A 72,089-nucleotide genomic window follows, 5' to 3' on the forward strand; every position below is an offset into this window, starting at 1 on the left:
TGTTGATGTGCTCTGTTATACTGATTGATTTCCATATGTTGAACCACCTCTTTGTCCTTGGCATGATCCCCACTTGGTCATGATGTATAATCTTTTATCTGTGTTTTTGGATTCTATTTGCTACTCTTTGGTGAGGATTTTGGCGTCTGTGTTCATAAGTTGTATTGGGCTATAGTAATATTTTTTGGTTGTGTCTTTGCCTGGTTGTGGTATCAGTGTGATTGTGGCTTCATAGAAAGACTTTGGGAGTATTCCTTCATTTTCAATCTTCTGGAAGAATTTGAGAAGAACTGGTATGATTTCTTCTTAGTAGGTTTTGTAGAATTCCTCAGTGAATCTGTCCGGTCCTGGACTGCTATTTATAGGGAGGATTTATATTGCTATTTTGATTTCATTTCAAGTGCTTTGCTTGTTCAAGTGGTCAGTTTCTTCTTGTTTCAGTCTTGGTGAGCAGTATTTTTCCAGAATATTTTCCATCTCCTTTAGGTTATACAGTTTGCTTCAATATAATTTTAATTATATTTTCATATGATATTCTGTATTTCTTTTTTATTTGTTGTTATTTCTCCATTCTCCTTTTTTATTTTGCTAATTTTTGCTCTCTCTCTTTTCTTTTTTTTCAGTTTGGACAAAAGTTTGTTGATTTTACTTACTCTTTTGAAAAACCAGCTTTTGGATACGTTGCATTATTCCCAATGGTGTTATTAATCTCTATTTTATTTATTTCCTCCACAATATTTATGATTTACTTCTTTCTGCTGACTTTTGGGGTTTTTTCTTCTTCTTTTTCTGGTGTATTCTGCTGGTGGTTTAAATAGTTTATTTGTGATTCTTCTCCTTTTTTTAAGAACGCCTGTACCACCATAAACTCCCCTCTCAGCACTGATTTTGCTGTGTCCCATAAATTTTGTGTGGTTTCGCTTTCATTTTCTTTAGTCTCAAGGTACTTTTTTATTTCCACTTTGATTTGTTCATTGACCATTGGTTTTTTAATAAAATATTGTTTAATCTCCATGTTTTCCTTTTGTTGTCATTTGTTTCTCTGTTGTTGATTACTAGCTTCATGGCATTGTGTTCAGTAAAGGTGCTTGAGGTAATCACTATCTTCTTAATATTGCTGAGGTTTCTTTTGTGCCCAAGTACCTCATGAATCTTTGAAAATATTCCACATGCACTTCAAAAAATGTATATCGTATTTTGGGGGGGTGCAATGCTCTGAAAATATGCACCAAGTGTATTATTTCTACTGTATTTTTAAACGTTTCTGTTGCCTAATTTATTTTCTGTCTCGATGATTTGTCCAGTGATGTTAATGCAGTGTTGAAATCTCCAAATATAAATCCCCCTTTATATCAGTTAGCAATTATTTTATGTACTTAGGTGTTCCTGTATTTGGTGCATATGTATTAATGAGTGTGCTATCCTCATATTTTATCACTCCTTCAATCATTATATAATGTCCTTCTTTATCTTTCTTTATGGCTTTGTTTTAAGGACTATTTTGTTTGCAATTAGTACTGCTTTTCCAATTGTATGGAATACCCTTTTCTATCCTTTCACTCTCAATCTATATGTATCCTTCTCTCTGAAGTGGGTCTCTTGTATGCAGCATATTGAAGGTTCTTGCTTTATTATCCAGCATGCCACTTTATGAATTTCGACTGGAGCATTTAGTCCATTAATATTTATATTAATTGATGATATGTTTGAGTTTATTGCTATTTTAACCTTATTTTCCATTTGATTTAGCATTTCCTCTTTGTTCCTTTCATCTTCCTTTTATGGTTTGGTAATTTTCCTTTGCATTTTCATGAATTATATTCAGTTTTTGTGACTCCCTGATAAGTTTTGTCTTCTTGTTACCCTTTTTTATGTCTTTTAGACCATTATTATAACTGCTTTTATTAAAATGATAGTAACATGATCTCAAAACCATCCTATTGAGAACAAAAGATTTTAAAAGGAAAGACCAAAAAAAAATTCATATTTTCCTGCCTCCCTCACCCACTCTCAATGATTTCTATATATTGTTTTAAAATTTTGTATCTCTAAACACTATTTCTTTTATTGCCTTCAGTACTTTGATCACCCCATTTTTGAAATCTTGATCTATTTGTGTATCAATTTCTATTTCACTGATCATTCTTTCAGGGGATTTCTCATGTTCTTTTAATTGGGAAGGGTTTCTCTGCTCCTTCGTCTTATTCCTACTTCTGTGACACTGTGGTTTTTGGAGTATCAGTTTTCAACTGTGGTCCTAAAGAAGTTTATCTACCTAATGCCTATGTAGCAGTACAACTTAGAAAAGAGAAAAGAGAGAGAGAGTGATAAAGAGTTTTAAAGAAGGGAGAAATAAAGCTTTGAAGACATTGTATAATGAATAATAGAAAAGCAAGTTGAAGCAGAGTTTTGAAAAATAATAGTAATAAAAATATTTTTTAAAATTTCAAAGGGATTATAATGGGGGTATATACAATTACAGTAGAAGTAGAAATTAGGAGGGTAATAGAAAATGGTACCAGAGAAACAGAATAAAACTAGGGTGTGTTCAGTGTCCTCCTGGAGACGGTGTACTTTTAATGTGAAATCTTTCTGTATTCATCCTGATTTGGAAGCTCAGCTTGCTGTTTCCAGAGGCCCTCCATTGGAGCCCTCATCTGTGCTGCTCCCAGGGCATGTTGGCAAGCAGTTCACTCCTCAAACCAACTCTGGGTCAGCTCACTTTACTCTGGGCTGCTTGTCACTGCCCTGCCTGATGCTGCAGTCAGATGTTGCAGACTGACCAGGCAGGATTGGGCATCATTCCCTCTGCAGCACCATGGTCAGGGGCTGTATTCCTGCCCAAAATTTGAAGGGACATCCTCCCTCTCAAGTTGCCGATCACACTGCTGCTCTGTACCACTGTATGCTCTGCCTCATGTTTGCACACTGGAAGTGGGCTCAGGGAAGTCTGAGGAACAGCCCTGTCCCTGGTCTGGGCCAAAATCCAGCTCGTTTGTCTTGGCGGAAAAGTTCCCTGATTAACCATAAGAGTAGGGTCCTAACTGCCTCAGGCTGTAGACAAGTCTCCATCTGCCTCTTGAGGCTGCTAAGTCCTTAGCTGTAGATGCAGTTTTGCCCAAGCTGCCACCTGGGTGCAAAGCACCAGAAGGTATGGTGGCAGTGTCTCAGCCCTAGCTCTCTTCACCTAGAAAATTTGTGGATTTTCAGAGATGGGGAATGCACCCTTCCACTCACAGGTCACATCTGCTCTGTTGTTTTATGGAGGGCCCAGGTTGTTCGGCCCTATGCACCCACAGCCATGGCACAAAGCCCAATCCATTCCCCTGGGCTGCCACTTTGCAGCCATCCCCATCTACCACCCAGTTCGGGCAGCATGGCCCTGCCCCCAGCTTCCAGGCTGCATCATTTGCTAGACAACACAGGGATCCTCTGTGCCTGTTTAACTTAGTTCTGTCAGTCAACTTATACTTTGTACAGGTCCAAGCCTTGGAGGCTCCCCCTCCGTCCTGCCAAACACTCAGTTGGAGAGGGGAGACACAGTGAATGAGCAGAAGTCCGTCTTTGCTGCTCCCTCCTCGTGGTACCTGTCCCACTCTGTTTTGCCTTTTCTTCTTTCTTTCTTCCTTTTCTACAACCAGATTTTTTACATCTTTATCTATTGAAGAGGACAATGTTCTGTCACAGTTCTGCAGGTTCTCTGGTTAGCTGAGTGGGTCAGTGGATGTGAGTCTTGGTGCATTTGTGGGAAAGGGTGAGCTACGAGCATCCATCTGCTCCAGCATCTTTGCCTCCCCCAGAAAAAGTCTCACATTGTGGTGGAAGATAAACCTAGTCTTGAAATAAATGGATAAGTTATTCCATGGAAATGACAAGAAAGTGCGATTGCAATGCTCTACTCATACAAAATACGTTTTTAAATAAGGGCCAAAATGAAAGAAATATGAGATTATATAAAGAAAAAGACATCAATAAAAAAATTGGGAATTACATTCATTAAAATATATGGCCCAACACCATAAATCCTAAGTATAAAAAGAAATTTTAGTAGACATGAAAGAATTAATTCATTATAAAATAATAATAGTAGATGAGTTTAACACCTCACTATTGTGATGATCAGATCATCCAGCAAGCATATCTGTAAGGAACCAGAGGTCTTAATAGCATATAAGATCATTTGAACATAACTGTGCTATTGGACACTGCATCAGAAAAGTAGAACACATGAAGTTTTCAAGTGTGCACTGGATGTTATCTAAGGAATTAACCACATATTATATCATGAAATAAGCCTCAGGAACTTTAAACAAATATAGAGTATAGCAAGTTTTTTTCCATGCACAAAACTATGAAACTTTGCATCAACTCTAGAAAGAATAAGAAAAGTACAAACATGAGGTAAAACCACAAGCTTTAAAAAAAATACAATAAAATGAGGTCAATGATGAAATCAAAGCGGTAACAGAATCATACCTGGAGACAAATTACAATGAAAACACAGCTTAATAAATGTATGGGATGCATCAAATACAAATCTACGAGGTAAGTTGTGAACAAATAAGGACTTCTACAAGAAACAAAAGAAACCTCTTTGAAAGGACCAAACGTACTCCCAAAATAACAAGAAATAAGAACAAACAAAACCCAAAGGCAGTAGAATGAGAAATCTTTAATGATTAGGTTGAAAATAAATTAAATAAATACTAAAAAATAAATTACAAATCATAAAATAAACAGCATTAATTTTTCTTAAAATATAAAGAAACCGGAAAGCATTTAGCCAGGCTTATCAAGAAATACAGAGACAGGACCCAAACAAAATAAGAAATGAAACAGTAGAAATAATATCTGATATTTCAGAAATACAAAAAATGATTATGAAAGCACTATGAGCTGTTACATAACAAGCAACTGGACGACCTAAAAAAATGGACAAATTTCTAAAACTGTACAGCCTGCCAAGACTGAATAAAGAGAAAACTGAGAACTTGAGTAGAGCAATCAGTATAAGTTAAATAAAATGTATAATTTGGAAACACCCCTTGAACAAAATGCTTGGATTACTTCATTAAAACACCTTTCCCCCCAATTATTTTAAAAAATGAAGGAAGAAGGACAATTCCCAAAGTTATTCCATGAGGCCAACATTACACTTATAACAAAACCAGTCAAAGACACAACCAAAAAAAAAATGAAAATTAAAATCCAATATCATTGATGAATATAGATTCAAAAATACTGGAAAAACTTCAACAAATTAATCCAGCAATATATAGAAAGGATTATAAACGATGATCATTTGGATCCCTTCCAGATTCAAAAGGATGGTTTAACATACACAAGTCAAGCAGCATGACACATATCTAATAAAGGAAGGACAAAATTCACAAGACCATGTCAATACACAAAGAAAAAGCATTTGACAAAATTCAACATACATTCATCATCAGAACTCTCATGAAAGTGAGTACAATGGGAACATTTATCACCGTACAAAAGGCCATTTGTAACAATTTATAATACTCAGGGGAAAGGCTGAAAGCCTTCTGGGTAAATTAGGGAACAAGACAAGGATTCCTACTCTCACCACTTCTGTACAATAGTAATAGAAGAAAGGAAAAGGAAAAGAAAAATAAGTAAAAGAAACGCAAAATGGAAAGAAAGGGGCAAAATTGTCACTAGTACTGAAGGCATAACAATCTATACAGAGAGTCCTATGGGCTCCACACTGACTATTATGAACAATAAATAATTTCATCAAGGGAGCAGGGTACAAAATTAATGTAAAAACGTCTCTTTCATTTGTCCACATTGATCATGAGATACCATAAAATGGATGTTGAACGCAATAATATTTAAAACCACATTCCCCCGAATATCTTGGAATAAATGTAACCACATATGTGAAAGATCTACACTTAAAATTATAAAACATTGACAAAGTAATTAAAAATGATTCAAAGAAATGGAAAGATGTCTTGTGGTCTTGGGTTGAAAGAGTTCATAATGTTAACATGGCCATAGTATACAAAGAATCCTAAGGATTTAGTGCAATTCCTGTTATGAAGCTGTAGTATTTTCCATAGAATGAGAAAATAAATAACTCTAAGTTTTATATGAAACCATTAAATTTGTCAAAATGACGTTGGGAAAAAAACAACAAATCTGGAGGTATAACCCTCCAGGATATCTTACTATACTAAAAACCTACAGTAATAAAACAGTATGACATTGGCACAGAGATATAATCAATAAAAACAGATAGAGAGCCTAGAAAAAATTCCACACACCTATGAGCAATGAATCTATGATAAAAGAAGCAAGAGTACACAATGGAAAAAAGACTGTCACTTCAATGGATGGTGTTGTGAAATCTGGACATCTACATGTAAAACAGTGAAATGAGAGCATTTCCTGACATCATATACAAAAATAAACTCATTGTGTATTAAGGAACTAAATGTAAGACATGATACTATAAAACTGCTAGATGGGAATATAGGTGATACAGTATTGTATATACATCATAGGAATATTTTCTTATATCAGTCTCCTAAGGCAAAAGAAATAAAAGCAAATATAAGCAAGTGGGACCTAAACAATCTTGAAAATTTCTGCACAGCTAAGGACACTATCAATGAAATGAAAACACTGCCTGTGTAATTGGAGGACATATTTGCAAACAATGCAAGTGACCAGGGGTTAGTAGACATAGGTTAATAGATGTAACATTGATTTAGGTTACATAACTCAAGGTGAAAAACAAAAACCCAATCAAAAACAAGAGCAGAGTACCTGAGTTAATATTTTTCCAAAGAAAACATTCAGATGAGTAACAGGCAAGTGATAAAATTTCACAACATTACTAATTATTACATAATTGCAAATCAAAACCACAATGAGGTATCACTTCACACTGGTCAAATGGCTATTATCAAAAAGCCTACAAATAGTAAGTGTTGGAGATGATGTGGAGGTTAGAAATCTCTTGTATACTCTTGGTAGTAATGTAAATTGGTACAACTTCTAAGTTAAACAGTATTCAGATTTGTTTAAAAACTAAAAAGTTAACTACCATATGACCCAGTAATACCTCTCCTAGGAAATATCTGGGAAAAGACGCCCTAAATTTAGAAAAACCAATTTTCACAGCAGTACTGTTTATATTATGCAAGACAGGGAAGAAATCCAAGAGTCCACAGCAGACTATGGACTTAAGAAAAAATGATGTTTCTGTAAATATGCAATAAATATTACTCAGCCATGAAAAACTATAACACATAGCTATTTCAGCATCATGAGAGGACTTAGTAAGTGTTGTGCTTAGTGAAGTAACTTAGGCGAAGACAAAAGTATATAATTTAATTTATACGTGGAATCTAAAGTATAACAAATATCTGTGTACATCTTTGTATAGCTATCTATTGACAGATGACAGAAAAATAGAAGTATAGATACATACGTACATGATAGATAGATAGATGATAGATAGATAGATAGACAGATAGATAGATAGATAAATAGATAGATAGATAGATAGATAGATAGATAGATAGATAGATAGATAGATAGATAGAGACATGATGGAGTGGTTAAGAGATTAGATAGACAAGACATAAGCAGACTCAAAGATATGGGAAAATATTTATGTTTACCAAAGTGGAAGGGAAAGAGAATTCAATGGTAGGACATTGACAGATACAAAGAAGTATACATTAATGGAGAAGCAAGAAGGATAATCTGTATAGAATATGGAATTATATACAATAGCTTAAAATAATTGTAAGTTAAAATCACTGTAATAATTCATAGTGCAATATAATCTACAAAGTGGTTGGGATCACCACGCTGTACATCTGAAACTACACAATATTTTACATCTACTGTAATTCAAATAAAAATAAAACATATCCTGTATAATTTAGTCCTTTTTCCGCTGATAGCATCTTCCTTTAATATTGTTTTATTTTACACTTCACTTTTTATGATTACTGTTTCAAATTATTTCTTTTACTCTTGTGAACATGATACCAGTTTGAAGTATCTATATTTATTGCCCCTGATTACCTCTTTTTCACTCTTTAATCCATATAGTATAGTAGCATTTAAGAACATACCCAAAGAAAGTGTTGAAAGTTTCTCGTGGTCTCTCCTTAGCATTTGGACAATGTTTTGCATATTTTTGCCATTTTATATTTCTTAGAAGACTTCTATTCTACACCTCTAATAAGGTGTCTCGGGTTTGCTTTTTCATCTCATTCAGGTTTGTTAGTTAAAGCCTTAACTTTCACTTTATATGTAAGTGATAACAGTGTAAGTATTATTGGGTGAGTGATTTCTTATTCCAATAGTTTGAAAATACAATCTTATTTATGCTGGGCGTATGTTTTTTGCTCAGAAATCTGCTGATAGCCTAATGGGTGTTCCTTAGTAGATTATCATAACTTTTTTTGGCTGCCTTTAAAATTTCACTCTGTCATTGTCTTGTCAATTTGCATATGACGTATCTTGAAGGAGGTCCCTTTGTCTTAAAGTTATTGGTGTTTTGTTGGTTCATGGACTTGTATATCAGTTCCTTGCACAGGTTCGGGAAGTTATCAATTTTACTTCTTTTAATAAACCATCAGCTGCCTTTTAACTTTCTACCCCCTCCAGGATTCCACACTAATGTGCACTTCCTGAGGAAGACAATGGCTACTGTAGAATTTCCCCACTTTTAAATATCTTGAATCTCTGCCCTCTCCTATCATTTCTAGTTTTTCATTGGTGAGTTTGCTAATCTCTCTTCCACAAAGACAGTCTAATTCGAATGCTTTCTGTTGTATCCTTCATCTCAATTATTAAGTTCTCCAGGTTCTCCAATAATGATTGATTATTTTATATTTTCAGTCTCTTTGGTAATGTATTTCTTTTTATCATTTCATTTATTCCTGAGCTCACTAAACTGCTTTCTCAGTTTTGTTTGTTTTATTGAGATTCTGTATGACAATTATTTGGATTCTCTATTAATTATATGGCAATAGACATTTACTTTAACTTTGTTTCCTGCAGGGTTGACATTGTGTGTGTGTGTGCAGTTGTGTGTGCTTGTGCTTCTGTGTCTGTGTCTGTGACGGTGTCTGTGTGTGTCTATCTGTGTGTTAGCGTGCCCTATAAAGTTACTTTGATTGGTCTTGATCTTGATAGATTATTGCTCTGATGACACTAAATAACAGATTGGGAGTTGGAGTCCTTGCTTTTGTTTTCTGGTAGCTTGCAATATTGTACAATTATTGGTTTTACTAACCTGAGCTACCTCTGATAACATTTTAAAATAGCACTTTCCTGACGCTACTGCCTGGATAAAAGATGTGCTTTCATTGTCACTTCTTAGAATTCGCTGGTAGTTAATGTCACTTTTGTCACTGGGACGGAGAACCCTTCCTTTTATCTGATATCCCTTGAGAATCAGTGTACACATTGAGGAAAGGTGTAAAGAAAGGTGGGTATTTGGAATCAGGGAAGTGCCTTTGCCATGTCCAGTGTTGCAAGGTAACTTGTCTCCACCACTGTGAATGGAGAGTAAGGACAGTTTCATGAATCTCTGAGTGTCCGAAGGATGGAAATTCTGTCTCCATTGTGGCTCCCTCCTAGTTAACTGTGACCATGAGTACTGGTGCAGTTGGAGGCCGAAGCTGCGTGATCCACTGAGACCCTGTTTCTACTGGGTTCTTTGAATTTATGGACTCAGATATCCTATTCAGGGGGCCTTGGTTGCAGACACCAACTCTGGTCTTCCCTCAGATCAGCCTCCTTTGTGTGTTTTAGTCCACCGAACTTCACCTGTTCACATGCGTTCTGGAGTATTGTTTTGTGTTGTAGTTATTTTTGTTCAGATGTGAACGTTTTACTGACTGTAGATGTAAGGGGAGAGACAAAAATAGTTTCAACTAGCGTCACATTTGAAAGTATATAGTTTTACAACTAAAAGCTTAAATTCTAATTAGGAAATTATAAGAACACTAAAGAAAGTGAACAAATCACCTCCCTTTATATCATAGTACTACAAAATATTTTGAATTTCCTGGGTTCTTTTCTTCAATGTTTTTCCCACCTACATGCACATTTTACTAAAATATATCGCTATAATCTCTTTAAAATCAATTAAATTATTAAAATAATTCTCTGTGCTGTAAATATAGTACTTTTGGTTCTCTAATTTATTAATTGTAGCTTCAACATTTCTGTCTTCTCCATCCTTCTACCCTTTCCCCACAGGAAACCACTACTTGGTACACTACACATATATATGTGATTCTTTTTTTGTTTTCTTATGATTGTTTCACTTATTTCTTTATTTTCCTAATTTAAGTTACAACGTAGAGTGTTTTTCCCTGTATGACTTATTTTCCTATGTGCAACACCCTCTGGGTCCAGTCACATTGTTCCAAATGGCAGAATTTTACTTTTTATTATACAATGATGAAGTATTTATTATGTTATCTATATCTCACATCTATTTCAGCCAATCATCTGTTGATGGGCAGTTGAGTTGTGCTTCTACCCCTGACTACTATAAATGATGATGTTAAGAACATTGGGGGTAATATATCCTTTAAGTTAATGTTTACATTTTTTTCAGATTTATACCAAAAACTGGAATTGCTGCAACATATAATGCTAGTTTTTCTAGTTTTCTGTGCACCGTCCTCACTTTTATACTAGTGGATGCATCAATTTATATTTCCACAATCATTGTTCCTGGGTTCCCTCTTATCGACATTCTTATTAATATTTGTCATTTGTAGATATTTTGTTAATAGCCATTTTGCTTGCTGTAAGGTTATTTCATTCTGGTTTTGATTTATGTTTTCCTAATGAATAGCAATGTTATGTTTCTTTATATCAGCATGAAAATCATCCACATGTCTATTTTTGAAAAGTTTCCATTAAGATTCTTCAACTGTTTTTAATTTGGGGTCTTTAATTTTTAAATATTGAGTCTAATATGCTATATATATATTATGGATTTTAACATCTTATTGGTCTCATTGTCTGAAATTTTTCCTTCTATTCTGTCTGTTATCATATGTCTTGTTGAAGTTTTCCTTTGCTCTGCAAAAGTTTTTGCACTTCACACTTATAAAAGAAATAGAATCCCTTTATCACAGAATATATCTATTTTTTCCTCAGTAAACTAAAAACTGTAATTGTTAGGTTTTTTTTTATTTAGGAGACAGATCAAAAATAAAGATTGCTATGATTTATTTCAAAGTCAGTTCTGCTCCTGTTCTTGGTCATATATTTTATAGTTTCATGCTTTACATTTAGGTAATTAATCCATTTTTATCTCATTTTTTGTACTATGGAAGGAAGTACTTTTTCATCTTCCTTTTACATGTACTGTCCTGTTTTCTCAGAACTACTATTTGAAAAGACTGCATTTTTTCCATTTTATACTCTTGTCTCCTTCATTATAGACTAATTGATCATAGTGTGTGGGTTTATTTTCGGACTCTTTATTTTGTTCCATTGATCTCTGTGTTTCTATAAGTGCTATATTTTGATGAATTGATTACTGTAACTTTGTAGTATGTTATAAACTCAGGGAGGGTAATATTCACAGTTTCATTCATTTTTCAAAATAATTTTAGAAAATTTGGGACTTTCAGATATATGTTCAAATTTTATTATTTTTCTCCTTCTTTTGTGAAGAAACTTATGGATTCTGTGAAAATACAAATTTATAAAAAGAAAAAACCTGAGAAAAATACTGAAATGTGGAGGGTAAATCAAACATTATTAACAACAACTGGATTGTTGTAGAAATCAAAGGAAAAATATATAAAGATAAATGACAGCAAAAACAAAATCCATGGGGTATAACAAAAACAGTATTAATAGGGATGCTTATAGCAAAATAATCCCACTTATATAAATAAGAAACATCTCTCTCTTATAACATATTCTTACCACCAAAAGACATATCCAAATAATAAAAAAACTTGTTAGTAGAAGGAAAGTCAGCTGAAAGGACAGAACATAATTAAATAAAATAATGATTAAAAATATAATCATTTAATCAATCTAAATAATGGCTTTTGAAACATAAATAATGTTGATAAACTTTAACCAGACACATGACCATAAAAGAGAGTTACAGATTAATAAGCTCAGAACTTAATGAGAAATTACAACTTATATCAAAGAAATAGAAAGCATCACAAGATGATACAACAAATTATATGCCAATAAAATGGAAACCCTAGAATAAACGGACCATTTCTTAGAAAGACTTAATCTCCAGAATGGAATGAGAAAGAAAACATGAACATATTATCACTAATGAAATTGAATAAGTATATAAAAAAAATCCATAGAAACAAAATTCCAGGCCTAGACAGCTTCACAGATGATTTCTGACAAACATTTAGAGAAGAGCTATCACCTATACTTCTCAGCGTATTCCAAAAATTTCGAGAGGACAGGAGGCTTTCTATCCCACATTTCTGTATCACATTTCTACTAGAACTGGAACAAATACCTCTAAAAATTACAGGTTACATACTAATGATAAGCATAGACGCAAAAAAACCACTAAATTGTTAGCAAATCAAACAATACATTAAGAGGATTATGCATTTTGATTAAGTTCATTTATTCCAGGGATGCAAAAGTGATTCAATACCCACAAATTAATGAGTATGATACACCACACAAACAACCTGAAGAAGAAAAATTATATGGTCACCTAAATAGAGTCATAAAATGTTTTGACAAATTCAGTATCTATTTATGAATATATTCCTCCTCAAAGTGGACATGAGGAAACACACCTCAACACAGTTAAGGTCATATATGACAAGAACTCCGCTAACATGACACTCACTGATTAAAAGCTTAAAGCATCTCCAATAAAAGCAGGAAGAAGACAAGAATGCTCCCTCTTACCACTTTAATTCAGTATAGTATGGAAATTCTAGCCATAGCTATCCAAAATAAAAGTAAATAAAATATAGCTAATTAGGAAAAGGAGCAAAAGTGTCTGTTTGCAGATTACATACTTTAAACAGAAATCTTAAAGAAGATACCACAAAACTACTAGGGCTTATCATTGCATTAGGTAAAATTTCCGTATGTAAATTTAACATACAGAAATCTTGAATTTCTACACACTAACAACAAGCTAACAGATAGAGAAAGTGAGGGAACTATCACATTTACAATTGCATTACAAAAAAAAATCAAGAAATGTATCCAACCAAGGAGGTAAAAGACCTGTACTCAGAAATCTATAAAACATTTATAACAGAAATTGAAGATAATGCAAACAGATGAAAGAATATACTTTGTTCGTAGATGAGGAAATAATATTGTTTAAATGACAGAATAAGCCAAGGAAATATACAAATTAAATTCAGTGCCTATCAAAATACCAAGGGCATTTTCAGACACTTACAAAAAAAATTATTAAATTTACATGTAAACCCAAAAGAGATGAAATCACTTAACAAAACAAAAAGAAAAGAAACAAACTAAAAAGAGAAACATCTTTAACAAAAACAAAGAGGATGTATCACTGTCCCTGATTTTAAACTATAATACAAAGTTGCAGTATTAAAACGAATATGGTAGTGGCACAGAACATACAGAATAATGGAACACAACAGAATGCCTGAAAATGAAATCAGACAGTTATGGTCATTAAGCCCATTACAAAAAATGAATATACAGTGGGCGAAAGGTAACCACCGGGCACATGAAACTAATCTACATCACTAAACATCAGAAAAATGCAAGTCCAATACACAGTGAGATTTTATGTTGCTCCTGGCAGAATGACTATTATGAAAAAGATAACAAACATAACTGTTGGTTAGGATGTAAGAGATACAACCCTGATGCACTGCTGGTGTGAATGTAAATATGTGATGCCACTGTGGAAAACAACATGGAGCTTTAAATAAAAATTAACAATGAAATATAATCCAAAATATACATATCATGATACTTATTCCAAGAAAATAAAAACACGAATTAGAAAAGATAAATTCAACCCTATATTCACTGCAGCATTATCCTCAATAGACAGGATATAGAAGCAAATTAATTGCTCATCAATAGATGCTGGATAAAGAAGATGTGTGTTTATAGTATATATATCTACCCATCTTAAGTACAGATTAATTTATATATATATATACACACACACACAATTTATATATATATATATATATATATATATATATATATATATATATGCACACACACATAAAAATACAATGGGTTATTACTCAGCTCTAAAAATAAGTTCTTGCCATTTGCAACAAATGGGTTGACCAAGAGGGTAATATGCTAAGTGAATTAAGTCAGAAATTGAATGACAAATGGTGAATGATTTTACTCATATTTGGAATTTAAAACAAATGAACATAACAACACAGAAAAGGAATTATAGATATAGAAAGAAAGAGGTTGTTCACAAGAAGGAGGGAAATGTGGTGTGGAAAAGAAAAATTGAGAAAATTAAGAGAGAAAGTTTTCCAGTGGCAAATTAAATGAGTCAGGGACAAGAAATGTACTATATGGGGAATAGCCAATAACTATTGAATATTTTAAATAGCAACATATCATATCTAGATATATTCTGGTGATCTGTTTGAATTATATTAAAAACAGCAAACAGTATGTTGTGTAAGAGAAACTAACACAGTGTTTTAGATTAAAGTACACTTCAAAAACAAACAAACATACACATAGAAAAAATTAGATTTGTAGTTAGCAGAGGCAGGGGTTGGGAAAGGAGGATTTGGTTAATGTACTCAAAAGCTATACACATCCAGCAGTAAAATAATCGTGTTCTAGAGATGCACTGTAGTAACATGGAAAGTAAAATTAATACTGCTTTATGTTCTATATCAATGTTGTTAAGAGAGTAGACCATAAAGTTTCTCATCACAACCAAAAGACAAATTTAATTTCTTTACAATTTTATCTAAATGTGATAATGAATTCTCCCTAAAGTTGCTATGATATATATTTCATGATACTTGTAAATCAAATCACTATCCTGTGCACCTAAACTTACACAATGTTTTAAGCCATTTATATCTCAATAAAAGTGGAAGGAAATATGGAAAGTCAATGGTCACTTTTTTCCATGTCATTTCTCATGATTCTTTTTGCATCAAGTAAACTTTAGTCATGATATACTTATCCTAGGTAAAGATACTAATAAATAAGTGATTCTAATAAATTATACATAAGGATACGAATAAAATTAGTTTACCATGCCTTAAACTTTCTTCATGTTAAGAACCCACTGCTTCTGTAGGCAACAAAATTTCATTTTGTGTATTCATCTGAGATTAGGGAATGGATACAAATTTAAAACTGACTGCTCTTGCTGTGAGTGATAAAGTTCACTGTCTCAGACCAAAAGTCTCATTTCCACAAGAGCATCTGTAAGAAATGAATATGCTAGTTTGCTAAAAATCTCAGAATGTTAAAATCTCAGAAGTCCTACAATTCTTCACTGTTTTGCATTGGGAATGCAATACTGACAAAGACTTGATTTTGGATAACAATGTGCTGTTTTCTCATGGTTGCATAAGGGAATGTGAGGATAATAACTGAGATCCACAACATACATCATCGCTCAAGTGCTGGGCAAAGAATGTAAAGGTTCTGCATTTTCAGTACTGAGGACTGCTTTCAAAATGATGACTACACTCACTCTAATCCAGGTAGTCCAAGGAAAGAAAAGTTATTGCAATTTGTACCTTAAAGGGAATAAATCAGCGGTTCAGTCTCTATAAATTATTCAAGGGGTGTTCAAAGACAAAATAAGTTGTGTCAACAATGAGAATTAAAAGAGAAAAATTTGATATAAGCTTAAATTAAAAAGGAGACACAGTCCTGTGCTGGGCTCTGGGGACTGGAGTTTGTATATGCCTCTGTCCAATTCAAGGGTTCAGTGGCTTGGCCGTAGCATTAGCTTGGGATTCAATAAACATGTAACAAATAGTATACTGGGAGAAACATAATCTACCTCTCTCTGATCAGGAGAAAACCTGGTGGATCAATGAAATTTTTAATTCACAGAGATTCTGCCAGATGCAGAGGAATAATTCACTGATGACTCAACTAAGACGAACTTAGTTACAGCTTAACAATCCATCATCACACACACACACAGTGGTACAAATATTTGTAGTATTTAGTGGGAAGAATTCAGTGGGCAGAGATCAGAGTATAGTTTTCAAACACCAGTCAACTTTTGTACTTTTGCCAATAGTCTAGATTTTCCCAGGTAGAAAACTACAGATGGACAAACAATATTCTTCTTTAGGATTTCTAATTTTGAAATTAAAGTGTAGCTTTTGACTTACCAGTATAGAAACTTGTTATGATGATAACATTAAGACCCACTGTGTGATAATAGAGCTGGAAACTAGCTGCTGAACCAGCCCATCTGAACCCCAGACTGCTAATATAAGCAACAAAATAATCACCATCATAGTTCAGCTGACAAAATTAAAAGCTTGATGTTTCATTTTAGGAGATACCACTGCTGTCCAGACACAGATCTCCTGCTGCAAATGGGCTCTTTTCTTCTCTTGGTAGAGGTCATATTGGTGGGATGTTGCTAGATCTTACCCTGGCTCATTTGCCCATTCTCCAGATTATCAAAGGCTTATTCACAAATGGTGACACATTATCAGGACTCAATGTTGCCATTCCAGTCTTATCAGCTGACACAGTCTGCATGATTGTGAGCAGAAGCCTGAGGCTCCTTGAACTTGCCAACAATTTTCCAGTATTTCAGGGTATTTCACATTCTGAAAATGCTTCACCTTTTATTTTAAATTAATGGGAAATAATCAAAGTCTTCCATGAATATTTTATATTTCCTAAAATCTGTATACATTTGGTATTCTTGCAGTTGGACAAATTTTTAATTCTACCACCCTCACTTTCTTCTAGTCCACATATTTTAGATTCAATTTGGTTACTGAATATGACCACCCCAAACAAGTGTCTAGTACCACTTAGGTACTTCCTGTGTGAAGGTTAGAAAAGACACAATTTATGTTGGGTGTATATTCCTGCATTAAATGTTTGCAATGACACGGTCTCTTCTGGACAATGCTCTGATTCTAAGAAGTAAATTAATTAGAAGGCAGTATATTTATTGGTAAGGGGAAGAGAATCAGCGCTTTTGTGTGGGTGGGTGATGAAGAGACAGGAAAAAAATCCAGCAAATGAGAATGGAATGCTTTAGGCCTCTGGAGGCATGAATTAAAAGGAAAATAATACTTTGCCTCCTGTACCTACCTCAACTTACTGTCTTGAATGACTAGTCCTTGAGCTATGAAAACAGCTAGTTTTTGGTGAAGTGTATAGACCATAACGAAATAGTTTGAAAACCATGAGAGTTTTGTTGTTTCAGGAAAGTAGATTTTGCTTAAATTCAACATGTATTTTTCATTCACTAAATACTAAAACTCATCCTATTGCATGTGCTGTGCTTACTGTGTTATTATCCAAGTTAGACAAGAAAAGGGGGATAGACAAATTATATCTGGAGGAGGTGGTTTTTGTGCTGGGACTGGGAAAATCTTAGTAGGTAAAAGGAGGACATCCTAACTCCAAGGATTAGCTGGAGCAAAAGTTGTGAGTTTGGAGCTAACTCTTTTGACAAGTATTTCAATGGATGTATCTCCAGAAATAGTGAAACATAAAGAAATGCTAAGGTAGTCAGATGCCAGATCTATAAAGGAATGACTAAATTATGTTGAGTTTGTGTGCTTAGAGTTGGAAAGGCATTAAGTGCCACCCTGAGGATGTAAGCTTGTCTTTGGCTGGAACATAAAAGCAGCATAAATTATTGACTATAAAATAGAGCATAGATTCTTCAGGGCAGGAAAAAAAGCACCAATTAGAATGCTTTGAGAACAGCACAAAGAAGACCATAGATAAAGTTACTTCTTAAATTCTACCACATTCTGATTGTGCCATCCGAGACTACATCATGTGACCTTTATGATTCCAAGAATCACATAAAAGAGACCATGATCCCTGGGTCAGTTCCTGCATTTATCATCCGTTCCAAACTACCCTGACTTAACACTTTTAATACTTTCCAGGATGAACCAGAAATCACTTAGTACTTTTCCCTCTCTCCATGTTTTATTCTTTTTCCAAATTCTTCCATTTTCTATTCTTCCTTCCAAGAAATTATTTAAAATTATACCCATATTGTTCCATCAAATGATCATATCAATCAAATATCTCTTTTTTTCTTTAAATGTTATCTTAGTCTCCCGTATAACTCTTTACTCTATTTAAAAAAAAAATAAGGAAAATACAGGTACACATCTATGTTTGTTGTTCAAATAAGAAAATTGCAGTTATTTGTTGACATATGCTAAATCAATATTAATCTTTGTTATCCTGCATAATCTGATAGTCCTCTGGTAGATCAGTTGTAATTAGCATGACTTTCATAAACTGAGGTTGGCTGATAAGTTGGCCTTGAAAAAGAGGTAGCTGATGTATCAGCTATCACTGGCACTGGAAACCGTGGGGTACTCCCAGTTGAAGTTTAGAAAAAGACCTTCATTGGCAGATATGTTGTGATATCTTTTTGGAAAAGTAGAAGGCTCCACCATTAGTCCAAATTAATTGCTCTGTATGGGAGACATGATGCTGTACTGAGAGCTAGAAGTTGCAGTTGTAATGAAGTTCACAACACAGCCATTTGCTTCAGTTTAGCTGCTTTGAGAGTGCCCGTGGACAGTGGTCAACTGATTTAAAATAGCACGTTGATCCACTGCAATATTGTTCTGGTGGTCTAACTGACATTGATGATGGAGGAGAAAAATCACCTCTGATCAGGTTAGTTGTATCACCAAGTACGTGGCTAGTAGACGGCTTTCTTATTAGAGGCATGTTTAAATTTGCAGAAAGTAAAAATGAACTTTCTACACTAGTGTCAGCCACAAAACCAGAATTATGATTATGCACATTACCCCCTGCTTTAAAGTGCTTCTTTTTGAAATCTTGAGCCAATGAAAATACCAGAGAGGCATTTTTATTCACAACTCTTCTTTTTATTCTCACTAATACCTGGGGACAGCCTCGTTTAAGATTTCATTATGGCAGAACTGTAGCTAAAACCAAAGGAGAAAAATTTTAGTAATATTTTAAAGCAAAACACAAGACTACATTAAGCCTAAGCTATAAAACCTCAGATTTCACGTTTACTATGCAAAGATATTATCATAAAAATGTGTACAGTGCTGACTATATTTTGAAATTCCATATTTGGAATATACACATTTAAATAGAATAGTCATCAAATTTAAGAAGTTAGCATTTGCAGCAACGGTGAAAGCAACTTTTTTAAAAAAAAAGCTTTAATACCTTCATTTAGATTTCTTTTAAGATTCATAGTTGCTAGGAACGTTTCGCATAATCTTGAATAGTTAAGGCACTGTCTTAATTTTTAGAAAAAATAAAGAATTTCAGCGTTTGTAGTTTTATACAATTTTCAAAATCTTGCTTTACATTTATATTACCATATTTCGATGTACAAAATAAAATTTTATATATACGTTACCAAGCCATAACTACAATTACTGAATTCCTTGCTTAAAACAGAGACTTCTTTCTCTTCTGCCAGAAAGTCAGCTAGACAAGAAGATTTTTGCAAATTCTGCCACAATTTACTAAACCCATAAATGTTAAGCTGTCTAAGTAAACTTTTCATACTTCCAGTTTCAAATAATCTGAAAGGGGCCTTTCGTTCCAACACTTCCTTCTTAAAGACAGCTTCACCAATCACTATGGAAGTTCCAGTATAACCCCACCAGATGGATTTAAATTGGTCACTCCCAGCCATTTTCCAGAGTTTTCCTGGAAATGTCACAGAACGAAAATCATTATCTTCACCTGATTCTGAGACACAATGTTTGTAACATGGTCTTTTATTCAAGGATTCTTCAGAGAAAGTCTGAAAAGCATTTTCTTCAAACATAGACTTCAAGACAAGTCCCCAGAGATTGTTTGATCACACAATAGAGATCTACCAGAGTTTCCTGAACCAGTTGGGCCATCTTTATGAGACACATCTTGAATTTCTGAAGAAACAGGTGCCATTTCAAATAACTTTTTCTACTGCTACTTTTCTAATCTGCATGTTTTTGAGCACTGCAGCTACAAATGCTGTTCTTGCAGGCCTGCACAGATAAACTGCTAGGCCATCACAATGGTTCTCAACTTGAGAAGATGTGATATCACAAAATGACTGGTCTCCTAGCAACTCAAGTGTAACACTAAGCCAGTGTTTATTTCTCATTCATCCAGTTAAAATGAAACATATAGGATACTTATTTTTATAGCGTGATCTGCAAATATTATCCCCACAAAATCTTTTTAAATAATTTAATTTTTTGGGTCTATGAAATAAAACCAATCTCCATACTTTTGTACACAAATTTATACCAGATTTGTGAACAGAGTATAAATAATGCACAAAATATATAAAATAATTTTAAAGTTATGGAATTTAAAGTGAAATTTATGTTAAGCCTGTACAGAAAATTTATACCTATTACATTATAATTTGTAATTAAAGTGAAACAATTTTTTATGGAAATGGAAGTAGTTATTTATCTGTTTACTTTACAATAAGTAGCTCTATATTCAAAACATGAGCAGAATAATTATCAGTGTATTTGGTATGTTTATTAATAAATGGTAAATATTTATGGAATAAAAATAGATTAAAATAATCAATCAAACTTTAGAAATCCCAAAGGGGGTAATTTTTGTTTTAAATTGTAATTCAGTGCTATAAGTAAAACAAATAACATATTTATTTTGTTTGTAATTCACGAATTATCACCTTTTGCCATTCTTTCACTCAGAAGTTTTTCAGTCCTAGAAGGAATAAATTTTCTTGTCATGTTTATAACCCATACTATTGGGGCTTCTGTTAAGTGTTCCAAAATGAGGTTGATAATTACACTTATAAACAAGATCCTGGGTTCAATAAACAGTGCCTCCATTAAGGGGAAAACAAACAATCAAAAACAAAGAAATAACAGTATATGTGGGTTTCGGTGGAAAAGATAATGCATTATAGGTAATGCATTATAGGAAGCAATATGTTTCTCAGACCTGAAACAGTTGGCATTGTTAGCATAATGCGGCATTTTAAGGCAAGTGTTTTGTACACTAATTGTTAATAAAAGCTAGGTTTTGTATCACTAAACTGTAGTAAATCCAGCTCTACCAAAAGTTGTATTCTTTATTTAGATATAAATTCCATTAAACATAAGCCAAATTCAAAATGAGAGATAAAATTTTTAAATAAATAAATGTTCACTCAATCTACAATGTAAATTTTTCCTTCAGTATGTGTATATTCCATTCTGTGTAAATATTAGCAAGCTGAATTCATGGCATATTATGAGTATTATAAAGTATAGTTAAGTTGGACTTAGTCCTGTTTCATAAATTTTATTTAACATACGCAAATCAATAAATGTGATACCATCTGTTAAATAACAAATAATTGGAAATTAACAATCTCAAAATACGTAGGAAAATTATTCACAGATCTGATCTGAACTTTTAAAAAAATCTTAACAAATTCGCTCTAGATAGAATATGACAAGACATAATAAAAGCCATATATTAAAAATTCATGACTATCTTCAAGTTCAATATTAACATACAGGAAGTTTTTCCTCTGGTCCAGTAATAAGAAAAGTACCTCAATCTCACAAGTCCTAAATTACACTACTAGAAGTTTTAGCAAGAACAACTAGTCAAGAAAAAATATAAAAGGCATTCAACTGGTAAGCAAACAGTAAAATTTTTACAGATGACTTAAATATACATAGATAGAAAGCTCCATACACTCCTCCAGTGACTGTTAGAAATAATGAACAAACTTAGTAAACTTGCAGAATACAAAATCAATAAACAAATATCAATTGCAGTTTTATATAGGAACAGAACATTATCAGAAAGAGAAATTAGGAAAACAATTGTCTGTAAATTTATACCAAAAAGAATAAAATAGGAATATATTTGATAAGTGAAACAACAGTTCTAAACATAGATCTATAAATTACAGGTGCAAGGAATATAAGTAAACTTAATAAATGAAAGAAATTCTGTGCTTACTGATTGTATAGAATGTGAGGAAATACTCTACTCTATCTTTCACTTGTTCAATCTGCCCAGCACTACTTATTGAGGAGAATCTCTTTTCTTCATTTCATTCTCTTGCTTCCGTTTTCATGGGTTAATTGATCATAGGTGTGAGGGATTATATCTGGTTACTCTATTCTCTTCTTTAGACTGGTGTCAGTTTTTGAGCGAGTATCATGTAGTTTAAGTTACTAAAGCTTTGTAGGACTGTTTAACATCAGAGAAGCTTACACTATTATATTTAAAATTCTTTTTCAAGATTATTTTGGCAACTGAAGATCTTTGTGGTTACATATAAATTTTGAAACTATTTCTTCTATTTAATGGAAAAATCTCATGGGTATTTTGACATGAATCATACTAAATGTAGATTCCTTTGGGAAGTATGGTTGTTTCAACCACATTGTTTCCCATCATTAACATAAGAGATCTTTTCATTTCTTTGGATCAATTTTAATTTCCTTCATCAATGCTTTCTGTTTTTTAACGTATAGGTTTTCTCCTAATTTGTTTACTGCATTTGAACTTATTCTTTACATACATATAATTATATACATTATATTTTGAAACATGTTTCCCACACAAATACAACAGGCAGAAGGCAGTGGCAAGACAAATTCAAAATCCAGAATGAAAGAAATCTGATATCTAATATAACACATCAAGCAAGGTATCCATTAGAATAGAAGGAGAGTTAAATAATCTCCACAAAAGCAAATACTAAATCTATTTGGTAACAGAAAAAGAAATAATGAAACATCTACTCTAAAAATAAAGAAGCAGGATGCTATAGAAAGGATAAAGGCATAATTAGAAAGGCAATAGATAAAATGACTTACAAAAGTATAAATATGATGTAAAAAAGACATCAAAATTTTTAAGTGTCAGAGCGTGAAACAGGACAAAACAGAGTATTTTCTTCTTGTTTATGTTCTCTGTATGATGCGTTTGAGTTTGTATTCATTTCAGTTAATATAAACAGATATAGTAACGGGTCAATATACATACAAAACAGGGTAACCATAAGTCCAAATCTTACAATGAAGTCACAAAGCCAGAAAAAAACCAAGATAATAAAAGAAAACTTATAAAGCCACAGAAAGATAAATAAATGAACATAAAGGAAATACCAAATCAACTGGAAAATGAAGTTCAAAATGGAAATAAACACCAGTTTATCAATAATTTTTACAAATGTTATTGGAATTAGTGCTTGCGGGGGGCCACTCATAACCTGAGGACTGCCGAGCACAGAGGTTGGGCCTAAACTCCCACAGTGCAGGGCGTCAGGCTCTGAGGTTGATTCTAACAAAGACAATCTCTGTCCCGCCACCCCTTTGAAGAATGCACCAGGTGCATTAGAGCCTGAGGAACATCCTGAGCTATTAAGTCACTAAGGACCTTTGGAAGGAGAGATACAATCGGCACACAAGTTAGTGATCTTAGCTTGAAGAACAATCACCTGAGTTAATAGTACACGAGTCACGATGTTAGCTTAGAGAAACAATACCTTAGTTTGTGATCTTGGTTTCAGGAACAGTTAATCTTAGTTTATTTGAGAACTGTAAACAATAATGATGTCTGTAACAATATACAACTTAATGATTTTAGTACACGTTGTTAATGTACCCTAAAATAATACCGTTGCCTACGTGCAGGAATGTATAAGCTAATGGGTTAAAATCATATAAATGAACTGCTGAAAATAAACTCGAAGTCCACTCTTGACTTAGCGTCTTGCGGGCTAGAGTGAGACCCTCTCAACCCTACCTTCTAGAATTGTCTTTCTTTTGTCAGTCCTGCAGCACAGGTTTCTGGACCTGATCGATTGTCAGCTGGCTCCGACAAGTGCTTCAATCAAAAGATATATATTGTCAGATTGGATAATATAACAGGACCCTACATTATGAAGCATACAAGAGACCCAATTTAGAAAGACGAACACACATCAATTCAAAGTCAGAAGATGGAAAAATATATTCCATGCAAATGGCCATGACAAGAAGTCAGGACTAGCAGTACTGACTTCACACAAAATTGGCTTTACAACAAAGGCCATAGAGAATGATAAACAAGGACATGATATAATGATTAAAGGAGCAACACACAATGAGGATATTATACTCACTAATATATATGCACTCAATATAAGAGCACCTAAATACATAAAACAAACACTAATAGAAGAAAAGGAAGAAATCGATGGGAGCACAATCACAGTAGGAGAATATAACTCCCCATTACCATAACTAGACTGGTCTTTCAGACAGAAAATAAATAAGGGAACAAAGATACCAAAAGATATGATAAAATAATTGGATTTGGTTGATATTTTCAAAACACTATTTTTCCCCAAAACAGAATATATATTCTTTTCCAGAACACATGGAACATTTTCTAGGAAACTTTATGTACTGAGGCACAGGAAAAGCCTCAACAAATTTAACAAGATAAAAATTATTTCAAGCATCTTTTCTGAGTATAATACCATGAAATTAGAAATCAATCACAGAAAAACAGAGAAAAAAATGACAGCATATAAATTAAAAAAATGGTACTATAAAAAGTTGGGGAGGTGATGAATTAAAAGAAGAAGTTAAGAAATATCTTGAGAAATATGACACAACACTACACAAAGTCTACGGAATACAGTTAAAGCAGGCTTAAGAGGGAAGTTCACACTGACAATGTCAGCCTCAAAGTATAAGAGCAATTTAAAATAACTAATCTAAAGTTCTATTTAAACTAATCATGAAGAGAAGAGCAAACAAAACTAAAAGTCAGCAGAAAGTGGGAAAATAAAGATCAAAGGAGAAAGAATTGAAATAAAGATTAAAAAATAGAAAAAAATCAATCAAACTGTTTTTTGAAATAGTCAACAAAACTGACAAAACTCAGAACAGGCTCACCAATAAGAAAAGAGAGAGAACACAAAAAACATAAGAAACGAAAATTTAGAAACTAAAAGAGTACATCAAATTTGCAAAATATCATAAGGTAATACCATTAGCAACTGCATGGAAACAAACTGGATAACCTAGAAGAAATGGAGAAGTTTCTGGAAACATTCAGCCCACCATTATTGCATCAAGAAGAAAATGATCATTTGAACAGACAGATCACCAGAAATGGAATACAATTATCAATAAAATAAAAAATACCTGCAAACAATAATTAAGACCCAAATAGCTTCACTGGGGAATTTCACCAAACATACAAAGAAAAATCCATACCAGTCCTCCTCAAACACTTCCAAAAGATTCATATGGAGAGAGTACTCCCAAACTCACACCATAAGGCCAACATCAACCTGATAACAAAACGAGACAAAGACACTACCTAAAAAGAAAACTATAGACCAATAACATTGATAAACATAGATGTAAAAGTCCTTACGAAATTATTAACAAACAGAATCCAACATCATGTAAAAAAATCATACACCATTATCAAGTTAGGTTCATCCCAGGAACACAAGGATGGTGTAACATATGCAAATCAATCAATCAATAGTGATACAACTTATCAACTAAACAGAGGACACAAAAGCATATGATAATCTAAAGATGCAGAAAAAACATTTGATAACAATTAACACCTATCTGCAAAAAATGTTCTTATCACAGTGGGTACAGAGGGACCATATCTCAACATAATAATAGCTATTTATGACATATATATAGCCAGCAAAATACTCAATGGTGAAAAACTGTAACCCTTCTCACAAAAACCTGAGAAAAGACAAGGTTGCCCATTCTCACAATTTCAATTCAATATTGTCTTGGAAGTCCTAGCCACAACGATCAGGCAAGAAAATTTCATTTCCTATCAAATTATGCAAAACATTTCTTTTTAGGACTGAAACAAATGATCCTAAGATTTAAATAGAGCCATAAAAAACCATAGTTTCCAAAGCAATATTGAAGTAAAAGAAAGAGGCTTCAGGAATTATCCATCAGGTCTCCATACACTATTGCAGAGCTACAATAATGACATTGACATGATATTGTTACAGAAACAGGCATATGGACCAATGGAAGAGAGTAGAGAGCCTAGGAATAAATATACAGGCCTTTGTTCAATTAATCTTTGACAGAGTAGCCAGGAATATGACAGAGAAAAGACCATCTCTTCACCAACTTGTGGGAAAACTGGATAGCAGCATGCAGAGAAATGGAGTTAGAACACTCCTTCAATCCATACACAAGAATAAACTCAAAATATCTTGAAGAATTAAATGTAAGGTAAGACACAGTAAATCTCCTTGAAGAAAACATAGGCAAAACACTCTGAGATAAATAGCAGCAATGATCTCCTAGAACAGCCTACTCAGGTAATGGATGTAAGAGCAAAATTAATAAATGGGACCTAATAAAACATAAGCTTTTGCACAGCAAAGGGAACCAAAACCAAACAAAATGACAAACTACAGGATTAAAGAAAATATTTAGAAGTGATGCAACTGACAATGTCTTAATTTCCAAAATATAAAGACTTCATGCAACCTAATAATATTAAAAAAAATACAAGAAACCCAATCTGAAAATGTGCAGAATACCTAAACAAGCAATTCTCCAACAGAGACATTCAAGTGCCACAGAGATATATGAAAAAAAAATTGCTATCATTATCAGAGAAGGGCAATTCAAAACTATAATGATATATCACTTCCCAGTAGTAACAATGGTCATCATTCAAAAGTCCACAAACAATAAATGCTGGGGAAGCTGTGAAGAAACGGAACCTTCCTACACTGCTGGTAGGAATGTAGTTTGGTGCAGTCATTTTGGAAACCAGGATGGAGTTTCCTCAAATGGATAAAAATAAACTTAAAATACGAACCAGCAATCACACTTCTGTGTATATATCAAAGGGAACCCTATTTCAAGAAGACACCTGCACCACAATGTCCTTAGCAGTGCTGTATATAACAGCCACAATATGGAAGTAACCTAATTGTCCAAAAACAGATGACATAATTCAGATGTTATGTCATATTTACACAATGGAATAATATTCTGCAATAAAAAATGATAAAACAATGACATTTGCAGCAAAATGGATGTCCACATAAAGTGTCATTCTAAATGAAGTAAGCCAGAAAAAGAAAGAAATATAATACATGACATTACATATGAAGAAGCTTAAAAAATATTTGTATGAGAACACAATGATTGCATCTACAAAACTGAAACACACTCGCAGATCTACTGAACAATTTTATGATTACTGTGGAAAGGGGCTGCAAGAGGATATATTTGGGAGCTGTAGATTTATAAATGTTATCCACTATATATAAAAATAGATATTTTCAAAATTTCTTTTGTATGACACAGGGCAGTATGTTAAATATTGTGAAGTAATGTTTTATAGGCACAGAAATATATGCATCTACGGGGATACTAAGCTATACACCACAGATTGACACATTATAAATGGCATAGTTCAATGATAAATAAAAAAATAAATATGTAAATAAATAAATAAATAAATAGATTAATTAATTAATAATGTAATAAAAGAAATACAAATATTCACACTACTTAACTTTACACATCAAGAATCTAGGAGAAAACAGAAAGAATAAAGAAGAAAATTGAATCAATGAGAGTAAGGTAAATAACAAGAGAAACAATTCAAAAGATAAAAAAAATCAAAGTCTGTTTCTTTTAAACATAAAGTAGACAAAAGTTTAGGTTGTCTAAGAAAATAAAATCTTAAATAAAATTAGAAATAATAGAGAAGATACTACCACCGATGTTGTAGAGATGCATAGCACATAAGAAATTAACACTAGCCAACAATTTGAATGACCTAGAACAAAAGACAAATTCCCAGAAACATATGTCTTCCAATACTGAATCAAGAAGAAATTAGAAAGTTAAATAAGGCAAAAGTGTGTATGAGTAAATCAGTAATCCAAACCTCACAAACCAGAAAAAATTTACAAGATGACTTTACCGGTGAATTCTGTCATATATTTGAAGACAATTTTTCACCAATTCTTCCAAAAATCTTCCAAGAATTTGAAGGGGTGAAAGTTTCCAAACTTCTTTTATGATGCCTGGTTTATTTGCATAACAATGCTAGAACGGACATTAGATGCAAAATATGGAATATTATCCCTGATGAATATATGTGTCAAAATTCTCAACAAAACAGAAGGAAAATGAATTCAAAAACACATTTAATGTATCATACACTTACATGAGTAAAGGGATTTATCCCTTGGTTTAAGGATACTTCAAAATATTCAGATCAATAAAGGTGACATGCCACACTAATAGAATGAGAAATAAAACTCACATAATCATTTCAACAGGTGCAAAAAGAGCATTGTATGTAATGCAACATCCTTTTAAGATACTCCCAACAAATTAAATTAACCCTGTCAGTGGCATGATATCAAATACACACAAACACTGTGTGGAGAGAAGCGGAGCATTTCTCTTTTTATTGATTCTTAGAGAAAGGGTTTATATATGACATGCACAATGCCTCACATATCATCTAAATTATAACAATGTTAATAATCTTTAGCTATTTATGTCCTGTTGCTCCTGCAGTAAGCACAGGATGTTAAATGATCAAGGATTGTTTTAAAGTTCATCACGGAACTTCATTTAGTAGGCCATCTCTTATCCAGCTGGCTGTGCCTGTCTTAGGTTGTCCTCCTATGAGGATCTTACCCAGCATAGGCTCTCCAGCCTTCCATACTGGATACAATGAGCAGGCAATTTCTTATCCAGCCTGGATATGTGACATTCCTCACAGCTTGTTTATCAGTTCAGCCCATGGGCTTATTCTCTAGAGCCTTCAGACTGGAGCCTGCAAACCAAACATTCCTTGACAGAAAAATAGATGAACAAAATTTGATGTATATATGCAATGGAATCAATACATTTCATTCATATCAAGAGTGTCCACGGTGTTCCTTTTTCTCCACAATCTCACCAACATCTATTTCTTATCTTTTTGATGAGAACCTTCTGAAAATTGTGAGGTCTTGTCTAATTTTTGGTTTATGACTTTCCTAATAATTTATATCTCTGAACACATTTTCATGTGTCATTTAGCCAACGGTATGTTTTCTACAGATAATTGATTCAGATGTATCTATTCACTTCCTATGGACTTTTTTAAATAGATTTTTTAGTTTTTGTCACTGTTGTGTGGTAAGAGTTTGCCATATATTTGGATATTAACACTTAATTGAAAAATATCACTTTCAAATATAGTCTCCCAATGTGTTGGTTCACTTTTCATTTTATTGATCATTTCTTCTGCAGTGTAAATCTATTTAGAGTGATACAATCATAATTTGTTAGTTTTGCTTCTGATTCCCTTGCCAGAGGAGACATATGTAGAATCAATTTAAGTCCATTGTCAGAGTGTACTTCTTATATTTTACCCTAGGATTCTTTGTTTTCATGTTTTATGCTTTATGTACCCAGGAGTGGGATTGCTGTATCATATGATAGGTCTATTTTAATTATTTAAAGGAATTTCCATACTATTTCCAAAGTTGATGCACCAATATTCATTCCCACCAACAGCGTTGGAGTGTACCTTTTTCTCCACAACTTCCCCAGTGTTTATTATTTGTAGACATTTTGATGACAGCCCTTCTCACTAGTGTGAGTTAAAACATTATTTAATTTTTGTCTTGCATCTGTATAATGATTAGCTATGTGAGTATGTTTTTATGTTTCTGATTGTCATCTGTGTGTCTTCTTTAGGGAATTGTCTTCTGCTCATTTTCTGGCTGAGTTGTTTGTAGATTTTTGAAATGGAGTTGTATGAACGATTTGTGTATTTTAGAAATTAACCTCTTGTTGATTGCACAGTTTCCTAATGTTTTCTCCCATTTAGAATTCATCTTTTCATTCTGTTTATTTTGCTATGTAGAAGGTTTTAAGTTTAATTAGGACCTATTTGTTTATTTTGCTTTTACTGTTTTCAGCTTGGGAGATTGACATAAGAAAATTTCGCTACAATTTATGTCTTGTTTTGCCTATGTTAGATTCCAGGAGTTTTATTGTGTCATGTATTAGATTCAGATATTTAAAACATTTTGAGTATATTTTTGTACAGTGTGATGGAGTGTTCTAATTTCATTGATTTACATGTATCTGTCTAGCTTTCTCAAAATCACTTGCTGAAAACTGTCTTATAGGCATTGTATATTTTTGTTTCCTTTGTCATAATTTATTTGACCATAGGTGTGATGTTTTATTTCTGCCTCTGTGTTCTGTTCCAGTGATATAGACGTTTGTTCATTTTCCAGTATTGTGCTGTATTGATTACTTTTTTTGGAATATAGTCTGATATCTGGAAGGGTTATGGGTTGTGACTCCAACTTTCTTCTATTTCCTTATTGTTTCTTTTGAAGTTCTGGTACTTTTGCTGTTCTATACAAATGTTAGGACTTTTCTAATTTCTGTGGAATATATCATGTAGTTCGATATGAATCACTATATCTGAGCATATCATTGTTTTATGTATATTTTAACAATATTATTTCCTCTAAACTGAGACCTTGAGATTTCTTTCTATTTTTTGCATCATCTTCAAATTTATCAGTGTCCTATTGATATTATTATCTTGGTTCATTCAAACCTATTAATAGGTTTTTCATTTTTGACCTGATATCATATGGACTTTTTAAAATTATTGAATATTTAACTGTTAGTGTAAAGAAATGTGACAGTTTTTGTATATAAATCATGAATCATGTTACTTTGCTAAGTGTCTTTATTAGTTTTATTTGTTTTGGGTTGGAGAATCTTTAGGGTTCTCTATATAGGTTATTATGTCATCTAAAATAATTACAGTTTTACTTCATTCAATCCAACTTGAATAAATTTATTTCTATTCCGATTGCTGTTGCAAGGACTTCCCATACTGTGTTTAATAGAAATGGTGAGTGTGGGCATCCTTGTCTTATTCCTTAATTTGGCTTTCAGTTATTCACATTTGCATATTATGTTGTCTGTGTGTCTGTTATTTATGACTTTAGTTATGTTGAGATATATTTCCTGAATCCTACTTTGCTAAGAGGTTTCTGTTGTTGTTTCTGTTGTTTTTTTTTTTTGTTGTTGCTGCTGTTGCTGCTTTTTTAATGACCAAAAGTTGAAGTCTGTGAAATGTTTTTATGGATTTATTGGGATGACCACGTCACTTTCCCTTTTTCTGTTGTGAATGTGATGTATCAAACTGATTGATTTCATGTGTGTTCCACCTTTTTATGACCCTGCAATGAATTAAAGTTGATCATGCTGTATAATTCATTTTAGGTATTGCTGGATTTAGCTTGCTATTAATATTTTTAAGAATTTTTGCATCTATATCAATCAAAGATATTGGCTTGAAATTCACTTTGCCTGTACTTTGTTGGCTTTGCTATCAGGTTTATGAAAGCTTCATAGAATTAATTTGTGAGTTTCCCACATCTTCACTATTTTTGAATAGTTTGAAGAGCATAAGTTCTGCTTTGTATTTTTATACAGTTTTCCACGGGAGCTGTTTAAATCTGCACTAACTTATAATGATTTTTTTAAATGCAGATTCTTTCATTCTTCTAGTAAACAGTTTGTTCAAATTATTTGTTTCTTCTTATCCCTGTCTCTTTCTAGACATTTGTCTATTTCTTCTAAGTTGTCCAGCTTATTGGCATGTAAGTGTTGACAAAATAATCCCTTTATTGTATATCTGATGGAACAATTGTTATTTCTCCACATTTATTTCTGACTTTATTTCTTTGGAGCATCTCTTTTTTCTTCATGATGCACCTGGCTTGAGGTTTTTTGATTTTGCTTATCTTAAAAAGAAAGCAAACACAAAATTTTTGGTTTTATTACTCTTTTGCATAGTTGTATTTCTCTCTAATATATATTTACACCTGTAATATTTAGGTTCATGTATTTTTCTTTTTTAACATTTTTATTGACTTTTAATCATTTTGCAAAGTTGTCTCAAATTCCATTGTAGAGCACAATTATTTATTTACAATGAACATATATACATTTGTTGTCCCATTTCTTCCCCTGTGAGCTGCTGTAAGATCTTTTATATATTTCCCTGTCCTATACAGTACAATCCTGTTTATCAATCTTACAATTTTGAACTCCAAGCCTATCTATTCCCACACCACACCCACTTGGCAACCAAAACTTTGTATTCTCTGCCTGTAAGTCTATTTCTGTTTTGTATTTTGCATTTTTTGTTTGGTTTGGTTTTGTTTTTAGATTCCATAAATGAGCATTCTCATATGGTATTTTTCTTTCTCTTTCTGGCTTACTTCACATAGACTGATTTTCTCCAGGCGCATCCATGTTGCTGAAAATGGCGTTATGTTGTCAGTTTATAAGTCTGACTACTATTCCATTGTATAAATATACCACCTCTTCTTTATCTAGTCAACTTTCAATGGACATTTAGGGTATTTCCATGTCTTGGTTATTGTAAATAGTGCTGGCTATGAACATTGGTGTGCAGGTGTCATCCTGAATTAGGGTTTCTTGTGGATTTATGCCCAGGAGCGGGATTTGGGTTATATGATAAGTCTATTCCTAGGCTTTTAAGGAATCTCCATCCTGTTTTGCACAGTTGCTGCACCAAGCTGCATTGCCACCAACAATGAAGGAAGGTACCGTGATCTACAAAGCCTCTCCAGCATTTGTCATTTGTGGATTTTTCAATGATGGCCATTCTGACTGGTGTGAGGTGATACCTCATTGCAGTTTTGATTTGCATTTCTTTGATAATAAGTGATAATGAGCATTTTCTGTTGTGCCTTTTGATCATTTGTTTGCCTTCCTTGGAGAATTGCTTGTTTAGGTCTTCTGCCCAATTTTGCATTGGGTTGTTTATTTTCTCTTCTTCAGTTGGATGAGCTGCTTATATAATCTGGAGATCAACTCTTTGATGGTTTCATATGCAAATTTTTTCCCATTCCGTAGGTTGTCTTTCTGTTTTACTTCCGGTTTCTTTACTGTGCAGAAGCTTGTAAGTCTCATTTGTTTATTCTTGCTTTTATTTCTTCTAAGAGAAAATTTTCAAGACTTTTGTCAGATAACGTTTTGCCTATATTTTCCTCTTGGTGGTTTATTGTATTTTGTCTTATGTTTAAGTCTTTGATCTATTCTGAGTTTATTTTTGTGCATGATGTTCTAGCTTCATTGAATTATATGCTGCTGTCCAGTTTTCCAAATACCAGTTGCTGAAGAGACTATATCTTTTCCATTGTAATTTCTTGCCTCCTTTGTCTAAGATTAATTCACCAAACATTTTCGAGTTCATTTCTGGGCTCTCTATTCTGTGCCATTGGCCTATATGTATGTTTAACTACCAATATAGTGCTGTCATGTTGACTGTAGCTCTATAGTATTATCTGAATCATTAGCTTTAAGAAATGCCACTGATATTTGAACCTTAATCTTGTAACATGCTATCTTGCTGAATTCTTTGATCAGCTGTAGTAAATTCATTCTGGATCTTGTAGGGTTTTCTATAAATAGTAACATATTATCTGCATATAGTTTGACATTTATCTCTTCCTTTCCAATTTTCATCCCTTTTACCTGTCTCTCTTGTTTGATTGCTGTGGCTAGGACTTCCAAGACTATCTTGAGTAGGAGTCATGATAGTGTGCATCCTTTTACTGTCCCACATTTTAGCAGGAAGAATTTGACTTTCTCTACTTTGAGTACTATGCTGGCTGTAGGTTTGGTATCTATAGCTTTCATGATGCTGAGATATATTCCCTGTATGCCCACTTTGGTGAGAGTTTTTATCATAAGTGGTTGTTGAATTTTATCAAATGCTTTTCCTGCATCTATTGAGATGAACATGTGGTTTTGGTTCTTTCTCTTATGGATGTGCTGTATCACATTGATTTGCTTAAGTAAACCACCCCTGTGTCCCTGGCATGATCCCCATTTGGTCATGATATATAATATTTTTTTCTGTGTTGTTGGGTTGTATTTGCTACTATTTTGGTGAGGATTTTTGCGTCTGTGTTCATCAGTGATATTGTCCTATAATCCTCTTTTCTGGTTGTTTCTTTGCCTGGTTGAGGTATCAGGGTGATTGTGGCTTTATAGAATGTCTTTGGGAGTATTCCTTCCTTTTCAATCTGGAAAAATTTGAGAAGGACTGGTATCAGTTTTTTCGTTTGTTTGGTAGAATTCTGCTGTGAATCCATCCGCTCCTGGACTGTTATTTGTTGGGAGGTTTTATATTGCTATTTTGATTTCATTTCTTGTGCTCTGTTTGTTCAAGTGGTAACTTTCATCTTCATTCTGTCTTGCTGGACAGTATGTTTCCAGAAACTTGTCCATCTCTTCTAGGTTATACAGTTTGATTCCATATACTCTTCATAATATTCTCATATAATATACTGTATTTCTATTTTTTGTTGTAATTTCTCCATTCTCCTTTCTTATTTTGCTAATTTGTGCTCTCTTTCTGTTCTTCTTTTTGAGTTTGGATAGAGGTTTGTCGATTTTCCTTACTTTTTGGAAAAACCAGCTTTTGGATTTGTTGACTTTTCCTATGGTCTTTTTAATCTCTATTTTATTTATTTCCTCCCCATTATTGATGATTTCATTCCTTGTGCTGCCTTTTAGGTTTTGTGTTCTTCTTTTTCTAGTTCATTCTGCTGGTGGGTTAAATTGTTTATTTGTGGATGTTCTTCATTTTTGAGGAACGCCTGTATCACTACAAACTCCCCTCTCAGCACTGCTTTTACTGTGTCCCATAAATTTTGTATGGTTTTGCTTTCATTTTCTTTTGTCTCAAGGCACTTTTTCATTTCAGCTTTGATATCTTCATTGACCCATTGGGTTTTTAATAACATATTGTTTAATCCCCATTTTTTCCTTTGTTCTCCTTTGTTTCTCTGTCGTTGATTTCTTACTTCATGGCATTGTGGTCAGTAAAGTTGCTTGAGGTAATTTCTATCTTCTTAAAATTGCTGAGATTTCTTTTCTGCCCAAGTACATCATGAATCCTGGAAAATGTTCCTCGTGTACTTGAAAAGAATTTATATCCTATTTTGGGGGTTGCAATGCTTTGAAAATATCCACCAAGTGTAAAATTTCTATTGTATTATTTAATTTTTCTGTTGCCTAATTTATTTTCTGTCTCGATGATCTATCTAGTGATGTTAATGCAGTGTTGAAATCTACAAATATGACTCCCCCTTTATATCTGTTGGTAATTATTTTATGTACTTAGGTGCTCCTGTATTTGGTGCATAAGTATTAATGATTGTGCTATCCTCATATTGTATCACTCTTTCAATCATTATAAAATGTCCTTCTTTTTCTTTCTTTATGGTCTTTGTTTTAAAGACTATTTTGTCTGAAATCAGTAATGCAACACCTGCTTTTTTGGCTTTTCCAAATGTATGGAATACACTTTTCCATCCTTTCACTCTCAATCTTTATGTGTCCTTCTCTCTGAAGTGGGTCTATTCTATGCAGCATATTGAATGTTCTTGCTTTATTATCCAGCCTGCCACTCTGTGACTTTCGCCTGGAGCATTTAGTCCATTAACATTTACAATAATTGATGATGGACTTGTGTTTATTGCCAATTTCACCTTATCTTTGCAGTTGATTTGGTATTTCCTCTTTGTTCCTTTCATCTTCCTTTTATGGTTTGGTAATTTTCCTTTGTATTGTCAAGAATTCTACTTAGTTTTAGTGACTCCCTGATAAGTTTTTGTCTTCTTGTTATCCTTTTTTATAAGTCCATTAGGCCATTACTATAACTGCATTTATAAACGGATAGTAAGATGATCTCAAACCCATCTTACCGAGAACAAAAGATTTTAAAATAAAACACCAAAAAAAAATTTCTCTATTTTCCTTCCTCCCTCTCCGACTCTCAATGATTTGTATGACTTGTTTTAAAATTTTGTATTTATTTTATTTGTAATTCATGAATTATCACATTTCAAGTTGTGAGTTTCATATTTCTGTAGCATCCTGCTGGTTTTCTTTTTAGAGTAGACCTTTCAATAATTCTTTTAGCATGGGTCTAGTGTTGCTAAACTCTTTAAGCTTTTTCTTGTCTGTGAAATCCTTTATTTCTACATTTATCAAAAAGAATAGCATTGCTGGTCAAAGTATCCTACTGTATATAATTTTTACATTCAAGACTTTGAATATATCTTGCCACTCCCTTCTGGGCTGCAGTATTTGTGTAGAGAAATCAGCTGATAGCCTTATGGGGATTCCCTTGTAACTCATACTTTACTATTCTCTTGCTGTCTTTAGGATCATTTTTTACCATTGACTCTGGCCAACTTAATTATATGTCTTGGTGTGGGTGTACTTATGTTCTTCCTCTTTGGGACACTCTGAGCTTCCTCTACATGGATATCTGATTCCTTCTTTAAGTTTCGGAAGTTCTCAGTCATGATTTCTACAAAAACGTTTGCAATCACCTTTGATCCTTATTCCCCTTCTAGGACTTCTATCATGCCAAGATTGGAATGCTTTCTATTATCCCATAGGTCCCTTATGCTTTTTTCATTTGTTTCTCATTGTTTCTCTTGTAGCTCTTCTGATTGGGTGCTTTCTGTTTTCCTGTCTTCTAAGTCACTAATTCATTCCTCTGCATTATCTAGTCAGATTTGCTACATCTTTAAATCATTCCTCATCTCAGTCAATGTATTTACTTATTCTACTCGGCTCTTCTTAATAGGTTCAATTTCATTTTTGACATATTTTGTATCTCTAAACACTATCTCTTTTATTTCCTTCAGTATTTTGATCACTCCATTATTGAAATCTTGATCTAGTTGGATATCAATGTCTATTTCACTGATTGTTCTTTCAGGGGATTTCTCTTGTTCTTTTAATTAATAATGGTGTCTCTGCTTCTTCAACTTTCTTCTACATTTCTGGCACTATGGTTTATGGAGTATCAGTTATCCTCTCTGGTCCTAAAGGAGTTTATCTACCTAATGCCTATGTAGTTATATAACTTAGAAAAGAGAAAAAAGAGAGTGTGAGATAAAGAATTTTAAAGAAGGGAGAAATAAAGGTTTGAAGACATTGTATAATGAATAATAGAAAACGAAGTTGAAGCAGAGTTTTGAAAAATAATAATAATTAAAATATTTTAAAAAATTTCAAAGGGATAAAAATGGGGGTATATATAATTCAATAAGAAGTAAAAATTAAAAGGGTAATAGAAAATGGAACAAGTAAAAACAGATTAATACAAGGGGGTGGTCAGTGTCCTCCTGGAGACTGTGTACATTTAATGTGAAGTCTTTCTTCATTCATCCTGATTTGGAAGCTCATCTTGTTTCCAGATGCCCTCCATTGGAGCCCTCAACTGTGCTACTCCCAGGGCATGTCGGCAAGCAGATCGCTCCTACACCCAACACTGGGTCTGATGAAACTCTCTTTACACTGGGATGGCTTGTCAATGCCCTGTCCGATGCTGCAGTCAGATGTTGCAGACTGACCAGGCAGGATTGGGCATCACGCCCTCACCCAGCACCATGGTCAGTGGCTGTATCCCAGCGGAAAATTTGAGGGGCCACCCGCCCCCTCAGGTTGCCAATAACTCTGCTGCTCTGTGCCACTCTATGCTCTGCTTTGGGTTTGCACACCAGAAGTCGGCTCAGGGAAGACTGAGGGACAGCCCTGTCCCTGGTCTGGGCCAAAATCATACTCCTTGTTTGTCTTATCAGATAAGTTCTCTAAGGAACCAGACAGAAGATTCCTATCTGCCTCAGGCTATAGACAAGTCTTGATCTGGCCCTTAAGGCTGCTAATTCCTTAAGTGTAGATGCAGGTTTTGTCCCTGCTGCCACCTGGGTGTAAAGCACCAGAGGGGATGGTGGCTGTGTCTGAGCCCCTGCTCTCTTCACCTAGAATCTTTTGTGGAATTTCAGAGATGGGAAATGCACCCTTCTACCCAGAGGGCATGTCTGCCTTGTTGTTTTATGGAGGGCCCAGGTTGTTCTGCCCTGTGCACCCACAACAATGACACACAGCCACCTATGTTCCCCAGGGCTGCCTCAGTGCAGCCATCCCCATCTTCCACCCAGGTCCGGTAGCATAGCCCTGCCCTGAGCTTCTGGGCTGCATCTTTGGCTGGGTGTCACAGGGATCCTCTGTGCCTACTTAACTTAGTTCTGTCTGTCAAATTATACTATGTACATGTCCAAGCCTTGGAGGCTCCCCCTCCGTCCTTCTGATCTCTCAGTTGGAGAGGGGAGACACAGTAAATGAGCACCATTCTGTCTTTGCTGCTCCCTCCCTGTGGGGCCTGTCACACTCTGTTTAGCATTTTCTTCTTTCTTTCTTCCTTTTCTGCTATCAGCTTATTCACATCTTTTTCTATTGAGGAGGACAATGTTCTGTCAGAGTTTTGCAAGTTCTCTGGTTAGCTGAGTGGGTCTGTGGATGTGAGTCTTGGTGCATTTGTGGGAAAGGTTGAGCTATGAGCATCTTTCTCCTCCATCATCATTGCCTCCCCCAAAAAAAGTCTCACTACATTGTGAGAGATAAACATAGTCTGGAAATAAATGGAAAAGTTATTCCATGGAAATGAGAAGAAAGTGCAGATTGCAAAAATCAACTCATACAAAACGTTTTAAAATAGGGGCCAAAATAAAACAAATATGAGCTTATATAAAGGAAAAGAGATCAATTAAAAAATAAGGTATTACACTCATTAAATTATATATGGACCCAAAACTGTAGATCCTAAATATAAAATGAAATTTTAGTAGACATGAAGGAATTAATTCATTATAAAACAATAATTGTAGATGAGTTTAACAGCTCACTATTCTGATAGCCAGATCATATGCAAAGAATATCTGTAAGGAGACTGAGATCTTAATAGCATATTACATCATTTGAACCTAACTGAGCTATTGGACACTGCTTCAGTAAAGCAGAACACATAAAGTTTACAAGTGTGTACAGGATGTTATCTAATGAATTACCACATATTATGTCTTGAAATGAGCCTCAGATCTTTAAGCAAATATAGATTACAGCAAATTTTTTCTACACACAAAAGTAAGAAACCGTGCATGAATATTAGAAAGAAGAATAGGAAAAGCACAAACATGAGGTCAAACCATCCTTTAAAAAAATAAAATAAAACAAGGTCAATGATGAAATCAAAGAGGTAATAAAATCATACGTAGAGTAAAATTACAATGAAAACACAGCTTCATAAAACGTATGGGATGCAGCAAAGACAAATCTACGAGGGAAGTAGAGAGCAAATCAGGACTTCTACAAGGAACAAGAAAAACCTCATAGAAAGGACCAAGCATACCAACCAAAATAACAAGAAATAGGAACAAACAAAACCCAAAGGAAGTAGAACGAGAAATCTTTAATGATTATGTTGAAAATAAATAAAATAAGAGTTGAAAAATAAATTACAAATCATAAAATCAACCGCTTAAATTGTTTTAAAAAATATAGACAAACAGGTAAGCATTTAGCGAGGCTTATCAAGAAATACAGAAAATGGACCCAAACAAAATAAGAAATGAAACAGTAGAAATAATATTTGATATTACTGAAATACAAACAAAGTTTATGAAAGCAGTATGAGCTGTTATGTGACAGTCATCTGAACGACCTAAAATGGACAAATTTCTAGGAACGTACAGCCCGCCATCACTGAATAAAGAGAAAACTGAGAACATGATAAGAGCAATCAGTTTAAGTTGAATAAAATGTATAATTTTAGAAATACCCCTTGATCAAAATGCCTGGATGACTTCACTAATACTTCTTTCACCCCAACTATTTTAAAAAATGAAGGAGGAAGAAAATTCCCAAAGTTATTCTAAGAGGCCACAATTACCCTGATAACAAACCAGCCAAAGACACTACCAAAAACAAAAAAAATGAAAATGTAAATCCAATGTCGTTGATGAATGATGATATACATTCAAAAATCCTCAAAAAACACCAACAAATGAATCTAGCAATACTAAGAAATGATTATACAAGATGATCAGTTGGATTCCTTCCAAAGTCTCAAGGATGGTTCAACATACACAAGTCAAGCAGCATGACACATATCTAATAAATGAAGGAAAAAATTAACAAGACCATGTCAATACATAAAGAAAAAGCATTTGACAAAATTCAGCATACATTCATCATCAGAACTCTCATGAATGTGAGTACAATTGGAACATTTCTCAACATACTAAAGGCCATTTATAACAATTTATAACACTCAGGGGAATGGCTGAAAGCTTTCTTGGAAAATTCGGAAACAAGACAAGGATTCCTACTCTCACCACTTCTGTTCAATAGTAATAAAATAAAGGAAAAGGGAAAGAAAAAGAAGTAAAGAAACACAAAATGGAAAGAAAGAGGCAAAATTGGCACCAGTACTGAAGGCATAAAAATCTACACAGAGTGTCCTAAGGGCTCCACACTGACTATTATGAACAATAAATAATTTCATCAAGGGAGCAGGGTACAAGTTTAATGTAAAGATGTCTCTTGAATTTGTCCACATTAATCATGAGATACCATAAAATGGATGTTGAAAGCAATAATATTTAAAACCCCATTCCCCCGAATATCTTGGATTAAATGAAACCACATATGTGAAAGATCTACACACTGAAAATTATAAAACATTGACAAAGAAATTATAAATGATTCAAAGAAATGGAAAGATGTCTTGTGGTCTTGGATAGAAAGAGTTCATATTGTTAACATGCGCGTACTACACAAAGAAACCTAAGGATTTAGTGCAATTCCTGTTATGAAGCTGTAGTATTTTCCACAGAACCAGAAAATAAATAACTCTAAGTTTTACATGAAACCATTAAAAATTGCCAAAATGATCTTGAGAAAAAACAGAAAATCTGGAGGTGTAACCCTCCCAGATACCTTACTCTACTACAAACCTACAGTAATAAAAACACCATGGCATTAGCACAGAGATATAATCAATAAAAACAGAGAGAGCCTAGAAATAATTCCACACACTTATGAGCAATGAATCTATGATAAAAGAGACAAGAGATCAAAATGGAGAAAAGACAGTCTCGTCAATGGATAGTGTTGGGAATGCTGGACAACTGCATATAAAATAGTGAAATGAGAGCATTCCCTGACATCATATACAAAAATAAATTCCAAGTGTATTAAAGACCTAAATGTAAGACCTGATACTTTAAAACTGCTAGAAGGGAATATAGGTGATACACTATTGGATATACATCATAGGAATATTTTCTTATATCAGTCTCCTAAGGAAAAAGTTATAAAAGCAAATATAAGCAAGTGGGACCTAAACAAACTTGAAAATTTCTGCACAGTTAAGGACACTATCAATGAAATGAAAACACTGCCTATGTAATTGGAGAACATAATTTCAAACAACGCAAGTGACCTGGGGTTAATAGATGTAGGTTAATAGATGTAACATGGATTTAGGTTACACAACTCAAGTTGGAAAACAAAAACCCAATCAAAAACAGAAGCAGAGAACCGGAGTTAATATTTTTCCAAAGAACACATTCAGATGAGTAACAGGCAAGTGATAAAATTGCTTAACATTACTAATTATTACATAATTGTAAATCAAAACCACAATGAGTTATCACTTCACTCTTGTCTAAAGGCTATTATCAAAAAATCTACAAATAGTAAGTGTTGGAGATGATATGGAGGTAAGAAATGTCTTGTATACTCTTGGTAGGAATGTAAATTGGTACCATTTCTAAGGAAAACATTATTCAGATTTGTTTAAAAACTAAAAAGTTAACTACCATAAGACCCAGTAATAACTTTTCTAGGAAAAATCTGGGGAAAACACCCTAAATTGTGAAGAACCAATGTTCACAACAGCACTGTTTATAATATGCAAGACAGGGAAGCAATCCAAGAGTCCACAGTAGACTATGGACTTAAGAAGATATGATGTTTCTATAAATATGCAATGGAATAGTATTCAGCCATGAAAAAGTATAACACATTGCTATTTCAGCATCATGAAAGGACTTAGTAAATATTGTGCTTAGTGAAGTAACTTAGACCAAGACAAAAGAATATAATATAATAAATAAGTGGAATCTAATTAATAAAAATTATCTGTGTACATCTATTTATAGCTATCTAATTATAGATGACAGAAAGAAAGATAGACACATACATACATGATAGATAGATACATTGATATATAGATAGATATATAGATAGATACATAGATAGATACATAGATAGATACATTGATACATAGATAATTAGTTAGATAGTTAGATAGAGACATGATGGAGAGGTAAAGAGATTAGATAGACAAGTCTTAAGCAGACTCAAAAATATGGGAAAAAATTTATCTTTACCAAAGTGGAAGGGAAAGAGAATTTAATGGTAGGGCATTGACAGACACAAAGTAGTATACATTAAGTAGAGAAGCAACAAGGATAATCTGTAAAGATTAGGGAATTATACACAATAGATTAAAATAACTGTATGTTAAAATTATGATAATAGTTCATAGTGCAATATATCTACAATGTGGTTTGAACCACTATGCTGTACATCTGAAACTACACAATATTATACATCTACTGTACTTCAATTAAAATTGAAACATATTGTGTATAATTTAGTTATTTTTCCACTGATAGCATCTTCCTTTAATATTGTTTTATTTTACTCTTTACTTTTTATGATTACTGTTTCAAATTATTTCTTTTACTCTTGTGAACATGATACCAGTTTGAAGTATCTATACTTATTGCCCCTGATTTCCTATTTGTCTCTCTTTAATCCAGAGAGTAGAGTAGCATTTAAGAACATAACCAAAGAAACAGTTGCAACTTTCTTGTGGTCTCTCCTGAGCATTTTGGTCAATGTTTTGCATATTTTTGCCATTTTATATTTCCTAGAAAGATTCTTTTCTACACCTCTTATAAAGTGTCTCGGTTTTGTTTTTTCATCTCATTCTGGATTTGTTTGTCTGTTAAAGTCTTTATTTTCACATTATATCTAATTAATAACTGTAAGTATTATTGGGGGAGTGATTTCTTATTTCAGTAGTTTGAAAATACAATTTTATTTACCTTTGGCATATGTTTTCTGCTCAGAAATCTGCTGATAGCCTAATGGGGGTTCCTTTGTAGATTATCATGACTTTTTTTGGCTGCCTTTAAAATATTACTCTGTCATTGACTTGCCAATTTGCATATGATGTATCTTGAAGGAGGTCCCTTTGTCTTAAAGTTATTGGTCTTTTGTTGACTCACAGAATTGTATATCAGTTCCTTACACAGGTTTGGGAATTTATCGACTATTACTTCTTTAAATACAAAACATCTGCCTTCTAACTGTCTTCTCCCACCAGGATTCCACTCTAATGTGCACTTCCTGAGGAAGTTTGATGGCTACTGTTGAATTTCCTCACTTTTTAATATCTTGTATTTCTGCCCTCTCCTATCATTTCTAGATTTGTATTGGCGAGTTTGCTAATCTCCCTTCCACAAAGACAGTCGACTTCCAATGCTTTCTGTTTCATTCTTCATCTCATTTATTAAATTCTCCTGGTCCACCAATAATATTTGTTTATTTTATAGTTTCAGTCTCTTTGGTAATGTATTTCTTATCATAATTTATTTTATTCCTGAGCACACTAAACTGCTTTCTCAGTTTTGTTTTTTGTACTGAGTTTCTGTATGACACCTATTTGGATTCTCTATTAGTTATATGGCAATATACCATGACTTTAAGTTTGTTTGCTGCAAGGTTGACAATGTGTGCGTGTGTTTGTGTGTGTGCAGATGCGTGTGCGTGTGTGTCTGTGTCTGTGTCGTTGTCTGTGTGTGTCCATCTGTGTGTGTGTGTGCCCAACAATGTTACTGTAATTGGTCATGATCTTGAAAAATTATTGCTCTTATGACACTAAATAACTGATTGGGAGTTGGAGTCCTTGCTTTTGTTTTCTGGTAGCTTGCAATGTTGCACAATTTTTGGTTTTACTTACCTGAGCTACCTCTGATAATATATCAAAATGGCACTTTCCAGTCCCTACTCTCTGGATAAAAGATGTGCTTTCATTGTCACTTCCTAGACTTCTCTGGTAGTTAATGCCACTGATTTCACTGGGATTGCGAACCCTTCCTTTCATCTGATATCTCTTGAGAATCAGTGTACACATTGAGGAAATGTGTAAAGACAGGTGGGTATTTGGTATCAGGCAAGTGCCTTTGCCATGTCCAGTGTTGCAAGATAACTTGTCTCCACCACTGTGAATGGGGAGTAGGGACAGTTTCATGAATGTCTGAGTGTCTGAAGGATGGAATTTCTCTCTCCATTGTGGCTCTCTCCTAGTTACCTGTGATCATGATTACTGGTACAGTTGGGGACCGAATCTGTGTGAACCACTGAGACCCTGATTTTACTGGGTTCTCTGAACTTGTGGACCCAGATATCCTATTCAGCAGGCCTTGGTTGCTGACACCAACTCTGATCTTCCCTCAGTTCAGCATCCTTTGTGTGTTTTAGTCCACCGAACTTCACCTGTTCTCTTGCGTTCTGGTGTATTGTTTTCTGTTGTAGTTATTTTTGTTCAGATGTGAGCGTTTTACTGACTCTAGATGTAAGGGGAGAGACAAAAATAGTTTATACTTATGTCACTTTTAACAGTGTATACTTTTTCAATTAAACAATTAAATTATACTAAGGACATTATAAGAACACTAAGGAAAGTGAACAAATCACCTCCCTTAATATCATAGTACTGCAAAATATTTTGATTTTCCTGGGTTCTTTTATTCAATGTTTTTCCCACCTACATCCACATTTTACTAAAATATATCCCTATAAACTCTTTAAAATCAATTAAATTATTAAAATATTTCTCTGTGCTGTAAATATAGCCCTGTTGGTTCTCTAATTTATTACTAGTAGCTTGCACATTACTGTCTTCTCCATCTTTCTTCCCTTTCCCCAAAGGAAACCACTACTTGGTACACTACAGATATATATGTGATACTTTTTCTTTTTTTATGATTAATTCTCTTATATCTTTATTTTCCTCATATAAGTGACAACATAGATTGTTCTTTTCTTTATGACTTATTTTCCTATGTGCAACACACTCTGGGTCCAGTCACATTTTTCCAAATGGCAGAATTTTATTTTTTAATGTACAATGACTATGTATTTATTATGCTCTCTATATCTCACATCTATTTCAGCCAATCATCTGTTGATGGGCAGTTGAGTTGTGCTTCTACACTTGGCTTCTATAAATGATGATGTTAAGAACATTGGGGTAATACATACTTTTAGTTAATCTTTTCATTTTTTTTCAGATTTATACCGAAAACTGGAATTGCTGCAACATATAATGCTTCTATTTATAGTTTTCTGAGCACTGTCCACACTTTAATAATAGTGGATGCATCAATTTATATTTCCAACAACAGTGTACCTGGGTTCCTTCTTATCGACATTCTGATTAATGTTTGTCATTTGTAGACATTTTGTTAATAGCCATTTTGTTTGCTGTAAGATAATATTTCATTCTGGTTTTGAATTATGTTTTCCTAATGAATAGCAATGATATGTTTTTTTAATGTGCCTGAGTATCACCCACATATCTGTTTTTGAAAAGTTTCCATGAAGATTCTTCAACTGCTTTCATTTTGGGGTATTTATTTTTAAAATATTGAGTCTGATATGCTATATATATATTATGGATATTAACATCTTGTTGGTCTCATTATCTGAAATTTTTCCTTCTATTCTATCTGTTATCTTATGTCTTCTTGAAGGTTTCCTTTGCTCTGCAAAAGATTTTCAAATTTACACTTATACAAGGAATAGAATCCCTGTATCGCATAGTACATCTATTTTTCCTCTATAAACTAAAAACTGTAATTGTTAGTTTTCTTTTTTGTTTTAATTTGGAGACAGATCAAAAATAAAGATTGCTATGATTTATCTCAAAGTCAGTTCTGCTCCTGTTCTTGGTCAGAAATAGGATAGTTTCAGACTTTACATTTAGGAAATTAATCCATTTTTTCATATTTTTTATACTATGGAATGAAGTGTTTTTATATCTTCCTTTTACATTTACTGTCCTGTTTTTCAGAACTACTTATTGAAGAGACTGCCTTTTTTCCATTATATACTCTTGCCTCCTTCTTTGTAGGCTAATTGACCATATGTGTGTGCGTATATTTTCAGACTGTTTATTTTGTTCCATTGATTTATGTGATTCTTTAAGTGCCATATTTTCATGTATTGATTACTGTAGTTTTGTAGCATGTTCTAAACTCAGGGAGGGTAATATCCACTGCTATGTTCATTTTTCAAAATAATTTTAGAAACTTTGGTTCTTTTAGATGTATGTAAAAATTTCAATATTTTTCTCCTTGTTTTCTGAAGAAACTTGTGGATTCTGTGAAAATAGTAATTTACTAAAATGAAAAAACCTGAGAAAAATACTAAAGTGTGGAGGATAAATCATACAATATTAACAACAAATAGATTGCTGTATAAATCAAAGAAAAAATAAATAAAGAATTATGACAACAAAAACAAAATCCATTAGGTAAAACAGAAGCAGTATTAATAGGGATGCTTATAGCAAAATAATCCCACTTACACAAATAAGAAACATCTCTCTCTTATAAAATATTCTTACAACCAAAATATGTATCAAAATAATAAGAAAAACATTTTAGTAGAAGGAAAGACAGCTGAAGGGACAGAACATAATTAAATAAAATAAGGATTAAAAATATAAACATTTAATTAAACTAAATAATGGCTTTTGAAATATAAATAAAGTTGAAAAACTTTAACCAGGTACATGAACAAAAAAGAGTTACAGATTAATTAGCTCAGAAATAAATGAGAAGAAACAGCTTATATCAAAGAAATACAAAGCATCATAAGATGATAAAACAAATATGCCAATAAAATGGAAACCCTAGAACAAATGGACAACTTCTTAGAAAGATTTAATCTCCAGAATGGAATGAGAAAGATAATATGAACAGATTATCACTAATGAAATTGAATAAGTATTTAAAAAATTTTCCCAAGAAACAAAATTCCAGGCCTAGACAGCTTCACAGGTGATTTCTGCCAAACATTTAGAGAAGAGCCATCACCTATACTTCTCAGAGATTTCCAAAAATTTCAAGAGGAAGGGAGGCTTTCTACCCCACATTTCTTTATCACACTACTACTATAACTGGAACAAATACCTCAAAAAATTACAGGTTACATACTACTGATAAACATAGATGCAAAAGTCACCACTAAATTGTTAGCAAATCCAACAATACATTAAGAGGATTATACATTATGATTAAGTCCATTTTATTCCAGGGATGCAAAAGTGATTCAATACCCACAAATTAATCAGTATGATACACCACACTAACAACCTGAAGAATAAAAATTATATGGTCACCGCAATAGGGTCATAGATTGTTTTGACAAATTCAGTATCTATTTATGAATATTTTTCTCCTCAAAGTGAGCATGAGGAAACATACCTCAACACAGTTAAGGTCATATATGACAAGAAGTCAGCTAACATGACACTCACTGATTAAAAGCTGAAAGCATCTCCAATAAGAGCAGGAAGAAGACAAGAATGCTCACTCTTACCACTTTTATTCAGTATAGTTTGGAAATTCAAGCCATAGCTATTCAAAATAAAAATAAATAAAATATTGCTAATTAAGAAAAGGAGTAAAAGTATCTGTTTGCAGATGACATACTTTAAACAGAAATCCTAAAAATGGTGCCACAATACTACTAGGGCTTATCAATGCATTTGGTAAAATTTCCGAATGTAAAATTATCATACAGAAATCTTGTGTTTCTGCAAACTAACAAGAAGCTAACTGATACAGAAAATGAGGGAACTGTCTCATTTACAGTTGAATTACAAAAAAATTAAGAAATCTATCCAACCAAGGAGGGTAAAAAACTGTACTCAGGAAACTATAAAATATTTATAAGAGAAATTGAGGGTAATGCAAACAGATGAAAGGATATATTGTGTTAGTAGATGAGGAAAGAAATATTGTTTAAATGACAAATTTATTTATTAGTCAAAAAAAATACACAAATAAAATTCAGAGCTTATCAAAATACCAAGGGCATTTTCAGACCCTTACAAAAAATAATTGTAAAATTTACATGTAAACACAAAAGAAGTGAAATCACTTAAAAAAAAAAAGAAAGGAAGGAAAACAAACAAACTAAAAAGAGAAATAACTTTAACAAAGAACAAAGAGAATGTATCACTGTCCCTGATTTTAAAATATAATACAAAGCTACAGTATTAAAAAGAATATGGTAGTGGCACAGAACAAACAGAATAATGGAACACAACAGAATGCCTGAAAATTAAATCAGACAGTTATGGTTATTAAGCTCATTACAATAAATGAATAAAAAGTAGGGAAAGTTTACCACCTGGTACATGCAACCGATCAACATCACTAACCATCAGAAAAATGCAAGTCCAAAACACAATGAGGTTTTATGCCACTCCTGTGGGAATGACTATGATCAAAAAGATAACAAACATAACTGTTGTTTAGGATGTAAGAAAAACAATCCTGATGCACTGCTGTAGTGAAAGTAAATATGCGATTTCACTGTGGGAAACAACATGGAGCTTTATCTAAAAATTAAAAATAAAACATTATCCAACATATATATATATCCCGATATATATATATATATATATATCGGGATACTAATTCCAAGAAAATAAAAACACTATAAAAGATAAATTCAACCCTATATTCACTGCAGCATTATCCACAATAGGCAGGATATAGAAGCAAATTAATTGTGCATCAAAAGATGATGGATACATAAGATGTGTGTTTATAGTATATATATATACCCATCTTAAGTACAGATTTATATATATATATATATATATATATATATTTATATGCACACACACACATAAAATTACAATGGGTTATTACTCAGCTCTAAAAATAATAAGATCTTGCCATTTGCAACAAATGGGTTGACCAAGTGGGTAATATGCTAAGTGAAATAGTTCAGAAAGGGAATGACAAATGCTGAATAATTTTACTCATATTAGGAATTTGAAACAAATGAAAATAAAAACACAGAAAAGGAATTATAGATATGGAAAGAAACAGGTTGTTCACAAGGAGTGAAATGGGGTGAGGAAAAGAAAAATTGAGGAAATTAAGAGAGAAAGTTTTCCAGTTGCAAATTACATGAGTCAGGGACAAGGAATGTACTGTATGGGGAATAGCCAATAACTATTAAATATCTTTAAATAGCAACATATCATATCTAGATATATTCTGGTGATCAGTTTGAAATGTATTAAAAACAGCAAACAGTATGTTGTGTAAGAGAAACTAACACAGTGTTTTAGATTAAAGTACACTTCAAAAACAAACAAACATACATATAGAAAATAATTAGATTTGTAGTTAACAGAGGCAATGGTTGGGAAGGGAGAATTTGATTAATGAGCTCAAAAGCTACAAACCTCCACCTGTAAAATAATCGTGTTCTAGGGATTACCCGTAGTAACATGAAAATTAAAATTAATACTGCTTTATGTTCTTTATCAATGTTATTAAGAGAGTAGACATTAATGTTTCTCATCACAACCAAAAGACAAATTTATGTCTTTACAATTTTATCTAAATTAGATAATGAATTCTCCCTAAAGTTGCTATGATATTTATTTCATGATACTTGTAAATCAAATCACTATCCTGTGCACCTAAACTTACACAATGTTTTATGCGAATTATGTCTCAATAAAAGCAGAAGATAAAATGGAAAGTCAATGTTCACTTTTTTCCATGTCATTTATAATGATTGTTTTTCAGCAAGTAATCTTGACTCATGATATACTTATCTTAGGTAAAGATACTTATAAATAAGTGATTCTAATAAATTATACTTAAAGATAACAATAAAATTATTGTTTACCATGCTTTAAACTTTCTTCATGTTAACAGCCCACTGCTTCCCTGGAATCAAAATTTCACTTTGTATATTCACCTGAGATTAGGAAATGGATACAAATGTTAACCCTGGCTGCTTTTGCTGTGAGTTATAAACTTCATTATCACAGACCAAAAGTCTCATCTCCACTAGAGCATCTGTAAGAAATGAACATGCTAGGTTGCTAATAATCTCAGCATGGTAAAATCTCAGAACTCCTACAATTCTTAACTGTTTTGCAATGGGAATGCAATAGTGACAAAATTTGATTTTGGATAACAATGTGCTGTTTTCTCATGGTTGCCTTATGGGATGTGAGGATAATGCCTCAGACCCACAACAAACATCCTCGCTCAAGTGCTGGGCAAAGAACTGTAAAGTTTCTGCATTATTAGGACTGAGGACTGCTTTCAAAATGATGACTATTCTCACTGTAATCCTGGTAGTCCAAGGAAAGAAAGGTTATTGCAATTTGTAGCTTAAAGAAAATAAATCAGCGGTTCAGTCTCTATAAATTAGTCATGGGGTGTTCAAAGAAAAAATAAGATATGTCAACAATTAGAATTAGAAGAAAAAAGAAATTGGACATAAGCTTAAATTTAAAAGGAGACACAGCCCTGTGCTGGGCTCTGGGAACTGGAGAATGTATATGCCTCTGTCAAACTCAAGGATTCAGTGGCTTGGCCCTAGCATTAGCTAGGGATTCGATGAACAGGTAACAATTAGAATAATGGGAGAAATATAATCTACCTCTCCCTGATCGGAAGAAAATCTGGTGGCTCAATGAAATTTTTAATTCACAGGGATTCTGTCAGATGCAGAGGAATAATTCACTAATGACTCAACTAAGACAAACTTATTCACTACTTAACTATCCATCTTCACACACTCATACAGTGGCAGACAGATTTTGTAGTATTTAGTGGGAAGAATTCAGTGGGCAGAGCTCAGAGAATAGTTTTCAAACACCAGCCAAATTATGTACTTTTGCCAAAAGTCTAGGATTTCCCAGGTAGAAAACTACAGATGGACAAACAATATTCTTCTCTAGGATTTCTAATTTTGAAAGTAAAGTGTAGCTTTTGACTTATCAGTATAGAACCTTGTTATGATGATCACAGTAAGACCGACTGTGTGATAACAGAACTGGGAACTAGCTGCTGAACCAGCCCATCTGAGCCCCAGACTGCTAATATAAGCAACAAAATAGTCAGCATCATAGTTGGGCTGACAAATTTTAAAGCTTGATATTTCTGTTTTAGGAAAAACCACTGATGTCCAGACCCAGATCACCAGCTGCAAGTGGGTGCTTTTCTTCTCTTGGTAAAGTTCATATTGTTGAGATGTTGGTAGAGTTCACCATGGCCAATTTTACCATTCTCCAGATTATCAAAGTCTTTCTTCACAAATGGTGACACATTTACATGACACAATATTGCCATTCCAGTCTTATCAGCTGACACTGGCTGCATGATTGTGAGCAAAAGCCTTAGGTTACCTGACCTAGTCTAAAATTTTTCAAAATTTCAGGGAATTTCACATTCTGAAAATGCTACACTTTTATTTTAAATTAATGGGAAATAGTCAAAATCCTCCATGAATATTTTATATTTCCTAATATCTTCAGAAATTTGGTATTCTTGCAGTTGGACAAATTTTTAATTCTACCACCCTCACCTCTATTTAGTCCACACATTTTAGATTGCAATTTGATTACTGAAAACGACCACCCCAACCAAGGGTCAAGTAACTGTTAGATACTTCCAGTGTGAAGGTTAGAAAGGGCACAATTTATGTGGGGTGTATAATCCTACATTACATGTTTGCAATGGCACTGTCTTTTTTGGTTAAAGCTCTGAATCTAAGAAGTAAATTAATTAGAAGGCAGTATAGATATTGGTATGGGGAAGAGAATCAGCTATTTTGGGTTGGATGGGTGATGAAGGGACAGGAAAAATCCAGCAAATGAGAATAGAATGCTTTACACCTCTGGGAGGCATGAATTAAGAAGAAAATAATACTTTATCTCCTGTACCTACCTCGAATTACTGTCTTGAGTGACTAGCCTTGGGCTACGAAAAGAGCTAGTTTGTGGTGAAGAGTAAAGACCATAACAAAATAGTTGGGAAACCATGCGAGTTTTCTTGTTTCAAGAAAGTGGATTTTGCTTAAAGTCAACATGTTTTTTTCATTCACTAAATAATAAAATGCATCCTGTGGCATGTGCTGTGCTTACTGTGCTGGTATCCAAGTTAGACAAGGAAAGGGTGATAGACAGAAAACTTCTGAAGGAGGTAGTTTCTGTACTGAGACTGGGAAAATCAAAGTAGGTAAAAGGAGGACATCTTAAGTCCAAGGATGAGCTGGAGCAATAGTTTTGAGGTTGGAGCTAACATTGTTCACAAGCATTTGCCTGGATGTATCCCCAAATACAGTGAAACATAACGATATGCCAAGGTAGTCAGATGCCAGATCTATAAAAAAAGACTAAGCTATGTTGAGTTTGTGGGCTTAGAGTTGGAAAGGCTTTAAGTGCCACCCTGAGAACGTAAGTTTGTCTTTGGTTGGAACACAAAAGCAACATAAACTATTGACTAAAAAATATAGCGTAGAATTCAGGGCAGGAAATGAAAGCAACAATTGGAATGCTTTGAGAACAGCACAAAGAAGATCATAGATAAAATTACTTTTGAAATTCTTCCACATGCTGAATGTGCCATCTGAGACTACACCATGTGACCATTATGATACCAGGGATGACATAAAAGAGACCATGATCCCTGGACAGGTTCCTGCATTTATATCCTGTTCAAACGTACCCTAAGTTAACATATTTAATACTTTCCAGGATGAACCAGGAACCACTTAGTACTTTTCCATTTCTCTATGTTTTAGTCCTTTTCCAAATTCTTCCATTTTCTCTTCTTCCTTCAAAGAAATTATTTAAAATTGCACCCATATTTTTCCATCAAATGATCATGTCAATCAAATATCTCTTTTTTTCTTAAAATGGTAACTTAGACTCCTGTTTAACTCTTTATCCTATTCTAAAAAATATAAGGAAAATACAAGTACACATCTATGTTTATTGTTCAAATAAGAAAATTGCAGATATTTGTCAACATTTGCCAACATCAATATTAATCTTTGTCATACTGCATAATCTGGTAGTCCTCTGGTAAATCAGTTGTAATTAGGATGACTTTCATAAACTGAAGATGGCTGATAAGTTGGCCTTGAAAAAGAGGTAGCTGATGTATCAGCTATCACTGTCACTGGAAACCGTGGGTTGATCCCTGGTTGAAGTTAAAAGAACGACCTTCAATGGCAGATATGTTGTGATATCTATTTGGAAAAGTAGAAGGCTCCATCATCAGTCCAAATAATTCCTCTGTGTGGGAGACAAGATGCTGTACTGAGATGCAGAATTTATGATTTTAATGAAGTTCACAACACTACCATTTGCTTCAGTGTAGCTGCTTTGATAGTGCCCGTGGACAGTGGTGAACTGATTTAAAATAGCACATTGATCCACTGCAATTTTTTCTGGTGGTCTAACTGACATTGATAATAGAGGAGAAAATCACCTCTGATCGGCGTTGTTGTATCACCAATTACGTGGCTAGTAGAGGGCTTCCTTATTAGAGGCATGTTTAAATTTGTAGAAAGTAAAAATTCACTTTCTCCAATAGTGTCAGCCACAAAATCAGAATTATGATTATGCACATTACCCCCTGCTTTAAAGTGCTTCTTCTTGAAATCTTCAGCCAATGAAGATACCAGAGAGGCATTTTTAATCCCAACTCTTCTTTTTATTTTCACTAAAAGCTGGGAACAGACTTGTTTAAGATTTGGATTATGGCAGAACTGCAGCTGCCACCAATGGAGAAAGATTTTAGTAATATTTTAAACGAAAATACAAGACTACAATAAGCCTATCCTATAAAACCTCAGATTTCATATTGATTATGCAAATAAAATATCATCAAAATATGAACATTGCTGACTATATTTTGAAATTCTTTATTTGGAATATACACATTTAAATAGTATATCATCAAATTTAAGAAGTTAGTATTTGCAGTAATGGTGAAAGCCACTTTTTAAAAGCAGCTTTAATACCTTTATTTAGTTTCTGGTAAGATTCATAGTTGCTGGGAACGTTTCTCATAATCTTGAATACTTAAGGCACTGTCCTCATTTTTAAAAAAAGTAAAGAATTTTAGCCTTAGTAGTTTTATACAATTTTCAAAATCTAGCTTTACATTTATATTACCATAGGTTGATGTACAAAATAGAATTTTATATATGTTACCAAGTCGTAACTGCAATTACTGAAAACCTTGCTTAAAACAGAGACTTCTTTTCCTTCTGCCAGAAAGTCAGCAGGAGAAACAGATCTTTGAGTATTCTGCCGCACTTTACTAAACCCATAAATGCTAAGCTGTCTAACTAAATTTTCATACTTCCAGTTTCAAATATTCTGAAAGGGGCCCTTCTTTCCAAAACTTCCTTCTTAAAGACACCTTCACCAATCACTATGGAAGTTCCATTATCATCCCACCACATGGATTTAAATTGGTCACTCCCAGCCATTTTCCAGAGTTTTCTTGGAAATGTCAGAGAACGAAAATCATTATCTTCATCTGGTTCAGAGACACAATGTGTCTCTCATGGACTTTTAAACCAGGATTCTTCAAAGTCTGAAAATAATTTTCTTCAATCATAGACCTCAAGACAAGACCCCAGAGAATGTTTGATCACATAATAGAGATCTACTGGAGATTCCTGAACAAGTTTGTCCATTTTTATGGGACACATCTTGGATTTCTGAAGAATCATGTGTCATCTCAAATAACTTTTTCTACAGCTACTTTTTTAATCTGCATGATTTTGAGCACTGCAGCTTCAAATGCTGCTCTGGCAGGCGTGCACAGGTAAACTGCTAGGCCATCACAATGGATTTCAACTTGAGTAGATGTGACATCACAAAACGACTGGTCTCCTACAAACTCAAGTGTAACATTCAGTCAGTGATTATTTCTCATTCACCCAGTTAAAATGAAACATATAGGATGCTTATTTTTATAGTGTGATCTGCAAATATTATCCCAACAAAATCTTTTTAAATAATTTAATTTTGGGGTCTATGAAATAAAACCAATCTCCATACTTTTGTACACAAATTTATACCAGATTTGTGAACAGTGTATAAATAATGCACAAAACATATATAATAATTTTAAAGTTATGGAATTTAAAGTGAAATTTGTGTAAAACCTGTATAGAGAAGGTATACCTATTTCATTATAATTTGTAATTAAAGTTAAACTTAATTTGATTTGGAAATTGAAGAATTTACTTATCTGTTTACTTTACAATAAGTAGCTCTATATTCAAAACATGAGTAGAATAATTATCAGTGCATTTGCTATGTTTATAAGTAAATGGTAAATATTTATGAAGTAAAACTTGATTAAAATAGTGAATCAAATTTAAGTAACCTCAAATGGGATAATTTTGTTTTAAATTGTAATTCAATGCTATAAGTAAAACAAATGTAATTTAGTATTCTACTGTAAAATTACAAAAGAGAAAATCTTATACTATTCTTACAAATGTTTACTTTTGCCATTCTTTCACTCAGAGGTTTTTCAGTCCCTAGAAGGAATAAACTTTCTTGTCATCTTTACAATCCATACTCTTGTGGCTTCTGTTAAGTGTTCCAAAATGATGTTGATAAATACACTTATACACATGATCCTGGGTTCAATATACAGTACCTCCATTAATGGGCAAACAATCAAAATCAAAGAAATAACAGTATATGTGGGTTCGGGTGGAAAATACCAGGTAATGCATTTTAGGAAGCAATATGTTTCTCAGTCCTGAAACAGTTGGCATTGATAGTATAATGTGGCATTTTAAGGCAAGTGTTTTGTACACTAATTGTTAATAATAGTTAGGTTCTGTATCAGTAAACTGTAGTAAATCCAGTTCTACCATAGTTGTATTCTTTATTTAGACATAAATTCCATTAAACATAAGCCAAATTCAAAATGAGAGATAAAATTTTTAAATAAATAAATGTTCACTCAAGCTACAATGAAAATTTTTCCTACAGTATGTGTATATTCCATTCTAAGTAAACATTATCAAGCTGAATTCATGGTATATTCTAAAGTATAGATAAGTTGGATTTAGTACTGATTCATAAATTTTATTTAACATACACAAATCAATAAATTTGATACCATCCCTTAAATAACAAAGAATTCAAAAATAACAATCTCAAAATATGTAGGAAATTATTCACAGATCTGACCTTAACTATTTATATAAAAATTCGTAACAAATTTACCCTAGATAGAATATGACTAAACATAATAAAAGCCATATATGAAAAACCCATGACTAACATCAAGTTCAATGTTAACATACAGGAAGGTTTTCATTTACTCCAGTAATAAGAAAAAGGAGCTCATTCTCCCAAGTCCTTAATTACACTGCTAAAACTTCTAGCCAGAAAAACTAGTCAAGAAAAAATATAAAAGGCATTCAAGTTGTAAGCAAGTAGTACAGTATTTACAGATGACATATTTATATATATGTAAAAAAGCCCATACACTCCTCTAGTGACTGTTAGAAATAATGAACAAACTTAGTAAACTTGCAGAATACAAAATCAGTATACAAATCTCCATTGCATTTTTATATAGTAAAGCACATTATCAGAAAGAGAAATTAGGAAAACAATTTTGTGTAAAGTTATACCAAACAGAATAATATAGGAATACATTTGATAAGTGAAATAAAAGATCTAAACATAGATCTATAAATTACAGGTGCAAGAAATATAAGTAAACATAATAAATAAAAGATATTCTGTGCTTACTGATTGTATACAATGTGAGGAAATACTCTACCCTATCTTTCACTTGTTCAATCTCCCCAGCACTACTAATTGAGGAGAATCTCTTTTCTTCATTTCATACTCTTGTTTCCGTATTCATGGGTTAATTGATCATAGGTGTGAGGGGTTATATCTGGTTGCTCTATTCTCTTCTAATGATTGCTGTCAGTTTTTGAGCCAGTATCATGTTGTTTAAATTACTAAAGTTTTGTAGGACTGTTTAACATCAGAGAACTTTACACTATTATATTTAATACCCTTTTTAAGATTATTTTGGTAACTCAAGTTCTTTGTTGTTACATATAAATTTTGAAATAATTTCTTCTATTTAATGGAAAAATCTCATGGGTATTTTGCCATGAATCACACTAAATGTAGATTCCTTTGGGTAGTATGGTTGTTTCAACCACATTATTTCACATCATTAACATAAGAGATATTTTCATTTCTTTGGATCAGTTTTAATTTCCTTCATCAATGTTTTCTATTTTTTAATGTATAGGTTTTCTCCTTATTTTTTAACTTCATTTGTAGATATTCTTTACATATATATAATTATATAGATTATATTTTTAAACACGTTTCCCACACAAATACAATAGGCAGGTGGCAGTGGCAAGATATATTCAAAGTTCAGAATGAAAGAAAGCTGTTATCTAAGATAATATATCAAGCAAGGCTATCCTTTAGAATAGAAGGAGAGATCAATAATCTCCACACAAGCAAATACTAAAAGAATTTAGCAACAGAAAAATAATGAAACAACTACTCTAAAAATAAAGAAGCAGAATGCTATAGAAAAGAGAAAGGCATAATTAGAAAGGCAATAGCTACAGTGACTTACAACAGAATAAACATGATGTTGTAAAACAGGACATCAAAATTTTTATGAGTTAGAGAGTGCAACAGGACAATACAGAGTATTTTAATCTCACTTCTGTTCTCTTTATGATGCGTTTGAGTATGTATTCTTTTCAGGTAATTTAAACAGATATAGTAACGGGTCAATATACATACAAAACAGTGTAACCATAAGTCAAAATCCTACAATGAATTCACAAAGCCAGAAAAAAACCAAGATAATAAAAGAAAACTTATAAAGCCACAAAAAGAAAAAGAAATGAACAAAAAGTAAATACCAAATCAACTGGAAAATGAAGTTCAAAATGGAAATAAACACCAGTCTATAAATAATTATCAGAAATGTTAAAGGACTTACTGCTTCAATCAAAAGATATATATTGTTAGATGGGATAATATAACAAGATCCTACATTATGAAGCATACAAGAGACCCAGTTTAGAAAGAGGAGCACACATAAACTCAAATTCAGAAGATGGAAAAATATATATTATGCAAGTGGACATGACAAGAAAGCAGGACTAGCAGTACTGACTTCACACAAAATACACTTTACAACAAAGGCCATAGAGGAAGTTAAACAAGGACATGATATAATGATTAAAGGAGCAATAAAAATGAGGGTATTATCCTCATTAATATATATGCACTAAATATAGGAGCACCTAAATACATAAAGCAAATACTAATAGATAAAGAGGGAGAAATCTATGGGAACACAATCACAGTAGGAGAATATAACTCCCCATTACCATCACTAGACTGGTCTTTCAGACAGAAAATTAATGACGGAACAAAGATACTAAAAGATACGATAAAATAATTGGATTTGGTTGATATTTTCAATACACTACTTCTCCCCAAAACAGAATATACATTCTTTTCCAGTGCACATGGAACATTTCCTAGGAAAGTTTATGTACTGAGGCACAGAAGAAGCCTCAACAAATTTAAACACAAAAATCATTTCAAGCATCTTTTCTGAGTATAATGTCATGAAACTAGAAATCAATCACAGAAAAACAGGGAGAAAAAATGACAGCATGTAAATTAAAAACATGGTAATAAAACAAGGGGTAGAGGTGATGAATTAAAAGAAGAATTTAAAAAATATCTTGAGAAATATGACAGAAAACTACACACAAATTTTGGAATACAGTTAAAGTAGGCTTAAGAAGGAAGTTCACACTGACAAGGTCCGCCCCAAAGTTGAAGAGCAATTTCAAATAAATAATCTAAAGTTCTATTTAAACTAATCATGAAGAGAAGAGCAAACACAACCAAAAGTCAGCAGAAAGTGGGAAAATATAGATCAAGGGAGAAAGAATTGAAATAAAGATTAAAAAATAGAAAAATCAATCAAACTGTTTTTTGAACTAGTCAACAAAACTTACAAAACTCAGGACAGGCTCACCAACAAGAATAGAGAGAGAACACAAGTAATATAAGAAATGAAAATGGGGAAACTACAAAGAGTATATCAAATTTGCAAAACACCATAAGGGTATACCATGAGCAACTGCATGGAAACAAACTGGATAATCTAGAAAAAATGGAGAAGTTTCTGGAAACATTCAGCCCACCATTATTGCATCAAGAAGAAATTGACCATTTGAACAGACAGATCACCAGAAATGGAATAGAATTATGAATAAAATGAAAAATCTCTGCAAACAAAAATTCAAACCCAAATAGATTCACTGGGGAATTTGACCAAACATACAAAGAAAAATCCATACTAGTCCTCCTCAAACACTTCCAAAAGCTTGATATGGACAGAGTACTCCCAAACTCACACCATAAGGCCAACATTAACCTGGTAACAAAATGAGACAAAGACACTACCTAAAAAGAAAAGTATAGGGGAAGATCATTTATAAACATAGATGTAATAGTCCGTAAGTAATTATTAGCAAACAGAATTCAACAGCATGTAAAAAAAGATCATACACCATTATGAAGTTAAGTACATCCCAGAAACACAAGGATGGTGTAACATATGCAAATCAATCAATCAATTGTGATAAAACATATCAACAAAAGAGAGGACAAAAAACCACTTGATAATCTCAGTAGATGCAGAAAAAATGTTTGATAACTTTTAAAACCTATCTGCAAAAAATGTTCTTAACACAGTGGGTAATGAGGGACCATATGTCAACATAAAAATAGCGATTAATGACAATTATATAGCCAGCAAAATACTCAATGGTGAAAAACTGCAACCGTTATCACAAAAACCTGAGACAAGACAAGATTGCTCATTCTCACAATTTCAATACATTATAGTCTTGGAAATCCTAGCCACAATGATCAGGCAAGAAAATTTGATTTCCTATCAAATTATGCAAAACATTTCTTTTTAGGACTGAAACAAATGATCCTAATATTTACATAGGGTCATTAAATATCCATAGTTTCCAAAGCAATATTGAAGTAAAAGAAAGTGGTGGGAGGAATAACTCATCAGGTCTCCATACACTATTGCAGAGCTCCAATAATGAAAATGACATGATATTGATACAGAAACAGGCATATGGACAAATGGAACAAAATAGAGATCCTAGGAATAAATATACAGGCCTTTGTTCAATTAATCTTTGACAGAGTAGCCAAGAATATGACAGAGAAAAGACCATTTCTTCACCAACTGGCATTGGGATAACTGGATAGAAGCATCAGAGCAATGGAGTTAGAACAATCCTTCACTCCAAACACAAGAATAAACTCAAAATGGCTCAAAGACTTTAATATAAGCAAGATCCAGTAAATCTCCTAGAAGAAAACATAGACAAAACACTCTGAGATAAATCTCAGCAATGATCTCCTAGAATAGACTACCCAGGAAGGGATGTAAGAGCAAAATTAATAAATGGGACCTAATAAAACTTATAAGCTTTTGCACAGCAAAGGGAACCGTAAACAAAGCAAAATGACAACCTACAGGCTGAGAGGAAAATTTAGAACTGATGCAACTGACAAAGTCTTAATTTCCAAAATATAAAGACTCCATACAAACTAACAATAATTAAAAAAGCAAGAAACCCAATCTGAAAATGTGCAGAAGCCCTAAACAAGCAATTCTTCAATAGAGATATTCAAATGCCACACAGATATATGAAAAAATAAAATTGCTCACTATTATTATCAGAGAAGGGCAATTCAAAACTATAATGAAGTATCACTTCACGGTAGTCACAATGCTCATCATTCAAAAGTCCACTAACAATAAATGCTGGGGAAGCTGTGGAGAAGCGGAAGCTGTGGGGAAAGGGAAACTTCCTACATTGTTGGTAGGAATGTAGTTTGGTGCAGTCATTGTGGAAACCAGGATGGGGATTCTTCTAATGAATAAAAAGAAACTTAACATACGATCCAGCAATCCCACTTCTGGGTACATATCAAAGGGAACCCTATTTCAAAAAGACACCTGCACCACAATATCCTTAGCAGTGCTGTATACAACAGCCACAACATGGAAGCAACCAAATTGTACAACAACAGATGACAGTATACAGATGTTATGCTGTATTTACACAATGGAATAATATTCTGCAATAAAAAATGATAAAACAATGAGATTTGCAGCAAAATGGATGTCCCCAAAAAGTGTCATTCTAAATGAAGTAAGCCAGAAACAAAGAAATATAATACATGATATTTCATATGAAGAAGCTTAAAAAAAATTTGGATGGGAACACAATGATTTCATCAACAAAACTGAAACACACTCGCAGATCTACTAAACAATTTTATGATTACTGCGGAAAGGGGCTGCGAGAGGATATATTTGGGAGCTGTAGAATTATAAATGTTATACAGTATATATAAAAATAGATGTTTTCAAAATTTCTTTTGTATGACACATGGCAGTATGTTAAATATCGTGAAGTAAAATTTTATATGCACAGAAATATATGGATGTACGGGGACAATATGCTATACATCACAGATTGACACATTGTAAATGGCATATTTCAAAGATAAATAAATGAATAAATATGTAAATAAATAAATAATTATATAATATTTAATAATAAAAGAAATACAAAGATTCACACTTCTAAACTTTACACATCAAGAATCTAGGAGATCTTCTGCCCATTTTTGGATTGGGTTGTTCATATTTTTCTTATTGAGTCATATGAGCTGCTTATATATTTTGGAGATCAAGCCTTTTTCGGTTTCACTGGCAAAAATTTTGTCCCATTCCATAGGTTTTCTTCTTTTATTTCTGGTTCCTTTGCTCTGCAGAAGCTTGTAAGTTTCATTAGGTCCCATTTGTTTATTCTTGCTTTTATTTCTTCTAGGAGAAAATTTTTGAAATTTATGTCAGATAATGTTTTGCCTATGTTTTCCTCCAGGAGGTTTATTGTATCTTGTCTTATGTTTAAGCCTTTAATCCATTTTGAGTTGATTTTTGTATATGGTGTAAGGGTGTGTTCTAGCTTCATTGTTTTTCATGCTTCTGTCCAATTTTCCCAACACCATTTGCTGAAGAGACTGTCTTTATTCCATTGTATATTCTTGCCTCCTTTGTCGAAGATTAGTTGACCAAAGGTTTGTGGGTTCATTTCTGGGCCCTCTATCCTGTTCCATTTTTCCATATGTATGTTTTGGTACCAATACCATGCTGTCTTGATGACTGTAGCTCTACAGAATTGTTTGAAGTCTGGGAGAGTTATTCCTCCAGCCTCTTTCTTTCTCTTCAGTAATGCTTTAGCAATTCTAGATCTTTGATGGTTCCATATAAATTTTATTATGATTTGTTCTAGTTCTGTGAAATATGTCCTGGGTAATTGGATAGGGATTGCATTAAAGCAATTCTCCAAGGAAGACATATAAATGATCAAAAAGCACATGAAAAAATGTTCAAATCACAAATTATCAGAAAAATGCAAATCAAAACTACAATGAGGTATCACCTCACACCAGTCAGAATGGCCGTCATTCAAAAATCCAAAAATGACAAATGCTGGAGAGGCTGTGGAGAAAGGGGAACCCTCCTACACTCCTGGTTGGAATGCAGTTTGGTGCAGCCACTATGGAAAACAGTGTGGAGATTCCTCAAAAGAATAGGAATTGACTTACCATATGATACAGGAATCCCACTCCTGGGCTTGTATCCAGAAGGAAATCTACTTCTGGATGACACCTGCACCCCAATGTTCATAGCAGCACTATTTACAATAGCCAAAACATGGAAACAGCCTAAATATCCATCAAAAGGTGACTGGACAAAGAAGATGTGGTATATTTATACAGTGGAATACTAATCAGCCATAAAAACCGACAACATAATGCCATTTGCTGCAACATGGATACTCCTAGAGAATGCAATTCTAAGTGAAATAAGCCAGAAAAAGAAAGAAAAATACCATATGAGATCGCTCATATGTGGAATCTAAAAAACAAAAACAAAAACAAACAAACAAACACAAACAAAGCATAAATACAGGACAGAAATACACTCATGAACAGTGAATACAGACTTGTGGTTACCAGGGGGGTAGAGGGTGAGAAGAGAAAGACTGGTGTTTCAGTATTGTAGAATAGATAAACAAGATTACACTGCATATCACAGAGAAATATACACAAAATATTATGATAAATCACAGAGAAAAAATGTGACAATGATGGTGTATATGTCCATGAATGACTGAAAAATTGTGCAGAACACTGCAATTTGACACAACATTGTAAAATGATTATAAATCAATAAAAAATGTTAAAAAACAAAAGAATCTAGGAGAAAACAGAAAGAATAAAGAAGAAAATTGAATCAATGAGAGTAAGGCAAATAACAAGAGAAACAATAGAAAAGATACAAAAAACACAATGTCTGTTTCTTTTAAACATAAAGTGGAAAAACGTTTAGGTTGGCTAACAAAATAAAAACTCAAATAAAATTAGAAATAATAGAGAAGATATTACCACTGATGCTGTAGAGATGCATAGCATCATAAGAAATTACCACAAGCCAACGATTTGAATGACCCAGAACAAAAGACCAATACCCAGAAACATATGTCTTCCAATACTGAATCAAGAAGAAATTAGAAAGTTAAATACAGCAAAAGTGTGCATGAGAAAATCAGTAATCCAAAGCTCCTAAACCAGAAAATATTTACAAGATGACTTTACTGGTGAAGTCTGTCATACATTTGAAGACAAGTTTTCACCAATTCTTCCAAAAATCTTCCAAGAATTTGAAGGGGGTGATAGATTCCAAACTTGTTTTATGATGCCAGCTTTATTTGCATAACAAAGCTAGAAAGGACATTAGACTCAAAATATGTTATATTACCCCTGATGAACCTATGTGCCAAAATTCTCAATAAAACACAAGCAAAATGAATTCAACAACACATTTAATGTATCATACACATACATGAGTAAAGGGATTTATCCCTGGGTTTAAGGATGCCTCAAAATATTCAGATCAATAAAGGTGAAATGCCACACTAATAGAATGAGAAATAAAACTCACATAATAATTTCAATAGGTGCCAAAAGAGCATTTTATATAACGTAACATCCTTTTAAGATACTCCCAACAAATTAAATTAACCCTGTCAGTGGCACGATATCATATATACACAAACGCTGTGTGGAGAGAAGTGGAGCAGTTCTCTTTTTAAGAAAATGGTTTATATAGGACATGCACAATGCTTCACATATCATCTAATTTATAACAATGTTAATAATCTTAAGATATTTATTTCCTTATGCTCCTGCAGTAAGCACAGGATGTAAATGATCAAGGATTGTTTTAAGTTCATCACGGAACTTCATTAAGTAAGCCATCTCTTATCCAGCCGGCTGTGCTTGTCTTAGGTTGTCCTCCTATGAGGATCTTACCCAACATAGGCTATCCAGCCATCCATACTGGATACAATGAGCAGTCAATTTCTTATCCAGCCTGGATATGTGACATTTCTCATAGCTTATCAGTTCAGCCCATGGGCTTATTCTCTAGAGCCTTCAGACAAGAGCCTACAAACCCAAAATTCCTCGACAGAAAAATGGATGAAGAAAATTTGATGTATATATGCAATGGAATCAATACTTTGCATTACTATCAACAGTGTCAATGGTGTTCCTTTTTCTCCACAATCTCACCAACATATATATTTATTTTCTTTTTGAGGAGAACCTTCTGACAATTGTGAGGTCTTGTCTCATTTTTGGTTTATGACTTTCCTAATAATTTATAACTCTGAATATATTTTCATGTGTCATTTAGCCTACTGTATGTTTTCTACAGATAATTGATTCAGATGTATCTATTCAGTTCCTATGAACAGTTTTTTAAATTGTATTGTTTGGTCTTATTTGTTGTTGTTGTAGGGTAAGAGTTTGCCATATTTTTGGATATTAACAGTTGATTGGAAATTATCACTTGCAAATATATTCTCCCAATGTGTTGGTTGACTTTTTATTTTATTGATCATTTCTTCTGCAGTGTATATCTGTTTAGAGTGATACAATCATATTTTTTTAGTTTTTCTTCTGATTCCCTTTTCAGAGGAGACATATGTAGAATCAATTTAAGTCCAATGTCAGAGTGTACTTCTTATATTTTACACTAGGATTCTTTGTTTTCAGGTTTTATGCTTTATATGCCCAGGAGTGGGATTGCTGTGTCATATGATAGGTCTATTTTAATTATTTAAAGGAACTTCCATACTGTTTCCAAAGTGCTTGCACCAATTTTCATTCCCACCAACAGCGTTGGAGAGTCCCTTATTCTCCACAACTGCCCCAGTCTTTATTATTTGAAGACATTTTGATGACAGCCCATCTCACTAGTGTGACGTAAAACATTATATTATTTTTGTCTTGCATTTGTATAATGATTAGCTATGTGAGCATGCTTTAATGTTTCTGATTGTCATCTGTGTGTCTTCTTTAGAGAATTGTCTTCTGCTCATTTTCTGGCTGAGTTGCTTGTGGATTTTTGAAATGGAGTTGTATGTACGATTTGTGTATTTTAGAAATTAGCCTATTGCTGGTTGCATTGTTTCCTAATGTTTTCTCCCATTTGGAATTTCATCCATTCATATTGTTTATTTTGCTGTGTAGAAGGTTTTAAGTTTAATTAGGACCTATTGGATTATTTTGCTTTTATTGTTCTCAGCTTGGGAGATTGACATAAGAAAATTTTGCTACAATTTGTATCTTCTTTTGCCTATGTTAGATTCCAGGATTTTTTTTGTGTCATGTATTAGATTCAGATATTTTAAACATTTTGATTTTATTTTTGCACAGTTTGAGGGAGTATTCTAATTTCATTGATTTACATGTAGCTCTCTAGCTTTCTCAACATCACTTGCTGAAGACTGTCTTTTAGGCATTGCATACTTTTTTTCCTTTGTCATTGTTTAGATGACCGTAGGTGTGATGTTTTATTTCTGCCTCTGTTTTCTGCTCCAGTGATATAGATGTTTGTTCATTTTCCAGAATTGTGCTCTTTTGATTACTGTTTTTGTAATATAGTCTGATATCTGGGAGGGTTATTGGTTATGACTCCAACTTTGTTCTTTTTCCTCATTGATTCTTTTGAAGTTCTGGTAATTTTGCTGTTCCATACAAATCTTAGGACTGTTTTAATTTCTGTGTAAAATATCATGTAGTTCGATCTGAATCACTTTTTATCTGCAGACATCTTTTGTAGTATGTATATTTTAACAATATTTATTCCTCTAAACTGAGACCTTGAGATTTCTTTCCATTTCTTTGCATCATCTTCAAATTTCTTTATCAGTGTTCTCTAGATTTTATTACCTTGGTTCATTCAAACCTATTCATACGTTTTTATTTTTGAACTGATAGCATATGGACTTTTTAAAATTATGGAATATTTCTTTGTTAGGGTAAAGAAATGTGACAGTTTTTGTATGTTAATAATGAATCATGTTACTTTCCTAAATGTATTTATTAGTTTTATTTGTTTTTGTGTGGAGAATCTTTAGGGTTCTCTATATAGATTATCATGTCATCTAAAATAATAGCAGTTTTACTTCATTCAATCCTACTTGAACAACATTTTTTCCTGTGCAATTGCTGTTGTAAAGACTTCCCATACTGTGTTTAATAGAAATGGTGAGAGTGGGCATCCTTTCCTTATTCCTTAATTTGGCTTTCGGTTATTCACTTTTGCACATTATGTTGTATGTGTGTCTGTTATTAATGAGTTTATTTATGTTGAGATATATTTCCTGAATCCTACTTTGCTAAGAGGTTTCTGTTGTTGTTGTTGCTGTTGTTGTCGCTGTTGTTGCCGCTTTTTTATTTAATAAAAGTTGAAGTTTGTTAAATGTTTTTTATGGATTTATTGGGATGACCATGTCACTTTCCCTTTTTCTGTTGTGAATGTGATGCATCAAACTGATTGATTTCATGTGTGTTCCACCTCTCTTATGACCCTGCAATGAATTAAAGTTGATCATGGTGTATAATTCATTTTAGGTATTGCTGGATTTAGCTTGCTAATAATATTTTTAAGAATTTTTGCATCTGTATCAATCAAAGCTATTGGCTTGAAATTCACTTTGCCTGTACTTTTTTTGTTGGCTTTGTTATCAGGGTGATGAAAGCTTCATAGAATTAATTTGTGAGTTTCCCACATCTTCACTATTTTTGAATAGTTTGAAGAGTACAAATTTTGCTTTCTTTTTTTGTACAGTATTCCACGGGAGCTTTTTAAATCTTCACTAACGTTTAATGATTTTTTAAAATGCAGATTTTTCCTTTTTCTAGTAAACAGTTTGCTCAAATTATTTGTTTCTTTTTATCCCTGTCTTTTTCTAGACATTTGTCTATTTCTTCTAAGTTGTCCAGTTTATTTGCATGTAAGTGTTGACAAAATGATCCCTTTTTTGTATATCTGAGGGAACAATTGTTATTTCTCCACATTTATTTCTGACTTTATTCCTTTGGAGCATCTCTCTTTTCTTCATGATGCATCTGGCTAGAGGTTTTTTGATTTTCTTATCTTAAAAAGAAAACAAAAACAGAATTTTGGTTTTACTACTCTTTTGCATAGTTATTTTTCTCTCTAATTTGTATTTTCTGTAATACACCTGTAATAATTAGGGTCATGTTTTTCTCATTTTTAACTTTTTTTATTGATTTTTAATCATTTTATAAAGTTGTCTCAAATTCCATCGTAGAGCACAATTTTTTAGTTACATTGAACATATATACATTTGTTGTCCCATTTTTTTCCCCTGTGAGCTGCCGTAAGATCTTTTATACATTTCCCTGTGCTATACAGTACAATCCTGTTTATCTATTTTAAAATTTTGACATCCCAGCCTATCTATTCCCACACCCCACCCACTTGGCAACCAAAACTTTGTATTCTCTGCCTGCGAGTCTATTTCTGTTTTGTATTTATGAGTTTTTTGTTTGGTTTGGTTTTGTTTTTAAATACCATACATGAGCCTTCTCATATGGTATTTTTCTTTCTCTTTCTGGCTTACTTCACGTAGACTGATTTTCTCCAGGAGCATCCATGTTGCTGAAAATGGCGTTATGTTGTCAGTTCATAAGACTGACTATTATTCCATTGTATAAATATACCACCTTTTCTTTATCTAGTCAACTGTCGATGGACATTTAGGCTGTTTCCATGTCTTGGCTATTGTAAATAGTGCTGGCTATAAACATTGGTGTGCAGGTGTCATGCTGAAGTAGGGTTCCTACTGGATTTATGTCCAGGATTGGGATTCCTGGGTCATATGGTAGGTCTATTCCTAGGTTTTTGAGGAATCTCCATCCTGTTTTCCACAGTGGCTGCACCAAACTGAATTGCCCCCAGCAGTGAAGGACGGTTCCCTTTATTCCACAGCCTCTCCAGCATTTGTCATCTGTGCATTTTTGAATGATGGCTATTCTGACTGGTGTGAGGTGATACCTCATTGCAGTTTTGATTTGCATTTCTCTGATAATAAGTGATATTGAGCATTTTCTGATGTGCCTTTTGATCACTTGTATGTCTTCCTTGGAGAATTGCTTGTTTAGGTCTTCTGCCCAATTTTGTATTCGGTTGTTTTTTTTTTTCTTATTCAGTTGGATGAGCTGCTTATATACTCTGGAGATCAAGTCTTTGACGGTTTCATATGCAAATTTTTTTCCCATTCCGTAGGTTGTCTTTTTATTTCACTTCCGGTTTCTTTACTGTGCAGAAGCTTGTAAGTTACATGAGGTCTCATTTGTTTATTCTTGCTTTTATTTCTTCTAAGAGAAAATTTTCGAGACTTATCTCAGATAACGTTTTGCCTATATTTTCCCCTTGGTGGTTTATTGTATATTGTCTTATGTTTAAGTTTGATCCATTCTGAGTTTATTTTTGTGTATGATGTTCTAGCTTCATTGGGACTTTTCTAGCTTCATTGAATTACATGCTGCTGTCCAGTTTTCCAAAAACCAGTTGCTCAAGATACTATCACTTTTCCATTGTTATTTCTTGCCTCCTTTGTCTAAGATTAACTGACCAAATGTTTTCGAGTTCATTTCTGGGCTCTCTATTCTGTGCCATTGGCCTATATCTATGTTTATCTACCAATAGAGTGCTGTCATGTTGACTGTAGCTCTGTAGTATTATCTGAATCGTTAGCGCTATGAAATGCCACTGATATTTGAACTTTAATCTTGTAACCTGCTACCATGCTGAATTCTTTGATCAGCTATAGTAAATTCATTCTGAATCTTGTAGGGTTTTCTATAAATAGTAGCATATTATCTTCATATAATTAGATTTTATCTCTTGCTTTCCAATTGGCATCCCTTTTACTTCTCTCTCTTGTTTGATTGCTGTGGTTAGGACTTCCAAGACTATCTTGAGTAGGAGTCATGATAGTGTGCATCCTTTAACTGTCCCAGATTTTAGTAGGAAGAATTTGGCTTTCTCACCTTTGAGTACTATCCTGGCTGTAGGTTTGTTATCTATAGCTTTCATGATGCTGAGATATATTCCCTGTATGCCCACTTTGGTGAGAGTTTTTATCATATGTGGGTGTTGAATTTTATCAAATGTTTTTCCTGCATCTATTGAGATGATCATGTGGTTTTGGTCCTTTCACTTGTTGATGTGCTGTTTTACATTGATTTGCATAAGTTGAACCACCCTTGTGACCCTGGCATGATCCCCACTTGGTCATGATATATAATCCTTTTTTCTGTGTTGGGATTCTATTTGCTACTATTTTGGTTAGGATATTGGCATCTGTGTTCATCAGTGATATTGGCCTATAATCCTCTATTTTGGTAGTGTCTTTGCCTGGTTGTGGTATTAGGGTGATTGTGGCTTCATAGAATGTCTTTGTGTGTATTCCTTCCTTTTCAATCTTCTGGAAGAGTTTGAGAAGGACTAGTACGAGTTCTTCTTTGTTTGGTAGAATTCCGCTGTGAATCCATCTGGTCCTGGACTGTTATTGTTTGGGAGGTTTTATATTGCCATTTTGATTTCATTTCTAGTGCTCTGTTTGTTCAAGGGGTCAGTTTTGTCTTGATTCACTCTTGGTGGACAGTAAGCTTCCAGAACTTGTCCATCTCCTCTAGGTTATACAGTTTGGTTCCATATACTCTTCATAATATTCTCAAATGATATTCTGTATTTCTATTTTTTTGTTGTAATTTCTCCATTCTACTTTCTTATTTTGCTAATTTGTGCTCTCTCTCTCTCTTCTTCTTTTTGAGTTTGGCCAGAGGTTTGTCGATTTTACTTACTTTTTGGAAAAACCAGCTTTTGGATTGGTTGACTATTTTCCTATTCAATTTTTAAACTTATTTTATTTATTTCCTCCCCAATATTGATGATTTTCTTCCTTTCACTGTCTTTTGGGGGTTTTTGGTCTTGTTTTTCTACTTCTTTCTGCTGGTGGGTTAGAATGTTTATTTGTGTTTGTTCTTCATTTTAGCACTATAAACTCCCCTCTCAGCACTGCTTTTATTGTGTCCATAAATTTTGTGTGGTTTTGCGTTCATTTTCTTTTCTCTCAAGGTACTTTTTCATTTCAGCTTTGATTTCTTCTTTGACCCCTTGGTTTTTAATAACATATTGATTAATCCCCATGTTTTCCTTTGCTCTCCTTTGTTTCTCTGTTGTTGATCTAGCTTCATGGCATTGTGGTCAGTAAAGATGCTTGAGGTAATTTCTATCTTCTTAAAATTGCTGAGGTTTCTTTTGTGCCCAAGTACATCATGAATCCTGGAAAAAGTTCCACGTGCAGTTGAAAAGAATGTATATCCTATTTTGGGGGTTTGCAATGCTGTGAAAGTATCCACCAAGTTTAATATTTCTATTGTATTTTTTAATTTTTCTGTTGCCTAATTTATTTTCTGTCTCGATGATCTGTCCATTGATGTTAATGCAGTGTTGAAATCTACAAATATGACTACCCCTTTATATCTGTTAGTAATTACTTTATGTACTTATGTGCTCCTATATTTGGTGCATATATATTAATGAGAGTGCTGTCCTCATATTGTATCACTCCTTCAATCATTATAAAATGTACCTTTATCTTTCTTTATGGCCTTTGTTTTAAAGAGTATTTTGTCTGAAATCAGTAATGCAACACCTGTTTTATGACTTTTCAAATTGTATGGAATACCCTTTTCCATCCTTTCACTCTCAATCTATATGTGTCCTTCTCTCTGAAGTGGGTCTCTTGTATGCAGCATATTGAAGGTTCTTGCTTTATTATCCAGCCTGCCACTCTGTGGCTTTCAACTGGAGCATTTAGTCCATTAACATTTTCAATAATTGATGATAGGCTTCTGTTTAATGCTAAATTGACCTTATCTTAGCAGTTAATTTGGTATTTCCACTTTGTTCCCTTCATGTTATTTTTAAGGATTGGTTATTTTCCTTTGTATTATCATGAATTTTATTTAGTTTTAGTGACTACCTGATAAGTTTTTGTCTTCTTTTTACACTTTTTTATAATTCCATTAGACCATTACTATAACTGCATTTATTAAATGGATAGTAACATGATCTCAAACCCATCCTACCAAGAACAAAAAATTTTAAAATGAAAGACCAAAAAAAATATCTCTAGTTTCCTGCTTCCCTCTCCCACTCT

Source organism: Vicugna pacos, unplaced genomic scaffold (genome assembly GCF_048564905.1).
Source record: "Vicugna pacos unplaced genomic scaffold, VicPac4 scaffold_20, whole genome shotgun sequence".
Taxonomy (NCBI): Eukaryota; Metazoa; Chordata; class Mammalia; order Artiodactyla; family Camelidae; genus Vicugna; species Vicugna pacos.